The following is a 72,089-nucleotide window of genomic DNA, read 5'->3' as shown; positions in this document are numbered from 1 at the left end:
TAAGTTTTAGCCTCTGTGAGCTCGTGTCAAAGTCAGCGTCTCTAGAGCAGATTCGCTTAAGCCGGTGAGCCTGGCTGTATGGAATACTGTTTTTACAGTGGCGTGGGTGATCGCTTTGGTAATGAAGGTATTGTTGTCGATTCGTTGGTTTGCGATATAGGGTTGTAGAGAGCTTCTCTTCTTTTATCGTTATGGTAACATCAAGAAAATTTACGGTAACTTGCGAGTATGTGTGTGTGAAGTGTATGTTCGGATGTACAGCATTGTAAGTGTCTATAAAGTGTCTATATATATATATATATATATATATATATATATATATATATATATATATATATATATATATATATATATATATATATATATATATATATATATATATCAGTGTTTTGTTGCAATTATGCTTAGTTTATAATTTTGATTATTGATTATGTTGCCTCTAATAGTGTTTTACCTCAACTCGCCCTTAACAGGAGGTCCCGATACAGTCTTTGACTTTGGGACCTCCTTTTGTATACTAAACACATGTCACATTCTTGTATTCGTACCAATAAATAATCTGAAATCTGAAAATCTGTACACGTCGCTGGACCTCTATTCACGAACGCTGCTCGACTCGAAACTCTACCTCATGGGATCCTTCGGATTTTTCACATCGCAGAAATCACAATGCGAAACAGTCCTCAAGCATCGCTTGAAGTCCAGTTTGAGTCGAGGAGCGTTTGTGAATGCGGGCCAATGTCTAACACGTGTTTCGCTAGTAGCGAGATGCTGCTGCCACAGGTAAAGTCACTGAAAGCCACGGGGCTTCTTCAGACGCTTGCAATGCTACAAATATAAACAATATCGTGCCGATTACGCAAACGAGAGCGTTTCAGGATGTGCCGCAACCACTAAAATTTTGTAACGAAACCACTCTAACGTTACGAATTGCTCAGATCACTCTGAAAAGAAATTCTGCATGAACTTTTTTTTAGTACAAAAGTTCTTTATGCTGGGGCCTACTACGGCTCCGCTTACGTATTTCCGTCATGGATATGACGTTGTAAAATCTATGCTAAGAAAGTGCAAAAAAAAACACGAGAAGGAAAGTTGTGGTGGTATTGTGGTAACAGCGCGACAACTGCAGGAGGAGACAAAATGTACAGGAAAAAGTGCTGACTGTTAACTGAATTTTTGAAGGCGCTATACGACTGCTTTCTTACAGAGGGCAAGAACAGTGCTCACCTGCGACGACACATGTGTGACTATAAAAAATATTTTTAAACTAAGAAGAGAATAATCTCTCTTGTAAAGAAGTCAAGTTGTACTGATGCATTGATCCTTGACTTTCCTGATAAATTATGCTTCTATAATCTCTCTTTCATTCTTCGAAAAAAGCAAGAACGAAGAATGAAGGAGAGATGATACAAGTAGTTTTTATCAGGAAGGCCAAAGATCAGTTTATCAGTACATCGTCACTTCTCCTTTCCAAGGGAAAGTATTGTTTTCTCAGCCAAAACTATTTTTCGTGGTCACACATGTGTCGTCGCGGGTGAGCGCTGTTCTTGTACTCTGTATAAAAGCAGTCGTATAGCACCTTCAAAAAAATTCAGTTGACAGTCAGCACTCTTTCCTGTACATTTTGTCTCTTTCTGCAGTTGTCACACTGTGACTTAAATACAATCACTATGAACCAACTCGCCCAAATCCAGCTGTTGTTGAGAAGGAAACGTTCTGTCCCGTCGCGATGCACCGAATCAGTGAACTCAAGATTCGCAGCGCGCGGCTCTAACCGGTAAGCCGCAGAACGTACGTTATCAAAGCAGTTAACGGCAAGCCATTTATACACACCATACTGCGTTTGGCGTTCCTCGGAGCTCTGTATGTATATTCAGCGTGTTTTCGTCATCAGAGGCGATATGGCGTGACCTGCTTGCGTTGGCTGTATTCGATGTGCACTAAACGTCACCGCCTCACACGTTTTGGTAAGCGCCGCCTCCACGGAGCATCGTCTCTCCTGCCCACGTGCTTATCACACTCGAGATCCGAGAGTGGTTAAAGGTCACTTCTCTTGCTGCCGTATTTACGAAAGGAGCACGCTTCTCACACACGAAGAAGCAAGAGTTTTAACTAGAGTGTACTAGAATGGGGGAGTGGGTCCACTGTGGCCGGCGGCAAGCGGTGCGGGTGAAGCAAAAACGGCGGAAAATTTGGTGGCGCTGCAGTAGCCTTCTCCTGAAGTGACGTCAGTTTCGGCGGGAGCGTGCGAGTCGTGCGGCGGTTCGGGCCGCACGACGCGCTGGCGGGGACGCTGAGCGCTCGATGTTGTCGTCTGCTCGACGCGCCGTCGTCTGTTCGATGCACCGTCGTTCGTGCGCTGTTTTCACAATTTGTCTCCTGGTTCTTTTTTTACACATTATTAGAGACAAAAACAAGTGACATGAAATAAAATGTATGCTTTTTTTCGTGAACGCGTAGGTTTGTATTTCCCTTTGAGCAAAGCCGTCTGGACAAAGAATACGCGGCAGACGGCACGTTTGCGTGCGCAGATATGTGTCTGCTGGTTGCATAACGGAGCGTTCCAAGCTGCTTCAAAAGATTAGAGGATGAGCACGTCTAGGCGTAGAAATTACTGTTGTGTCGTAGGCTGCCAAACCGGATACAGCAGAGTTAAAAACCAGCCCAAGCTCTCACTCTTTGGAGTACCTCAAGACGAAGAAAGACGCCGGCTATGGGACCAGAATCTCAACCGCGCTGATCGGCCCTTGCAAGTCACCGATGCCATTTGCGAGCTGCACTTCGAGCAAAAATACATACTAAGGCAATATGTACATATTATCGAAGGCCGAGAAGTATATATAGAGCGGGGAAAGCCGGAACTTCGCAGTGATGCTGTACCCATAATTATACCTCATCTCCTGAAGTGTCCTGACGAGCAGCCCACACCGGAGCAGTCAACGAAGAAGAGAGCGGCTTCACCACCAACCTGTGAAGACCAGCCGTCAAAAAGAACTGCGCTGCAATCAGTTGAGCCGCAACTGAGATTTGAAGATTGCGAAAGTGCGAGGCAAAGCGACAACGCATTTGAACTTGAAGACGTTGTCCGGCCAAACGACCACTGGGCAATGCACAAGTTTCGTCATTATGACGGAATTGCTTATGTTTCGGCCTCCCTAAGTCGTGAACTCGTAAGCATCGAAAAGACTGTGCTCATGAATTACGGTACCGACCGGAGTGAAGTGATTTGTCGGACATATGTTCGGAAGACGCTGATCTCCGAAAAGGTCGCCTATAACCTTGAAGATGCCAAACAAGTCCTGGACTGCGCAGAATCTCTTCACCCTTGCAGAGGAGCAGGTAGGGCGAAGGACTTCACCTATGACGTTCTTACGAAGAAACTGGAGCAGCAAATCTCTCATTCCGACGGCCTTGTCTTCAGTGTCACGTGCAAAGGAGCGGTTAAACAACAAGGTGAGTGCGGCAAACGTTTATTGAGACGTCACTTGTAATTGTACAATTAATCAATCAGTAACCTGTTTAATGCTAGAACATTTGTGTGGCCCCTAATTTTTGTAGTACTCATTAACATTTACGAAAGAATAGTTTGCCTACAGAAAGTGAAAGTGCATAAATTGCGTTTCAAACATGCATGGTAAAAAACTGGAAGCTCTTCATAATTTTTTTCTCGTATACTTCCAGGTTCTTCATGCATTTCATGCAAGTACGTGAGGAAAGTAATACTCACCAGAAAAAGCTACCTAAAACGAAAAGAGCGAAGAAACTCAGTCTCCACCAAACTGCGGGTCCTGAGTCAGAGAAACAAGCGGATGGCGACAAGGCTGTTGGACATTGCTGGTCGTCTCGAAGAGATGAGGGCAAACAATGCGAATGTCGCGGATAAAATACTAGAGGATAAAATATCGTCACTACCGCGAAAGCAGCAGGCAAGTGTTCGCGCTTGCTTTCAAGCTGCCAAACAAACCAGCAAGCAGGGCATGCGCTACAATCAGGAGTGGATCCTCGAGTGTTTACTCATGAAACTAAAGAGTCCCCGGCTTTATCAGCACATCAGAAAGAACGAAATTCTCATGATGCCCAGCAACACTACTTTGAAAAGATACTTGAGGTCATACGAGTCGGCCTTCGGTTTTAATCAAGCAGTAATGAACACTCTAAAGAAAAAAACCGCGAGCATGTCAGACCTCGAAAGACACGGCGGACTATTGGTGGACGAAATGAAATTGTCAGAACATTTCAATGTGACGGCGTCTGGCCAGATTCAAGGCTTCGTGGACCTTGGAGAATTTACGAAGCCCGAAGACAAGTACCAGCAATGTGATCACGGCATGGTCATCATGTTTGTGCCTTTCGCTGGAAAATGGAGCCAAATTGTGGGCGTTTTTGCGACAAAAGGAAATGTGAGAGGAGACATTTTATTGAAAATTCTCATGGAAGCTACCATCCTCGTGGAACAGGCGGGCTTGTTCGTCGACCACATCACTTGTGACGGAGCCCCCTGGAATCGAAAAATGTGGAAGCTAGCGGGGGTGTCGGCGTCATCGAAGAAAATAAATGGCGCCATACAGCATCCTGTCGACGAGATGAGGAAATTGCACTTTATCTCCGATTTCCCGCATCTGCTAAAATGCCTCAGGAATGGTCTTCTCCAGAAAGGCTTTGCAACACCAGACGGATTGGTACGTATAGATTCATGGTTGACATTTTACAAAGATTGTGTTTTTTGCATACATTGCATTACCTCAACCTATATTTCTAGGTGTCTGTGCATCCGGTTCGGGAGGCGTACCTTCTAGACAGAAGTGTTAGGACACTGAAAGTTATGCCCAATTTGACCGAGACGCATCTGGAACCAAACTCATTTGAGAAGATGAGAACCCCTTTCGCCTTCCAACTATTCGGTCCATATGTCCTACGGGGCCTGGCCTTCTACAAGGAGGACATCGAGAGAAGGTGTGGCAGCATCGAGGCAACTCAGCTGTTCTTCTCGTGAGTTGCGCCTACGTTCCAAATGAATTAAGTGTAATCGTAAACATCTCAAACGCATGATGAGCGCTCTTCTGACATACATTCTTTTTGTTTATTTTGCAGGAAGATCCAACGACTGATCACCGTGATGACTTCCAGGTTTCGGGCCGAAGCGCTGAGACCAGCTTCTACAGACGTGGCATTCCTGTCCAATTTTCTGGACTTCCTGAATGACTGGGAATCATTCAGTGACAACAAGCGGCACTTTCTCAGCGAGTCCACTGCCATAGGTTTTAGGGTCACTATAGCAAATACCCTTTCATTGCTGAAGTACCTGACAGAGAGCGTTGGATTCAAATATCTCATGACATCTCGACTTAGCACCGATCCCGTGGAACATTTCTTCGGCATCGTTCGCCAGTCAAGTGGCTGCAACGCGCACCCCTCTCCGGATGAGTTTCTAATAACCGTCAACTGCTTGTCCTTTTATAACTTGGCGCACAGTGTGGACAGCGCAAACGCAAACCCTGACATGATAAACGCTCTTGTCACTGTGCATGACAGACAGGGTCTAAAGGTCACGCACAAAAAAATTGATGATCTTATATCACAGGGAAAACTTGGCGAGGTCGAAAGCACGATTGCCACGATGCCAGAAAAGTTTGCTGACCACATCGATGTGACTTTGGAGAAGAGTGACTCGAGACTCATTTACTACACAGCAGGGTACGTGGCCAGAAAGTGTGTATTGAAGTTGGCATGCGTACAATGCAAAGAAGTGCTTCTGTTTGAGAAAGCTGTCGCGGTTGCTGAACAGCTCCCTTCGCAATTCACGGAGCAATGCGACTGGGGTGGACTTCTGTACCCCTCACGACAGCTGTATGATTTCATTGCCTCACTTGAAAACTTGTTTACTGAATGTTTCAGTGTTTCCATGTTGCACACAGATAGCATCTCTGACATCCTTTCATTGGTGAAAACTAATTTTCTGAACTCGAAAGCGGTCGGCTGTCCAGACCACAAAGATGCAGTGAGCACAAAGCTCGTTTCGTTCTACGTGCTCACTCGCCTTCACTTCTTAGTGAAGGGAATGAACAGGGAAAACGCTTCGAAACGAGCGAGAGCAAAACACTTAAAGCTTAGCAGGACAACATAGAGCCTGACGTTCCTTGAGCGACGGTGTCGAAGTCTTTCGATGATATTTATTTTGTTTTTTATATTTATGCGAAAAGCTTGCGCAGTCAATTTAAAATAAAATATTTTGCGCATATCACTTCTTTATTGGTGTCTTTCAGACTTCCTATCTATAGGTGAAAACACGTTCATGTTTCGAGCAAATGTTTGCATGGACACGTACCGCAGGCACGAAGAGAAAAGGTAAAATATAACATATTTCATTAATACCTACAACGTATACCAGCACTAGATGCCGAACAAAAACTCATCATAAAACCACCGCGACGGACGTGCGTCCGCCCTATAAGTCATTTCCTACGAATAGCACAGTTGCCGTCCGATGTGACTAAACTTCCTTTGCCAACACCCTCACGTAATCGCAACAGGACTGGTTCAGTTTTTCAATAATATCACGCGTCCCTAACGAATAGCTGCAAATTTGCAGAAGGGTTCGCATACTTTAGCTTTAATTCTCGTGATAACAGCTGGTAACTTTAGTCTTGCATCATATTCAATTTGCTGCCGTGAGTCTAAATTTGCACCAAACGCAAACTTACTTATATATCCCAGTTATATTGACATTTTTAAAAGCATCGCAGTTAATGCTCATATTACACTTTCGATGCGTACGTTTTCGCAAAAGCCAAATTCAACTTACGCTCTTGATTGTAAACAATTACCGTGGAAATCACGGTACTTGCGTGCGTGACTACCTATACGAGCAGGGCGTTTCGCAATATAAACATTTAGATTTTGTTGAACTGGCGCGGAAGCACGGTGCGACGCCGTTCACGGCCACGCACGCACGAACGAAGCAACAACGCTGCGAGACTGCGCCAGACGCGCGAGCAGCACGCGAACCGCGCGAACTATCAGACTACCCACCCGTCGCGAACCGCGTGGCAAAGGGGACTTGTAACCATGGCAACCACGGCTAAGTCTTCAGGTGAAGGCGATGGTAGCGCCACCTGGATTTTCCGAAAAAAACGCCTCAGCGTGGAGCCTTCAGTGGACCCACTCCCCCATTCTAGTACACTCTAGTTTTAACAGTTGGTTGAGCTTGTCCTGTGCGTTTATTTAACGCATCTTTCTTCGTGTTGCAACAGCGCGTTCAGCTGTGACAGTTGTTAGTCCGCGCTCGTCCTGTCTATGTTCATTTCGAGCCTGATTTTATTGCGATACTCTCAGCTGGATTTCGCCGCCGTCATCGGCGGCGATGTCATGCACCGTATATTTATGCGCATTTATATATATAAAAACGCAAGAAAGAAAAAAAAATCCTGGAAAAAAAACACCTTGGCACACGGAATCAAACGTGCGACCCCCGTGCCGTGAATGCGAGGCGTTAGCCACTGAGCCACTAAGGGATACCTCTTTCAACATTCAAACAGCAAGCTAGTTTATCTATCTCTTATCGCTGTTGGTGGGCATCTTGAGCTGGGGGGGCTATCGTGTTTTCAGCATTATTAGCAAGATGGCGCAATGAGCGCGCGTCGGCTCTCATTTTTTACGCGTACTTTGGCCCACGGAGAGGATGAAAGTGCACAAGCTCTAGCGCGCCCTTATTTTCCGGTGGAGAGCATCATACATCTTGGCTGGCGTTGGGCTTGACTGGAACCATTCTGTTGCAGTTACGGGGCGCACAAAGGTCATGGCATTCGTTTCACAGCCTCCATTTACGAAAAGGGAACGCTTTTCAGACACAGCGAAGTAAAAACTGAGACGCTTATTCGCGTTCGTCTGTACCTGTGAGTACGTTTCATGCGTCATTTGTGTGTGAGAAAGGTGGGACGCGTTTCGATCTGCTTGTCATTCTGCGCGTGACCTTCCAATTTGTTGCTTTTGCGTTAATTTCTTCGCCTTTGCAGCAAATCTGTGACTTTTTTGTTTCTTGAGCTACGCGCTTGAAGTGTTGAGCTGTTTACCGTTCTTCGCGTGACTTGGCTATTTCTTGCTATACCGTTCATTTTTTCGCCCTTGTGGCGGAATAATTCAAGATAAACGCTCCGTTACCTCTGTGAAGACACATCACACTTTCGTTTTATACTGATTTCTAAAAACGAGATAGTCTGCATTTTTTTTTCCTCCAATGCACTGCACTTTCATAAAAATAAAGGTTTCTTTTTTATAAATGAAACATCTTCCTCTTGCTTAAACAGTGATTTAGAAAAACTCTCACGAAAATTTCGCAGGGCGTTGAAGCTTTGTTTCTTAAACCAGAGACATGAACATTGGTCTGTATGCTCAAAATCAAACATATTGCACTCGTCGAAGCACCTGCCGTATACTTAATCAAGAACCTTGAGCTTCGTGGCAATCGCTCGACGTTGAGAACGGCATTCAGGGATGGGTAATAGCTCTCCCATAGTAGTGTACAGGGTACTCTAAATCGTCTATTTATTTTCAGGAAAAAATTAAAAGGGAGATAGTGGTCACATAAGTGAGTGAGTCAAACAACTTTATTGTTGATTCGGCATAAAGAGAGAAAGGATAGGGGAATTAAAACAAGGCTCTAGCATGCTCGGACGTCCTGAAGCAGCAACTTACTCGCGTCAAACCCGTGAGGGCGCCACTTTTAGCCACTGGGATTCCAGGATGCCAAGCATCCTGGAATGGGATAGAAGAAAAAAATACACATGCACACACATGTGGGGCGTTCCGATCACAGTTCTTTGGAGACACCGGTGAAACGCAGAAAGCGCAGGAGCACCTCCACAGTCTTCTTCTGCGACGTAAAGTCCTGTAGGTGGTGCGGAATTCTTTCTCCTGAAAGAATCTGGTTGTCTAGTCACCTGAGCGCACTGCAGAGCGACTGTCTCTGCAAGCAGTACTACAGGCATTCACGGTGAATATTCCGAGTTGTTTCGTAATTGCCACAATGGTCACAGGCAGCAGCGTCGGCCATTTCTATGCGGAAAGAGAGTAACGATTATTTATATAAAGGCTAGATTTTTGTGGCTATGGAGGGTGGTGGTCCTCTTGTAGCACCCCACTGGCTACAGGGGTCCACCGGGCATGGCCAAGGGTCACCAGTTGGCTTCCCGTTTTCAGTTCCACAAGCCGTGCCTTCCGCAACTGAATCAGGGGAGCTTTATTCAACACGGGTGAGATGGCAGCCTCCGGGCGTTGTGTGCATTGATAGGTAATTTGCTCCAATGTTTGTGTTGCATAGCGCCATGAATATGTGTCGCTGTATCTGTGAGGGTACATAAATGTCGGGTGGTAACAAGATAATGGCGACATGCATTTATTGAATAGCATGATTTGCTCCTTGTTGCATGGCTGCTTCGCATTACATCGATTGTCACAATGCGCGGTATCAGCCGTTTTTTTTACGTTCTCGGGGATATTTTGTGGACAGAGTGTGAAAAACAAATGGGTTACGTTTCAGCAAGAAGTCTGAACACTTGATCATGAAAGTAGGGTGGAATGGTTTTCTGATGGCGCTGCTCTACGGACACTTGAACTGTCACTGCGCAATTTCCGAACGGCGAGCCAGAAGTAACGGTGAGTGCCGTTGGCGTCAGTGTCCAATGGAATGTTCTATAAGTACATAATAATTTAGGTACATAATAATTTATGCTAATAATTTATTTATGCTATGGTTTTGCTGTAAGTCCAGCGTCTCTAAATGAGTGTTATAGAAATGAAAAAGATATCCGTTTACATACAAGAAAGTCACACAAAGGCAAAAAAAAATGAAGGTGATACCAACAAGTTGTAACGTCATGCGAAAAATGGCGAGCAAATCTAAACGTGCTCCGCGATGCTCAAGCACAAATGACGTACTCACAGGTACAGATGAACGCGAATAAGTGTCTCAGTTGTTACTTCGCTGCGTCTGAAAAGCACGCAATTCTCGCAAACGGCCTCTGTGCAACGAAAGCAGTAACCTTAGAGCACCCTGTAACTATAAGATAATCGTTCCGGTGAAAGCACAAGGTGTACGATTCTCCCCACCGTCAGATAAGCGCGCGCACGGGGCTAAGTACGCTTGGGAGATCAACGCATCGGCGCGCGTCACTGCGTCGTGACGCACTAATTACGTCATCTCACTGGTAATGCAGAAAAAAATGATAGCTTCCCTGAGATGCGCGTCGCCAGCGGTAAGTGGTAGATATAAAGAGCTTGCCATTTCAGCGTTGGAGGAGGTGTTTCTTCGTGGCTCAGTGGCTAAAGACACCGGAGTCTCTTTCTGGATTATTTTTCTTTGTAGAGTTTTATACATATAAGTATGTATCCATATACGGTGAATGACGGTAAATGTTGACTCTGACGCTGACGACGGTGGAAAAATACAGCCTGGAGTGTCCATATAATTCCCATCGCAATGATAAGCGCCCTCACCTCCCTGAAGGGAATCGTGAGGAAATGCGAAAGCATTCTTGCGCCGAGAGTAGACGGCGTAGTAACTTTAATTGAGTGAATTAGTGACGATTTGAGGATTTGTACCATAATCACCTCTTTCCACGTTCATTAGCCAGTGAATGGTCGAGAGTGAGGTGGCGTCGGAGGCGCACGTTCACTCCATTTATATATATACGTATGAGTGAGCGGACGGGAAAGTGCGGTGCACAGAAGAGAGAGGGCAAACTGAGAGAAACTTCTAGACGCCTAAAACACCAAGAGAAGAAAGACACACAGAGAAAGAGCGCCAGAGAAAGAGGGCGAACGGCGAGGGGAGTGGTGAAGCGCTGCACTCACACTCTCCCAGAGTCTCTCTACACACGGGGGAGCTCAACCGGGCTCCGCGAGACTCAGTTCGGACTGGTACAGTGGACGGACGTGTTTTTGAGCCCTGCCGATCTACTGCGCAGATAAGTGGTTTTGCCTGTTTTGAGCTTGCCTTTATATATAATAAGACTGCAATTAAATTTTTGTAGCACTTATTACATTATACGACTTTATTGGGGGTCAATGTGTTTGTGTTTTTTTTCTTTTGCCACCCCGTGGGGAAGGTGAAGTACATTGAACATGCAAATTTTTGTAGTAGAGCTTAGACTTTCTTTTTTTTCATCGGACAGGGATCATGTTTTGTAATTATCGAGTGAGACAAGCCATAAGAAGAGTTGGTGTCATCAAGACATGATTTAAAAAGCTGTAAAGTGGTCACAATACGGGGTGGGTTTGAAAATAGACCCAAGTGCAGAAGGGAATGAAGAGGAGGCTGACGCGAAGTGTAGGCAATGTGATGTCGAGGAAAAAATTGAGAAAACGATGGTTCCCAAAGCAAACTCGTGATGAGAATCACCGAGCTGGAGAATATGTTGGTGAAAGAGCAAGAGAAAACGAGGGCAATGAGACAAAGGCTGAAGTCCGCCGAGCAAGCACTAGCCAAAGTGAATAAAGGAGCGGCTGATGGGGAGAACAGTAGGGCACCGACAACCAGAACGGCGGAGAAGGAAGAGCAAGCAAGTTTGGAAAAAAACAGGTTCCGCCGGTTCAATTGTCGCTAGGCCCAGAGAGAGAGAGAGAGAGAGATAAAGATGCAAGGAAAGGCAGGGAGGTTAACCAGACGCACATCCGGTTTGCTACCCTGCACTGGGGAAGGGATAAAGGGCAGAAAAGAGGTTGCAGAAAGATGAGAAGGTACACACAATCACGAGCACACTCGGGGAGCACACACAGTCTACAGGCGGTCGCTCAGGTTTGTTGACTTAAGGTAAAGTAGCAGTGCTTTAGTTGCTTTCTGCGGAACTGAGGCAGATGCCCAAGGTCCTAGTATCTTCTGCACACAAAATGGTCCGGAGTCAAGTCGATTCGACTAGCTTCAGCGAAGTAGTGGTGGGGCTGGGAGGAGACAAAGCAGCTGGCGTCAAAGGTGCAAGATACGCCCAGATGCAGGATGCTCCAGCTGAAAAGTCACAGCATGTGATAATCACCGGGGACTCGAATTTAAATCTATGCGCAGAAGCAATCAAAGAAATGGTAAGAGGTGACAAGAGGGTTGCAGTAGCGACGTTCCCAGGACGCAATCTGGAAGTAGTCACGAGGCAAGCGAGCGCGAAACTCAAAACTAGACGATAGACGAAACCTCGTGATAATTTTAGGTGGTTTAAACTATGTCTTAAATGAAGATACAGCAGGACTAGCAACCACACTAGCGAAAGGCGTCGATGACTTGAACGCCACTTCTCCTAAGGTACAGGTAGTCATATGCACGATACCGGAGGTACCGGTGCGTGATAGCAACCTGCAAAGAGCGGTTGTCAACGCAAACCAAAAGATGTGGCGGATGAGCCGAGAAAAAGGCTTTGAGGTGGTGGAAATAAACAGAGAGGTGCATAGGTGGGATGGTTTTCAACGAGACAGAATTAGCTTCGATGGACGACTAGGTCATGAGGTGGGTTGGCGACTTGCAGGACGTGCAGTAGCTTTTTTGGGGGGCAAGCGGGCCCTTCGGGGTGCAGGATAGCTAGTAACGAGGGAAACAACCAGGGAGACTCTTTGACAGGTGGTATGGACAGATACGATTCCAAAGTGGCACCAGTATCTAAGATAGGTAGAGTCCGGGGCAGAAATAGACGTAGTCACGAACGCCGAGCCAATTCAGACATAGGGTATATTAACATGCAGGGTGATACGAACCGGCTGAAGTGGGAAGAGATAGAAGAACAGCTAAGGGAGGAGAGGCCGATGGTATATGGTTTTGTATAAACACATCTCAGGGACATGTAACAACCTCCTAACAATGCAGACTATGCGTGGGAATATTGTAACAGAACATAATTCAGCAGAAAGGGGGGTGGTATTGGGGCATTCATTCATAAAAGTACAGACTGGCAAAAGGTCAAACAGGAGTGCAAGGAACATGTATGGCTAAAAGAAAAAGTGCCACGGCAATAGACACTTCTTGGTTTTGTGTACTTGTGGACGGAAGCGAAGGCCATAGAGGAAAACCAGGCAATGCTAGAGTGTGTATCAAATGGCATTCAGGAGTTAGGAGGAGAGTGCAAGATATTTATACTAGGAGATATGAATGCGCACATAGAAGATATAGATGAATATACCGACCCGCCAGGCAAAATGATCATGAATATGTGTGAAAGGCAAGATTTGATCATTTGCAACAGCACCGAGAAGTGTGAAGGGCAAATAACATTGGAGGTAGAAAGGCTGTAGTTGACGATAGATTACGCACTGATGTCACATAGGGTGTATGATAAGCTCAGGGGAATGCACATAGATGAAGGTGGCTCCAGAATTCTGGGTAGTGATCACAAGCGTATCAAGCTAAGTTTTGGAAGAGCAGTGAAAGTGGGAAGAAGACAAGATGAGCAAGTACAGGCAAATTTTTATTCAGAAAGGCAAATTGAAGTCCCCATTAAACAATTTGAGAAATTAATTACTGAAGATAAAAAAAGAGTGTGCACATACACAAATATATTAATACTGTTTGAGCTAGAGCTTGCTCAGGCACGTGAGAAGTCACTCCGGAAAAGAAGACAAAAACCCAAAAGTTAGTGGGATAAAGAAGTTAAGGGAGCCATAGCCAAACTTCAGGAAGCCTCTAGAGAACACAGACATGCTAAGCAGTGGAGTGAACCGACAGATGATGTTGAAAGAAAATGGGAAATCTTTCTAAGCTGTAGAAAGGATGCATCCCTTCTGATCAATGAAAAGATTATAAGAAAGGGAGCTCAGTGGCTGGCAGAAGTACATAAAAAAGATAGAAAGGCAGCTGCGAAATTTCGGAACCATCTAAACTCTGTAAGAAATGAGACTAGCCTAGATCAGAGGTTTATAACTACATCTCAAGGTGCTAGGCTAGAATGGGACGAAGTTATTGAATATATAAGAACAAGGGTGACAGAAAATTTTCAACAAAGAAGTGCTTGATGCACCACAATAGACAAGGATGAATCAAGTGGTGCAATGGCTCCGTTTTCACAACAAGAGTGGGAAAGGGCTGAGAAAGGGGTTCCTAGTTGTACATCAACAGGCCCAGATGGCATTCCAATTAGACTGATAAAGACATTAGGTCCGAAGTCTAAGCAGGCTTTGAGAGAGGCAGTGAGCACAATAATATACGATGGTGAAGTTCCCGATGGATGGAAACTTAGCAGGATGAGCATGATATATAAAGGAAAGAGGGACAACGCTGACATAAACAACTACCGTCCTATAACAGTGACATCAGTGGTCTACAGGCTGGCGATGCAGATTATAAGGGAAAGACTGCAGGCATGGATAAAGAATGAGGGGTGCTGGGGGAAGTGCAGAATGATTTTCGGAAACACGCGAGGCTGGAGGACAATCTGTTCTCACTGACGCAGTGCATCGAAATAGCAGAAAAAGAGCACAGGCCCCTGTGGCTAGAATTTTAGGATAACAAAGGAGCGTACAATAGCGAGGTTCAAGAGGACTTGTGGGGAATACTGGACACACTGGGTGTGGAATATGGAGTCACTAATCTTTGTAATGATATCTATAAGGTAACAAGGCAGTTATAAAGTGGGAAAACAGGTATCCAAGCCCGCAGAGGTAAAATGGGGGCTCCGGCAGGGGTGTCCTCTGTCACTCTTGAAATTCATGATGTACCTACAAGAATTACAGGCCAAATTAGAGGGAAGTGGACTGGGCTTCAGCATCTCTTTCGCCAAACAAGGAAAACTCATTGAACAGGCACTACCAGCATTGATGTACGCAGATGATATAGTGATAATAACCGACAACAAGGAAGATTTGCAGAGATTGATGGACATCTGCGGTAATGAGGGAAATAGGTGAAATTTCAGATTCAGTAAGAAAAAATTAACAGTCATGATTTTTAATGATAATCAAGGTAGTGAGCTTCGAATACAGGAGGTCACGCTAGAGATAACAGATAAGTAATAATATGTGGGCGCATGGACAAGCAATGGGACCGAGTACCTAAGGGAACACGATATATATGTGACGACTGAAGGTAACAAGAATGCAGTGGTGATGAAAAACAGGGCACTGTGGAATTACAATAGGTATTATGTTGTGAAAGGAATATGGAAAGGAGTCATGGTTCCTGGTCTGACATTCAGCAATACGGTCTTGTACATGAGATCCGAAGTTCAAGCAAGATTAGAAATTAAGCAACGTGGAATAGGTAGGCTTGCCTTAGCAGCTCACAGGAATACACCAAATCAGGGAGTACAAGTTGATATGGGATAGACATCATTTGAGGGCAGGGATGCTAGCAGCAAAATAAAATTTGACAAGCGATTGAGAGAAATTGGGGAAAAGCGTTGTGCTAGGAAGTTATTCACCTACTTGAACATGAAGAATATCGATACAATATGAAGCAAGCGAACCATAAAATTGACTGGTAAATACTTAGAAACAACAGGAGGCCAAATGAAAAAGAGTTATTGGTTACGAAGAAGGTGAAGGAAGCTGAAACCGATGTGTGGAGAATTTGAATGATTAAGAAGTCCGCACTAAAGATCTATCGAACTTTTAAGCAGGAAATGGCCAAGGAAAGGATCTACGATAATATTCGGGGTAGTTCTCTACTGTTTGAGGCCAGGACGGGAGTATTGCGAACCAAGAGATATCGGGCCAAATGCGAAGGGGTAGACACGGTATGCAGTGCATGTGGAGAGAAGGAGGAAACAGCCGAACACTTGATAATGTTCTGTAAGGGGCTTCACCCTATAGTTCAGGATGATGGCGCCGAGGTTTTCAAAGCACTGGGGTTGAGGAACAGGCAGGGCAAAATAGACTTTAAGTAGGTAGAATTAACTAGAAGGAGGTCATCTGATTGGTGGCTAAAATCAAGGCACGAGTGAAAATTAAACCCTTCACTGCATACTACGAATCCTCAACCTCACTATTTGAAAGGAAAAAATAAATCTAGTATTTGATTCATTAAGTATTACGGCTTGGTGGAGTTAGCCACCGCCCGATCTAAAGGGTACAGCCATATCAATACACCCGTTCATCCATCGTGATGTGACCACCTTCACACATCAAAGCACACGCCTTCTCTCTACTCACTCTCCGCTACATGGCCCCGACTAAGAAATGCAATCGCATTTTAAAAACGAAATGTGTCGCTTGATCGTACTTTGGAAATGACATACAAAGGCAACGTATCGTTTTGGATCAGACGCAGAAAATCAGAAAATCGAGGATTAATCTGAAATAGATGGATAAATAGATGGATAAATAGACAGATAGATAGATAGATAGATAGATAGATAGATAGATAGATAGATAGATAGATAGATAGATAGATAGATAGATAGATAGATAGATAGATAGATAGATAGATAGATAGATAGATAGATAGATAGATAGATAGATAGATAGATAGATAGATAGATAGATAGATAGATAGATAGATAGATAGATAGATAGATAGATAGATAGATAGATAGATAGATAGATAGATAGATAGATAGATAGATAGATAGATAGATAGATAGATAGATAGATAGATAGATAGATAGATAGATAGATAGATAGATAGATAGATAGATAGATAGATAGATAGATAGATAGATAGATAGATAGATAGATAGATAGATAGATAGATAGATAGATAGATAGATAGATAGATAGATAGATAGATAGATAGATAGATAGATAGATAGATAGATAGATAGATAGATAGATAGATAGATAGATAGATAGATAGATAGATAGATAGATTCCCGCCTTGAAATCAATTTTCTTTCATTTTATTTATCGCTTCTCATTCACCTCTCCCCCTCTTAATTTCCTTCCTCCAACGCGTTGCTGTTCCAAGTGGTTGCTAGGCAACGTACTAAAGTCAGAGCTCGGCGACACGATATTAGCATTACACAACACAATTTTTTGTCGGGATAAACAGCCCCACTCTTATTAACAATTGTTGGGGCTTTACGTCCCAAAGGTTGATATCATTACGAGACATGGCTAAGTGTAGGACTCTGGACATTGCGACCGCCTGGTGTTCTTTTACGGCATGTAACTGTAAGCACATGGGCCTCTGGTATTTCGCCTACGTCGATATGCGGCCGCCGCAGGTGGCATTTGACGCCACGGCGTTTGAGTCACCATCATTCACCATAACGACTATAGAGCACCGCGGCGAGTGATGTGTAGCCTCTCTCCACTGCTGCGAAATCCTGCGGGTGACAACTTTGTAAAGAAAGATGAATATAGCACACGAAGATGCTATGAATCATGCTGCCTGTAGAAGGAGGCACTGACAGACCAGCAGAATAGTAGAAAGAGATGACATTTGTACACATCATAGAAGAAACTGAGAAGCGGATCTAAGCATTCGTTTCACGTTTTTTTATTGTTGAAATGGGAACTTTAGAAGATCGATGGAATGAAAAAAAGGAGTTGCTGTTGATAGGCCTGTTCGACATGGAAAGGCGACGTTCAATAACATTTAGAAGTAAAGACGTATATCAGCAGAAACAACAATTTGAGATAGCGTATTTACATGTTCCTTGCATATATATACATATATATATATATTAATGAGGAACAGACATTAATGCCAAGGAATGTACAGGGGAAGTTATTATAACCAATGGTATGTAAATAAGAAAAAATTGGGTGAAAAAATAACCAGGCGTGAGCAGGAATCGAACCTACGACCTTCGAATAACGCGTTCGATGCTCTAACCACTGAGCTATCACAGCGGCCTTCCCTCCATCCAGTTTTTTGGGTTTATATGTGAATTTAGAAGTAGGAGTGTCAGTCAGCACCATCTATAAGCCAAGCGACGAGTGTGAAACGCTCTTTTATGCGCATATGTGGCATCACGTAGCACGTGAACTTATCACGAGCGGGCAGCTGATTAATAGTCCCTCGTATACCAGTTAATGACATCAAGTCTGCCAGTACGAGACCCTCGTTAATGAATAAGGGAAAAAAGTATATATATATATATATATATATATATATATATATATTCTTTTTTGTACGTCTGTTTGGGAGAAGGAGCGTTTACATAACCATCAATCGAGTATCATCGATAAGTTCTGTAATCACCAAGGTGTCCACCACTGCAGGCGGATGTCTCACAAAGAATGGCGTCGCAGTCGAGAATTGGCAAGAGGTAAGCTTGGAAATCCCCTGCGAGCGGTACCAGTGTCGCGACGGACGACTTACGACGCAAAAGTAAGCGAACTGCTGTTGTATAAACGCAGTACTCACAGTTGAGGTAGCCTATCCGAATATCACCACTCTTACTTGTTTCTTAATGCTTCACGTGATCGGCTTTCACTGATTAGGTGTGTTACCAACACTAGCCGCAGGTCTCGCCGGAACATTTAGAAATTTCGCGATTGGTTCAGACAGTTTTGTTAGGATTATGCAGACAACACGAGTAACCGAGCTTACTCTGGAGCTAGCATCAGCTTTAACGCTGGAAGGTTCGTCTACAAAAGCCGACGCATTTATTACACGAGCAGATTACCGTTGGACGCTTACTGCAATCGCTCTTATCGGTGCACCACGTGGTTTCCTTGCATACACTGACTTCCTGGATTCAACTTGAATCAATAAAAAAATTCATTTTTGTAAGGTCACGCGCACGAAAATTTTCAGTATAATTCTTTTGCGTCGAATGAAAGACGAAGGTTTTTCAAGAGCCTCGGAAGCGTACTTGTAAGTGAGAGTACAGCCTCGTAAACTGATTACAAGTTCTTAAATGCTTCTTTCGAATCTTACTGTACCTTGACGTCGCAACATGGTATTAGTTTCTCGTGATGTGTTCTCGCATGATGTGACGTTTCTACAGTTTTTGACGTCTCCACAGCTTGTGGAGTAGGGTTAGTGATCTAAGTGAGTGACTATTTCGGATTTTTTTTAGTGACGCGTAACTGGCTGTTTTTTTTTACGTTTAATTCATTACGTCACCTTATCTCGCTTTAATGGCGCGTATAATCACCAGCATAATCAACATGGTAGCCTGACGTCACGCAAGTATCTATATCAGTGGGGCTTCACGCAAAAATTTACGGAAAAAGTAGGGTGTGCTTACTGACGTTGCATTTTCGTGACGTCAAGCTACAGCTACACTGTCAATCTAGGTGACTTCACGCGCAATTACGGCTAGCTGTGCTGACGTAATTTACTGAAACATCAAAAATGACGACTTCTGTGTCACCAGTGGAGCCACATAGAGTGGCCATGGAAACGACATCTTCGTAAGCACATGACGAGAAGGTTATACCGTCTCGGACAGGGTAGGAACCAAAAGTGGATTTTGTAAACATGCCGTAATTTTTGAGGGCGCACCCACACTTGCGCATTAATTTTCTACGCTCTTGAATATTCGGTATTTAACTGGACGCTAGAAAATGACATGTGGAGATTTTAGCGTCAGCTCTCATTTAATGCATACCGAAGTAATTTGACTATGCGTGTCATGGCGATTCACGCGATGCATTACGGTAACTGCTGTGGTCGGATTCTTCTACGTGCGCCACATGTAACACTTGGCAAGCCTTGAAGCACTTCCTCTGTAGTTGTTTCCAATACGTCGCAGAGCGACGGAATCTCAAAACTGCACTTCCTTTGCAACGCCCTTTGATCTTGGAGCGACAGTAACTTCTTGGCCCGTGGTGAGGAAGCATTTGTGTGATGCGCAACACGGAAGTGCCGTTGGTGTTTTCGAGGAATACTGACCTTATAGAAACTCCATAAAGAACAATGCTTTGTATAGTTGGCTTTGTATAGTTGGCTGCTTTGTATTGATACACAGTAGCCAATAAAATTCTCGTCAGATCATTATCATATTCACGCAAATTAGGTGTCATGTGATTATTCTGCCTCTACGTCATCAAGGCCGCCATGTTGGTGGCCTTGATGTCCACCAACATGGCGGCCAGCAATGCGTTATAAAGCTGCGGCTAACACGCCACGCACAAGTTATCTATACGTGCGTGCATGTGACTGTATGACTTAGTTGTGCGTGTATGTGATGTTTTTATGTATTATCGTCATCACCCTAGACCTCCAGTAGCTAGTCAGGCATTACACTACGCTGAAATCTCGAAAATGTCGTTAAAGTTTTCTATTTTTCTCCAAGTTGGGCGAAATGCACTTCTTTCCACATAGGTGCCGAATGGCCCACGACAATATGTGTCGACAGGCTTTTCCAGGAAGGGGTGCGTACCCGAAATGCTGCGGTGTTGCAGTCATCTGTCATTGAGATAAAAAACAAAGATTTCAGAATAAAGTGACAACCACGTTCGATTTCAAGCGAAATGCTCGCTTCTTCTTTCCATCTTCAAGACGCCTCTGATCGGTACTCGACAGCTCGACATAACAATACACAACCATGATTCATACTTTTATTGAAAAATAAATATTCAGTCAATAAATTTTATTTTTCGAATTGGTGTCGTTTACTGAACTGTTTTTATGGCACTGTCGGAACAAACGTGAACGGAACACTTAACACGAGCACGTATCTGCATGATTGAGTTACGGTGAACATCATCCTCATTTACATTTTTGATGTCACTCGTAATCAACATAATATCTTAGGTATTACATCTCAAAACTACTATACGATTGTGAAGCGTGCCGTATAGTGAAGGGCTCCGGAAGTTTCGACCATATCGCACATTAGCAGGGGCGTAGCCAGGGGTGTACGGAAAGAATGACTTGCTGTCCACTTTATTTTCTTTCAATTAAAAGAAAATCATTTGATTGATTATTATGTTGTGTTTGCTGTCCCTATACCACGTTATGATTATGAGAGAGGCTGTAGTGGAGGGCTCCGGAAATTTCGACCATATCGCCCAGTAGAGGGGCGTAGCCAGGGGTGAACAAAAAGAATGACTTTCCGTCCACTTTATCTTTTAAATGGAAAGGAAAATCATTTGTTTGATTAATATGTAGAATTTACTGTCTCAAACTCTCCTAATGAGTGTGAGAGAGGCAGTAGTGAAGGGCTCCAGAAATTTCGACCATATTGCACATTAGCAGCGGCGTAGCCAGGGGTGTACGGAAAGAGTGACTTTCCGTCCACTTCATTTTTAATTAACGTGAAAATCATTCGACGGATCAATATGTGGGGTTTACTGTCCTAAAATCACCTAACGATTATGAGAGATGCCGTAGTAGAGGGCTCCGGAAATTTCGACCATATCGCACATTAGCAGGGGCGTAGGCAGGGGTGTACAGAAAGAATGACTTTATGTCCACTTTATTTTTTTTAAATAAAATGGAAGTCATTTGATTGATTAGTATGTGGCATTTACCGTCCCAAAACACCTAATTGTATGAGAGACCGCATAGTGGAGGGCTCCGGAAATTTAGACTATGTCGCACAGTAGCAGGGGCGTAGCCAGGGGTGTACGGAAAGAATGACTTTCCGTCCACTTTTTTTTTTTCAAATAAAACGAAAATTATTAGATTGATTATATATGTAGGGTTTGCCATTCCAAAACACCTAGTGACTATGAGAGACGCCGTAGTGGAGGGCTCCGGAAATTTCGACCACGAGGGGTTCTTTGATGTGCCCCAAAATCAGAGCACATGGGCTGACAGCATTTTCGCCTCCATCGAAAACGCAGCCACCACCGCCGCGATTCAATCCCACGATTCGCGGGCCAGCAGCCGAGTACCTTAGCCACTAGACCACTGGGGCGGAGCTGAGAATTATTTACAATACACTTCAGAAATGACAAATAATTACCCGCATCTTTCTTGTTTTACGAGTGGCGTATAATACAATACACCGGGGGTTTCAAGAATCGCATGTGAAAATGCACATGAATAAGGAAAACGAGATATTTCTCACGTGTCCTCCATAACTATTTACATGTGTCGTAAGGCATGTTGAGCTGGGTACGCGTATGAAGGGCGTCGTGAATTTTGAAAATTAAGCATTGGTGCCACCTTTTTCCCTAAGTGGAGACAGGTGGTCAGGTAAAATTGGGAAATTGCAGCCCTCCCTTCGAAGAGGGTGTGGCTGCCTACAGATGTCATAAAAGTAGCCACTGGCGATTCTTAACGAGGAATGAAATCTGTTAAGCTTCGCCGGTTAAACAGAAAGTGGACTACTTTTCGGAGACGTCCGCAATGAGCGAGCGCTGTTGTATACCTATGACATCAAGTGACTTGCGCCGTAATTGTGCGGGTTTCGTTTTCAATCAGAGGTCACATGGCACACGTGTGCATTACGTTAACAAATGGAACAGAAGCAACAGCACTGTAATTTCCATCGTAAATAGTGACGCCATTCTGGTCGTCTAATAGTGGCACTCATCAGAGCTTTGGTTTCTGTTTCACTGGTGAACTCGGTTGTACTTCCGGTGTCCGATTCCTCAAAATGCAGCAGCGGCCATGACCTTCTCGCAGTAAAGAGAGCGAATCACCCTGCGCCCGTTAATTAACAAGATAGGTTTTTTAATTACTACTGTATTTGCTGCCTTAACATGCCTCTTACCACAGAAAAAGCATATGTAAGGGCACTGAGCGAGTATACCGTTCCCCTATTTTTAATAATTTTCGGAGACGTTTGTTGAAAAAAAAAACCTGTATAATCACGCATACATGCAAACGCGAGCACGATCGTACATAAACCAAAGTTAAAACCTAATCTCCCCTCCCCCTCCTCCTTGAAAAAAATTTCCAGTTACGGTTTCAATTTAATTGTTGCTAGTTCGAAGAAAATGCTGGCTTCTAAACTGACATCCCCTTTTGATTGATTGATTTGTGAGGTTTAACATCCCAAAACCACTATTTGATTATGAGAGACGCCGTAGTGGAGAGCTCCGGAAATTTTGACCACCTGGGGTTCTTTAACGTGCACCCAAATCTGACTACACGGGCCTACAACATTTCCGCCTCCATTGGAAACGCAGCCGCCACAGCCGGGATTCGATCCCGCGACCTGCGGGTCAGCAGCCGAGTACCTTAGCCACTAGACCACCGTGGCGGGGCTGACGTCCCCTTTTATCAGCCATCTTTCACCTCGGACCTGCTTTCGCCCTATTTTCTGCTCGAATATTCAGTCACTTCTGCACTAGGTGAATCGGTTACCATTGGTGTAAGGAAAGCTCGGTATACCGTTACCTACATAGGTTAACTACGCTGCACCCTGTTTGTACCTAAAGACGTGGTAAGTATCCGCCAGCTGTGGTTGCCAACAGTGGCGTATAGTGAGAAGGGGTGTAGCTCTGCTGACCCAAAAGACGTGGTCATCGCATTTCGATTGTGCCTAAATGTTAATGTCACGTGTACTGTGCTATGTCAGCACACCAATGGCGTCACCATAAAATAAGCTTTATGGGTCTGCAGTCCAAGGGACCTTATAGCACTCGCTTTACATTACACGGTTTCAGACAATGCCTTGTTCGACAGTTGGTGTACCGTACAAACGCGGTGCCTGATGGGAACGCGGGCGCAAAATGGTGCGGCTTGGCATAGCGGCAATAATAGATGCTCCACACCGAATTAGTATGCATACATTCTCGACTTGAGACATTCGTTCATTTTTTGAATGTTTATTGCATAAAATTACACGTCTTGCTATACATTCGTGTCAACCGTAGAGAGCTTCGATTCCCGCAGGGGGCGCGCGCATCGATGCACTCTAGTCAACCGCGAATCCTGGCGACATGTACACAGTAAAACCACTCACACAGACATCGAACGGAGAGCGCACAGCTTTTACATTAATGTATCTACGTCCCCGAATTCGAACAGGTTTGAAATGTGCCACGCAAATGTCTGGCCTTACTAAGACAACGCGGTTGTTTTCAATCATCTTTGGCTTGCAACAAATTAAAAGCGATAGTATTGTACGAACACCAAAACGCGCGCCTTAAGGAGATGAATGACAGTTAAAAACCTTTTTGGTGGTGAACAACAACAATTACATATCATGCGTAAAGAAGACAGCACTGAACAAATCAAGTCACATCAAGCACAAGGCGGCATGGTCGTAGTTCAAAACGAACCGCGAGTCCAGTCGTAATTTCAGGGGAAACTATGGTGGCATAAAAACTTGTATTAAGTACTTTAGCAAACGTTATGCTGGAACGGAGCACAAAACGCATCAGCAACTCTTGTAGCCTAACACGGCCCACAGTGCAATGACCATAGTACTCTGCAAATAAATCAAACACGCACAATACATGAGGCACACACATTGTGAAAATAGTTTACAGGGACGCTCTTCACCACAGTCGAAGCGTATGCGCAGACACAAACAGTGGTAAAGCAATAAAAAGTCATTGTTTATATAAAAATAAATTATCTATTATATTCACTGGTATCGTCGACTTTACTGCAAGCGGTTAGCAGGCGTTTCTCGATTCGCCCTTTACCTGAAAAGATGTGCACTTCCGTTGCCTTGCTTACGTTTGAACAAAGCTACACGTCCTTAAAAACAGTTTAAAAAGAAGGTGAACCATCCAAAAAGTACGTATAAACATTTAAGGTCTTTAAAAAATTGTGACAGCCATCACATAAAACGTCTACGTATAAACCTGCATATTCATCAGCTTACTGTAGACCTCATAGAAGAGTATACAGTTAAACACGTCGCTCGACCAGGTCTTCATGGTAATTTCACGCATACACAAACCCGAGCATACAGCGAACACGTTAGAAATGAGAATGCATATATTACACTGTAAAGGCAGCTTCGGAAACAACACACCGCGTCCACGCACAAGCGAAAGCACACGGAGCTGTGCGATGGATTTCCACTGGCTGATCGAATGGAGCCACTAAGGTACCAGACAAGTCTCTTTCGTGCATCACAGTCGAGATTTCTTCACGTCGCCATCGTTGACCACGTCCCTGAGTTCCAGGGCATCCTTGCTGGGCAACACGCACGCCCGGGCTTCTTCGCATGCAGCCTTCGCCGGACACAGGCCACTCTCCAGTTCCGGTTCGGAGGAAATGGATTCCGGAACCGGCTTCTCGTCCGGGTGTAGGCGCTTGGATACGCACGACTTGATCCGCTTAGCAATGTACAGCACATACAGCGGCACGCCCTGCAGGATCGTCTGGCAGACGACTGGCACGATGACGAGGTCGGCGTCCGGAAGTGGAAGCGACGTGTACAGGACGACCATGGCGATGCCGCTGTTCTGGAAGGCGATCTCGATGGCCACGGCGATGATCTGAGCCCGGTTGAGGCGACCCACGAAAGCGGCCAGCGCGCCAAACACGTAGGCGCTCCAGGAAACGAGGGCGCCGCACAGAAGCGCCTGCCACGTCATCAGCAAGAAAATGTACCTAAGAAAAGCGGGAAATCAAAATTAATTGGACGATACGATGATGAGTATGAAGACCTCCTTATGTGGTTAGAAAGAGGCAGTCATATGAGGCCACTAACACAATGAACTGCATGTTTTCAAAGACAAACAAAGAAAGCAACGTTGATGTGTTATTCTTAGGGACCTGCCTGTCGAATACGTGCAGTATTTGTTGTCGCTATTAGAACAAAGAATCGCAATGATGACGGAAAGACATCCTGTTTCCTGGCCATAAGGGAATATCGCATCTGAGTAAAACGTTAACGTTTAAAAAATCTGCTATATTTACAGTCGCGCTGTACACTGTACTGCGGGTCAGCAGCCGAGTACCTTAGCCACTGACCGCCACCACGGGGCACTTTGTGAGCCGCACTAAGATGTAATGGAAGAGGAGAGGAACACTGGGATCTAATGAGAACATCAAAGTCATCTAATGAGTGCCTCTTGCGCTGCGGCTCATTCCGTCTCACAAAGAAGTCTTTTTTCATCTTTAAAACTACTCCACCCCTTTCCCCTGTGTAGAGAAGCATGCCACTCCTAGAGTGGTCAACGGCCCTGTCTTTCTTTTTCCTCCTGTTCCTTCTTTCCTTCCTCATCCTCGTCTGTATTAACTAATGAACTACGAAGTGTGCAGCCGCCTTTTGTTTTAAAATATAGACTGTAACGCGTGGCTGATTTTTTTCTTGTTTTTGCATCTGCTTTTCTCTGAGGCAACCATTACAAGATATTTTGTCTCTCGCAAACTTCCAGCTTCCACATACTTGAATTAATTGTGGGTCTTGTAAGGTTTTGCAAAATATATGCAGCAGTAATTGCAAAGCCTAATTATTTTATTCATATACGAAGCGTTAGCGAGCAATAATGACTCATCGCAAACAGCAATAATGAGCAGGCTATCGAATGACAACCCGCGCCGAGATTGTCGAGGAGTCAATGATGACAATGCACAAACGTGCGGTTGTTCCTTACTGGTTCACAGTGACGCTCAAGACAAGAATGGCTATGAGCACGATGATGGTGACGGGCTTGACGTATTTAGTCAGTGCCAAGGCCCACGTAGGCTTTAGCTTGTAGATGGCCATGCCGATGGCCAAGGGTATTGCGAGGCCGATGAGGCTGGAAATGATGTTGGTGAATGGTACGCTGAGCACGCCAGTCTCCGGAGACATGTGCCGCCCCAGCAGGAACACCCACAGAGGCATCATTCCTGCAGACATGATACTAGTCAGTCATGGTGTGGAGAGAAAAACTGTACAGTAAGTCAATGGTTGCGAAAACAGCTGACATGTCGGAACAACAAAGTCAATGGTTCGCCGTATTACATGCGACACGTTTGTAATGCGATTCACCGGGTCCTCGTTTGCACTTGCTCATTCTTAACAAAGTGCTTCCCCGTGGGCCACATAAACTGATTCATTCACCTATCGATTGAGACATGAGTTCGCAAGAAATGCTGATTGGGCGAGCCCGTGCATCATACTCTTGAACTGTTTTATCAAAACTCAGTTTGAGCATGAACGACCGGAGCGTAACAAAAGCAGGAACAGGACAGGCGAGAGGGTGATTTCAAACGATTGGCTAGATCGGTGTTCATCCTGTCACCTTTTTTTCTACTTCCTAGCTTGAATTACTTTTCTTCATGCTTAAACTGCCTGGTGGTAAACCAATGCAAGATCATGAATGGGGGAAACGGCTGATTTACAAATTTGTGCATCAAGTCACTTCCTGATAGGGCTGAAATGAAGCATGCATATGCTTATTTCACGAAAAAAAGGTGTCATAAGTGCAACGGCTTGGAAAAAGCGACATTTGTGGGTGGTGTACGGTAGCCACTGGCGCCCATTTCTATAGGAGCTTTGGAATTATTAGTAGAAACTGGTATACAACCTAGCTAAAGTAATGAAGTCTCTGTTACGAAAATTCCATTTGGATTTCTGCGCCAACGCATGACAATTCCCCAACCCGTATCTATCAGCAAAACGCATCTTCGATGGCAAATAGTAGCGAAAATCGAGAAGTTCGAGTTCCTAGAGCTGGTAATATGTGATGGAGACCGTTCCTCAGGACTTTAAAATATGGCGTTACAAAAATCGGTTGCTCCACGAGGTACTTAAAAACTCCTAGCACTAAGTATGTGTTAGGGGGATATAAGTGCTCCAAAGCGCTTTGATATGTGCGGGAACTGGCCGTATGTAGTTGATATGGGTGGTGGTTACATGTGTCAGACAGTCAGCTGCGCACGAGAGAGGGGGAGAGTGAGGGTGGTGGTCCGTCCTAATCACCTGAAGGGGGACTCAAAGGCTTTCCTATACCATTACTCTTCCACACCTGTCTCCAGTATTTAAAGTGCATGGTTGTGACCAATTAGGTGTTTAAGATAATGACTGCCGAAAGCTCTAGTGTTACATAGAATGAAGCCTACTTCCAATCTTCATTCGCGGATAGCCAAGAAACCAGGCACCAAATGTGAGCCATTGTTGGAAACACATCGTCGTTTAAAATCTGATCTATGCACCACTGCAAAACACTCCGTCTTTTGGGACTCCATACCGATAGTATGGGAAGCTGGGATGAAGCTTTACCCCTTCATTGAGCAAACTCCGCACGCACCGATGTTCTTCCAAGTGTGGCACTCTTACTCTCCCTTCACGAAACAATACAACTGTGGCCTCTCATAGCTCACCGATGCTGGCGATGGTGCTAACGAATGTCATGGTGACGCTGAGTGCGACGTCGCCGTTGAATATGAGGGTCCAGAGGTTGCTAGAGTTCCCACCGGGCGAGCAGCCGAGCATGAAGATGCCGAACCGCATCAGGGCATTCTCGAGCAAGAGCAGGCCGATGCCATAGGAAACCTGCACCGCAGAAGAAGAGGACCTAATATAGCGTACGATCACTGCACATGCATCCCTGAATAATTGCTAAATAAGAATTAGATAAACTTCTAAAGATCATTCCGAGTGCATTCCAGACTTCATGACCACAATGTAGCTAGCTTATGTAGGCAAAATCAATGGTAACCTTTGCTTAGAAATAGTGAACAATGTTGTAGTAGATCTTTATGTCGTCCAAAGTGAACCTCATGTCGCAACAGCAACCAGAAAAGGAATGTAACTACTATACAAACTGAATGAACGGGAGGTGGATAGCGTTAGAATGTGAAATAGCGATAACTATATGAATGAAAGCTGTATTCATTTCTGTATTCAGGATTGACGTTCAAACACAGGAAATAGATAATCACGTGTGATCTAATATTTCCTTAGGGCGATGTTTGTCACACGTTGTGAAGAATAACAGTACGTTATGTCGGGATAGCTGGTACATATTAAGTTAAAATACATGGCGCAAGTTTGCCAAAAAGAAGAACGAGACGAGACAGAAGGAGAATGTTGCGGCACAGTGTCAGAGCCTACTCACTTTTTGTAACATATAATGAGAATTTCGCTCAATTTTGAATGAAACAGAGTTATTTCCCACATTTCCCACCTTTACGCTAGTGGGCAATAGGCGGGGAGGGTTGATGAAATCGAGAAAATGTGCTGATCAAGCAATATTTCCCTTTTTAAAAATGTACCGCTTTGTGTTCGACCAAAGCCAAGTGGAAGTCGCATGGCTTTGCTGCTTAGCGAAGTGTTTCTAGAGGCGAACAGCTAAAAAAACACATAGCTCGAAACCTAATATATCCGGGGTTGTGTCGAAAACTACCACAACTCTGCGCCGCACGTCGCCGCGAAGGGGTCCGGAAATTTCAGCAATCTGATGTTCGTTAACGAGCCATGGAACAGCGCAGGGCACGGGCTTTTAGCGTTTAGCGTCCATCAAAATCCGACCGCTGTGGCTGGTATCAAACCCGTGACCTTCCGAGCCAGTAGACTCGAACTGTGTAACCACTTTACCACCAAACGAGGCAGATGCCGGCGCTAAAATAACGATGAAAGCACGATAGAATGGATCAACGACTAGGAGTTCTATTGTGGACGCGTCTGAGTTACGTCACATAGTCCTATTTTGTAATAGTGGCACTCTGAGCAAATAGGGCAGGCCGAAGCGACCCTCTAAGCTAATAAGTGTTCACAATTGATGGCGCAGCCCTTAGCTCGGCAAAAACCTCTCTGTAATCTATGTTAGTAATGCAGCGTCAATCGCGTAATCATTGGGACTTCCCTGAAACGTCAACACGGGCGATGTCGGCAAGCTGACTACCATGACCATCGTAATCAGTGCCGATATGCAATTGTCTGTTTGGAGCAGCGCCCAAGCAAACAGACTATGGCGAACGGACCGGGGGGAAATCACGCCTGGGCCTTATCAGTCCCGCCACAGCGTTTACAGGGCTTGCAAGTGAGCACCAACGGAAGCCATTTTGTACACGTAGAATGCCACCAAGGTCGCTGTGCACAAAGGGGTCTTGCACCGGGCAGCCCCAACCACTTGAAGGCGGCGCCGCTAGTTTCGCCGCGGGGGCCTAGATAAGCATGTGGTGCGTTTGACGGTCACCGCCATGTCTGAATACTGATGTGAAATAAAACGCAGAAAGCTTCATGCACGATAAACGCGCACTTTAACCCATTGGAACTTCCGTTTTAGGGGCGAAGCTCTTTTTAATGTAACCTTGTCACGCGTCACGTGTAACCGAAAGAAGAATAGCGGAGAAAGAAAAGAAGGCAGTATCTCCCACACAGTATAATAGACGGCGCTGTCTCATACAACGACGTGCCTCGTGATCATCATTATATACATATGAAGAAGATGAAGGTCAATTGCTATGAATATTGTGCTTACACTACATACAAACTGCAGTTGAGTGATGATATTCTAGATGGCGCTGTACCGCTACTCTCCGATTGGCTGCTGCGCGTGCTTTGCCTGAGTGCGAGGGGAACGAGTGCCTTACTCTGTCTCTGAATTGTCTCCGTACGTGGCGGATCGTTGGTGGGGCATTGACGAAGCTGAGAGGCGGGCGTGTTGAAGACGCTTGCGCTCAACTTCCTTGGCTCGCGTCTCGTCGGTGTTACCAGCGCGCCGTCTGCATTCTCGAACGCGATCGGACATATAGACGCATGCATGGACGGACACATGGACGGATGGATGCTTCATCCGACTCATCATTCACTCCATAGATATGCTGGGATTTTTTAACATTTGTGAACGTTGCGAGAAGAACAATATTTGGGGTTTTACGCGCCAAAACAATGATAACATTACGAGGCCAACCACCGAAGTTGGCTCTTGATATTTGGGCCATCTGGTAATCTTCAACGAAGCAAAGTGCTGACTTAGGCAAGTTGGAAACTGCCCAAGTCATTGAAACTTCATTGAAACTGCTTTAGCGCAAACTTCAGAGACGATATACAAGAGAATAGCGCTTCGGTTTGTCGCGTTACCTTGTCTGTCGTTCCTGAAATGTGCGCTCAAACAGTTTCAGTTCGTTGAACTTTGGCATTTTGCATCAATTGAAGTGCCACAGCCGGGATCAAGCCTGCGGATCTTCCAGTCACGAGCTAAGCACCGTGACCGGTACACCGCTGCTGCAAACACCGGTGACGGACTTGAATTAATAGGATGGCCAGCATCTAGTGTGACTCCTTACCGATTGCAAATGGTTAGTTTCGGACCTTATTGTTCTATCACATACTATAAACATCATCCGGGGCTACACGCTTCCGTCTACAGCTTGACTAGACCCAAGATGCGTTTACGTGACAGCGTGATAACAGCAAACATTTTAGCCTAAAGTTACCTAAAATCAACAGGAGGAGACTGACGCTGGGATCATTCAACCACTATGGGAATGATGGTCTTCGCGCTTGCGCCTTCGAACGCTCATGTGGCTTTGTTTACTGCTGAGCTTTGGTTTTGTTTTGAATAATAGAACGGACCGCTGCGAACTTCCGTCACCCAATTTGAATGGATGAGCCTAAAAAGGTCGCGGTTGTGAAGCGTAAATGCTGAATCTTTGCTGAACCTCGACTTGCGACAAAGCGGATTCAGGGCATGCGGAACCGAACGGAGCCCAAAGAGCTAGTATCAGGCAAACTTGTGTACTATACCCACCATTCTCGTGCTTACTGAAGCACCGAGCGTAGTCACATACGCTGTAGAGCTAGTTGGTGTATAGCTGTGTAAAACGTCGTTGGCACAAACTTTAAAAAAGACGAGAGACACAAAAAGCGCACTTTCGTGTCTCTTTCAAGTTTGCGCCAGCAAATTTTTTTTTACACCAAGTGTAGCAGCTCCCATGGACACTCGCACCAGAGTTCTCTCTAGTGTACATATAAAAAACTAATTTTTAGTACAAAACAGACTAAACTGACACTCTCAGGCACACGCATTCTGAGATATGTAATATTCACCAAACAGAAAATGTATAGATAAGCTAAAGGTATCGTTATATTCGAATGAATTTGTTGACAGTTTAATGGTATACATCTTAAAATTTTTGCAGAAATAGTCACCATTACGAACGGAATTATTTAGCATATTCGGCAAATTGTGTCTAGCGTAATTAACATTTAGTCGGTGTTAAAGCGTGATAGAAACTATGTTCGGCGTTCCTGAGATACATTGGTATGTCATGGTGCAGCAAATCACTAGTCATACTGAAGCTTCTCGCTGACTGAAGGGTGAAAGAGTTCCACAACTTATCCAAGTACTGAAGATGAATTGAGTTTATTGTACATAAGGCGATTGTGGGGAAACGGCAATATGTGAAAAGCAAACTAGTTCAAACACGACTTCTATAGCTCTTCAGGTGCAGCAAATGTGTCTAATTGATGTGGAAGCTTTAGTAATTAGATTGATTGATAAGATAATAGCTAGAGATAAGAGCGCCTTTGATATTCATGGAAAACAAAAAAATCCAAACGAATACACAACACGTTTTTCCCCTGAATTCCTGAATGCAAGTAAAGTCATGACATGGCCTCTAGGGTGTAGGTTTTGTACATGAGGTCACCCGGGCCTAGAAAGCTAATAAGCCACGGTAATGCATTTCCCATCCAGCTTATTTTTGTCACACGCCTATGTTCCTAAATATGTTTTTAATAGTATCCTAAATATGTTCTATAGTCCTCATCAAAGAAGATTGGTCATGATCTGCTAAAATACGTCCCCAGTGTGTCCTTGATGAGGACAGATTTCTGTATATGCGATGTTTTTTTTATTTAAAGTGAACGATACGTATATTTTGCTTATTAGAATTTTCAAGATTTTTATGGAAAACTTGAGTAAGAAACTTGGCGCTGTGATCTGCAATGTCAGCGAAGCGCTGTGCTGTGACATTCACCACTGTATCCACTGTATCCGCCACTGTATCACTGATTGATTGATATGTGGGGTTTAACGTCCCAAAACCAGCCGCTGTATCACTCTTCCATTTAGATGCACCTTCCCTTGTGTAAAGCTGCGTATATACAGTAATAGTATACCGTAATTGAATTTTACTGTATGTCCCCCTCACCCTATGCCTTTTCTGGGGCTTATGAAGTATTATAAAAGAAGTATTATGAAAAAATAATAATGAATTGTTTAATATGACGATGCCACTTTATTTATAGCATGCCATTTTTCGTGGCCACGTCAGCGGGATTATTCGAAGCGCAATGAGGGCGGGCTCATTTTAGTGCACAGAAAAAAATGGGGATACGTTATAAGCAACCAATTTTATTTTGCGCTGTGTTATATGTTGTATGTCGCTCGTCATCGGCCTGCGATGTCGCCGATGACGAGCGTCAGCAGCACAGGTAAGTGAGCTCTGCACATATCTACCTATAACTTTAGCAATTTTGGTTCTAGGAGGGTCAGAGTGGTGTTTATTTGTTCGTGAAGATACAAGGAGTTCAACCGCTACAAATACTGCGATTACAAACGAAAATTTTAAATTTTAGGAGCGGAAAACAGTGTGAATCTGTGAAAACAACAACAGTCGGACCACGTGTTTTTTTTACGATCGCTTGTAGCTTCGTTAATATTCTACCGGGAAACTTCTTACTTATAAAGTTGAAAGTCCTTAGGGAAGACCTGACGCTGCTGAAGTTTGATCAGGCTAGGTTTAATAGTTCCAGAGTTATTCCGCAATCAAAATTAAGCCTAATCAATAAAAAGATTAAATTGGTAATATCACCTCGCAAACGCATTTAAATTTTGTCCGCTTATTATAATAATAAACAGCACCCCATAGGCTACCAGGAGGCCCAATTCCATACACTCTAGGCCCTTAATTAAGGTGGTAATCAGCAAAAAGCTCATTTCATTAAAACAACTTTTCAAAAGGAGCTACAAACGCCATCAAAAAATAGCTAATGTCTTCTTTTAGAACACAACAGTCCGGTCTTTTCTGTGTAAAAATATTTTTGATAGCTTAAGGTAACCGGAAGATACAGAGTTAGAAAGAATTTAACGAGAACCGCTAATAAACGTGTGGCGCCCGCGTCTTCCCTCGCCCTCGCTCAGGAGGAGGGTGGCTCACTGCTCGGGAGAAAGGTACGCCCGTCAGATCGAAGTCTTGGACCACGTGTTTTTTTTCCCCTTACGATCGCTTTTAACTTTGGTAATAACCTACTGGGAAACTTCTAACTCATACAGTGCAAAGCCCTAGTTGTAGACCTGTCGCCGCTCAAGTTTCATCAGGACAGGAGTAATAGTACCGGAACTATTTCGTGACCAAAATTAAGCCTAATCACTAAAAATATTAATTTGGTAACACCACCTCACAAACGAATTCAAATTTTCTCCGCTTAATATCTTAATAAACAGCACCCCATATGCTAACCGGAGGTCCAACTCCGTACTCTCTAGGCCCTTAATTAAGAGGGTAATCAGCAGAAATCACATTTCATTAAAACATTTTTATAAAAATAACCACGAACTTCACTGATACACCGCTGAAACCTACCTTTAGAACATAACAATCCGCTTCTTCTTGTGAAAAAAGTATTTCGATAGCTTTAGCCAGTTAAAAGGTATGCAGTTAGAAAGAAGTTAGAGAAACGCTAATAAACGTGAGGCGCCCGCGTCTTCCCTCGCCCTCGCTCAGAGGAGGAGGGTGGCTCACTGCTCGGGCAAAAGGTACGCCCGTCAAATCAAAGCCTCGGACCACTTTTTTTTTTTAAGTGTGAATGCACTTTATAAGCGACCCCAAACCATCCACCGCCGACGGCGGCGTCCGCAGTCTTCTCTCTATCTTTAAAAGAAAGAGGACTTGGCGGGCCGCAGCGCGACGCTCTACCGAATAAGCCACGGACGCGACGCTAATATCGGTGTCAGTAACGCGCCTTATATCTTTAACGCCCCTGCGCGCGTCCCCCTCCCCCTTCGCTCGCTCCTCCGCTCTCCTCGCTCGCTGCAGCTGCGCGCGCACCCCTCTCTCTCGCGCGCCCGCCTTCTCTCTCTGTCTCCCGTCGAGAGCGGGTCGTGCGATGGATGTCCCGGAGGCAACGCTGCCATCAACAACGAATGCAGTACAACCGAATGCCAGCACTGCACCCGTCGTTGGAGGTGACGGTACCGCGGTGGTTTCGCCGACGTTGGAAGACAAGGCGGCGCTGCGAAGGGCTCGTGAGACCGAACGTAAGCGGGCGAAGCGTGCAGCGGATGCCGAACTGCGTGCTCGTGAGGCCGAGTGCAAGCGGGCGAAGCGTGCAGCGGATGCCGAACTGCGTGCTCGTGAGGCCGAGTGCAAGCGGGCGAAGCGTGCAGCGGATGCCGAACTGCGCGCTCGCGAGGCCGAGGACAAGCGGGCGAAGCGTGCAAAGGATGCCGTACTTCGCGCTCGCGAGGCCGAGGACAAGCGGGCGAAGCGTGCAGCGGTTGGTGAACTGCGCGCTCGTGAGGCCGAGATGAGGCGTCAGCATCCAGCCGCGAACGCGGCCCAAGAAGCGGAACGACAACGCAAGCGTCAGGCGGACAAGGGCGATGAAGGCCGGCGTCAAGACGCCGCTCGCAATCGTCAACGGCGAGTGGACGTTGCCGAAGCCGTTCGAGCCAGTGAACGTGCCGCGCGGGAGAGGGTGCGAGCCCTGGACTTTGCTTGTCCGGACGCGCGTTTCAAACGCGACTTTGTGGATCGCAGCTTCGGTCACAGCTGCGCCGTGTGTGACCGGCTGTGGTTCGATAACAACCTGAGTTGCATTTCCGGTGTGAGGAACGAGACCAACAGGTTGAACGCGTTGCGGGTTCTTTGGAACGAGTTCGGAAGATGGTCGGGCGAACACCGATGCGACGACATGGATGCGCAAGACCCGCGGCTGGCTCCCTTCGGGGCGTTCCGGGTGTGTGCGTCTTGCCGAGAGTCCCTGCTGGCCGGGCGGGTTCCGCCGTTGAGCAAGAGCCACGGCTACGCGTACCCGCCTCGTCCCGCGGACCTCCCCGATCTGAACCCGGTGGAAGAGCTCCTCATCTCGCCTCGACTCCCCTTCATGAGCATCAGGCGGCTCACGCGGGGCAACGGTCAGTACGGCATTAAGGGACAGATAAATATAATAGTGCGAAATATAATATAATAGTGCTAAATATAATAGTGCAAATTAATAAATACCCCTCATAGCATCACCCCGTACATTCGCACTTAACCATGTTCACCCTCGGGGAAATGCTTGGGAGTTTTTTCCTTACGATCGCTTTTAACTTTGGTAATAACCTACCGGGAAACTTCTAACTCATACAGTGCAAAGCCCTAGTGTAGACCTGTCGCCGCTCAAGTTTCACCAGGACAGGTGTAATAGTTCCGGAGCTATATCGTGATCAAAATTAAGCCTAATCACTAAAAAAATTTATTTGGAAACATCACCTCACAAACGAATTGAAATTTTCTCCGCTTAATACACTAATAAACAGAATTGCTTAATTTTGCGCACTTGCGAATGAACAAGTCTAGAAATGAATCTCTCGTGAGTGATGTGCCGCGTCTACTGACACCACTAACACATTCCGAAAAGTCAGCTTAAGACTGTCTCATGACCGTTACTTCTGAATTTAAATAAGGTAGAAGTTCATGGGAGGATCCTTGGAACATGAGCTGGCGCTGGAGCCAAGATTTTGAAAAGCAAACTTATTCAAATGTTGGCTTCAGCAACACACCAAGAACTTTTCGTTGCTTGTACCGTGTCCAACATGTAGAGTGTTTCAGCAGATATGTTTGAAGACCTTTTAAAAACAGAAATGACTAGATCAATTAGGCAACATATGCAAGACTGTGTTTACTGCTGAGGCAGTCATGTGTTAAAATAACTACAGGTTGTGACCAAATATAAAAATTGGACCAGGGTTTATGGACAAGACAGCTAAAGCAGGGATCCTACCTCTAGGATGAAAGTGTGTGTTGTCCGAGAAGCACACAACTAATTCTGTACATGCCAAAAACTTATGCACTCTAATGAGAGATGACAGCATTTTCACTGAAAATTGAAAATGAAGTGAGAAATACCACAACTACCAAATTCTTATTGCAGACTATTTACTATTTACTGTCATGTAAAAATTAATCAAGTGTCCATTCTAGGCTGTGCCATGGCTCACTGAAGCACACTATGTTTTCGAATAGCTCTCGCCCACAGCACAAAGTGAATATATGTGTACCTAATATATAATGTAGTAATATTGTTACACGCAAGAAGTACACGAAAAGGTTGAAAAACAGGCGAGCCTGGATGGTTCGCGTTTACTTCCACAAGGGGTCTCGAGACAGCACACCCAACGTCGTCTTCCTTCTTCACCTTTTTTCTGAATGTTCATTCGCGCTGTATGCGCCGTGCATTGCAACCGCTCGTGACATTTCCCCGTTGGCAGACGAAGCCCGCCGGGCGAGTCACTCAGTGGTTCGTGCATTGCATAGCTTCATGCGAGCGACGTGCGCCACTTCTGTTTTAGCCGAGCGCCGTCCAGTGCTTGTGAGCCGTGCTATGCGGTAGTTGACCTCACTGAGGCGTTCGAGGATAACGTAGGGCCCGACATAGTGAGCGAGAAATTTCTGGTACAGGCCACGTTTCCGTAAAGGCGTCCAGAGCCACACCTGATCTCCAGGATTGAAGTGAACATGTCGGTGACGGTCGTCATAGCGGATCTTTGACCGGTCTTGCGAGGTGACGGTGCGTAGCCGAGCGAGGCGTCGCGCTTCTTCTGCTCTACAGAGAATCTCGTTGATCGGCTCACTGTGATGAGCAGAGTAGGGAAGCATAGTGTCAAGATTATAGCGTGGTGGACGAGCATAAAGGAGAAAGAAAGGTGAGTAACCAGTGGTCTCATGTCTTGCGGTGTTGAAAGCATAGGTGATGAAAGGCAAAATTGTGTCCCAGTTTTTGTGCGCGGAGTCGATGTACATGGACAGCATGTTGGCAAGCGTTCGGTTCGTGCGTTCCACTAGACCATTAGTCTGTGGATGGTATGGAGTGGAATGGCGGAAGCTTGATGAGCACAGACGAAGGGTCTCTTCGACAACATCCGCGGTAAATTGCCGCCCACGGTCGCTGATTACGATGCGAGGAGGTCCGTGTCTGAGGATAACTTGAAACAGCAAGAAGATGGAAACGTCTTTTGCTGTGGCCGACGGCAGTGCTGCCGTCTCACAATAACGGGTTAAGTGGTCTACGCAAACGATGACCCAACGATTGCCGTCTGTGGATCGCGGAAAAGGGCCCAGAAGATCTATACCAACTTGCTCAAAGGGGGTGCTAGGAGGCGAAACAGGCTGAAGGCGACCAGACGGCGCGTCAGTTGGTCGCTTGTAACGCTGACATTGGGTGCAGCTGGCGACGTACCGTTCGGTATCATTGCGCATCCGGGGCCAATAAAAGCGTTCCTGAGCACGGTAGAGTGTTCTTGTGCATCCAAGATGTCCGGAAGTTGGTTCGTCGTGCATGGCAGATAATACGTGACTGCGAAGGCTCTTGGGGACAACCAAAAGGTAGCGCGCACCGGTAGCCGAGAAGTTCGTCTTATATAGGGCGCTGTCACGTAAGCGAAAACGATTGTCTGCAGCGGACTCCCGCGCGGCCGCGAATAGCGGCTGTAAGCTGTCGTCTTTCCTCTGCTCTGATATGAAGGTATCCATATCCGGAAATCCCGTGGACACAAAAGCGATGTATTCATCAAAGTTGTCCGCGTCACATTCAGTCGTTGGGAGTGGCAGGCGAGAGAGACAATCAGCATCAGCGTGTCGCCGGCCGCTCTTGTAGGAAACAACGAAATCATACTCCTGCAGACGGAGCGCCCAGCGTGCTAGTCGACCAGAGGGATCCCGAAGATTCACAAGCCAGCATAGAGAGTGATGATCCGTGACGACAGTAAAGGGGCGCCCGTAGAGATACGATCGAAACCGTTGCACAGCGAAGACGACCGCCAGACACTCTTGTTCGGTGACAGTGTAGTTGCGCTCGGGGCGACTCAATGAGCGGCTAGCGTACGATATCACATGCTCGCTGTCGCCGACACGCTGAACTAGTACGGCGCCAATGCCAACACCACTAGCATCGGTATGAACTTCTGTCGGTGATGACGGATTGAAGTGGCGAAGAATAGGCTGGGACGTCAACAGTAGCTTTAGCTGCCGAAACGATGAGTCGCATTCCGAGCTCCACTCGAAAGGAACACCTTTTTGGAGAAGGCATGTGAGCGGATGAGCTATGTCAGCAAATTTGGGAATGAAACGGCGAAAGTAGGAGCATAACCCTAAAAAACTTCGTAGCTGCTTCACAGAGCGAGGTGCCTCGAATGCCTCCACAGCTGTTGTCTTTTGTGGATCTGGTCGTATACCTTCTTTGTCGATCAGGTGTCCCAGCACAAGTGTCTGTCGTTCACCAAAATGGCACTTTTTAGAATTAAGCACAAGGCCGGCCTTCCTCAAGCAGTTCAGTACCAAGTCCAGGCGCTCGTTATGCTCACGAAATGTTCGGCCGAAGATCACAACGTCGTCTAGGTAGCACATACAAACTTCCCACTTCAAACCGCGAAGTATAGTGTCCATGAACCTTTCAAACGTTGCGGGGGCGTTACAAAGCCCGAAAGGCATCACGTTGAATTCAAATAGTCCATCGGGCGTTACAAAAGCGGTCTTCTCTCTGTCATCCGGGTGCATAGGGATTTGCCAGTAACCTGATCGTAAATCCACAGAAGAGAAGTAAGAAGCCGCAAAGAGGCAATCGATGGCGTCGTCAATTCGTGGGAGTGGGTATACGTCTTTCCTAGTAACGGCATTTAGGCGACGGTAATCGACACAGAATCGCCACGTGCCGTCTTTCTTCTTCACCAGTATCACTGGAGCTGCCCAAGGGCTAGACGATTCCCGAATTACTCCTTTACCCATCATTTCTTCGACTTGAGCGCTGATGATCTTTCGCTCCGCAGAGGACACACGATATGGTTTTTGACGAATCGGTTCAGCGGATCCTGTGTTGATGCGATGGCGAGTACGGGATGCAGGAATCGATGTGGGGCCGTCGTGCTGTGCAAAGTCGAATATTGAAGAGTGTTTCGAGAGCAGGGCCATCAAAACACGACGTTCATGGTCACTGAGCGATGTAGCTACCATTCCGAGCATGTGTTCGTTTGCGGTGTGCGAGACACTAGTTTGTGCTGTATCCGGTAGTTCTGTAAGCACTGCCATAGGTATAAATGACTCTCCCTGAAACGTAGCAAGTTTTAGGCCTTGAGACAGCACTACGGCTTCAGTGGAGCAATTTAGCGTCCATAGCCCTGCGCATCCATCGGTAACTGAAACCATACAATACGGAACCAACACATTTTTCTTAAGACAGTTTCTATGGACCGGTTCCACCGCAACATCGAACGAAGTACTAACAGAAGACGAACAAACAACAGGAACGCGCATCGCGGATAAAGCGGGCACAACAGTGTCTTCAGAAACACAAAACACACTCTCTTGCTGGGATGATTCTTCTAAGAGCGCAGAGGACACACTTCCGCAAATACTGAGTTCTCCTGTTCGGCAGTCAACATTGGCGCCACACAATTTCAAAAAGTCAATGCCGAGAATTACATCGTGTGTGGAACGCGGAAGCACGGTAAACTCAGTGTTAAAGGTTTGACCACCCAAGGAGACATCCACGTTACACACACCAACCGGGTATAATGAGTCCCCACTCACTCCACGAAAGCTTGTGCTGTGGTCCCAATGAAACATAACCTTGCGTCCCAGCAGATTTTTGAACACCACACTCATGACAGAAACAGTTGCTCCCGTGTCGACTAAAGCCATGGTAGAAACGCCATCAATAAGTACATTAACCTTATTCTTCAGCATGAAGATAGGTGGAGGTATCCGAGTCGGCAGCAAAGATTTTCCAGCGACCTCACCTCCATCGGCCGCGCTGGCTAGTTTCCCGGCGGTGGTGACGCGAAGCGGCGTCGAGGAGATGATGACGTCACACGCCGTCTGGGAGATGGAGATCGAGACGCTCGGAAAGCTGGTGGTGGCGTCAGAGTACGTTCGGAGGCAGGAGAGCGGTAACGGTTTCGATACCTTTCTTGTTCTCCAGAATAGCTGTCCAGAGGGAAGTGACGGCTTCTTTCTTCTCGGAAGTAGCCTTCAAAAGTGGTGTTTCCTGGCCTATTAGTGTCCATTGCACGACCACCGTGTTGCATAAACGATCCCGACTGTCCATTGCTGAATGCCCGACGTCGGTTACAATACCTAGCTATGTGGCCAGGCGTGCCACAGTTGTAACACACGGGCAGAGGGCGAACTTCCGGACGCTGATTGAAATATTCCACAGCGGCCACAGGCTGAGAGTAACTCATCCCCTCCCCTTGGATGTCGTAGGCAGTGCTGGGTCTTCGTGGGCGAACGTCGCGTGGATGCTGATCAAAACGCCGATCAATCGAGTCGTAATGGCGTTGTTCGGTCTGGCCATAATGCGGGTCGTGTCGGTAGCTGTTACAATCCGCAGCATTCACCGAATGCTGCCAAGTAGCCGGAGGAGATGCGCAGACGGCGTCTCGGAAAGCGACGGAGGCGCAACGCGGCACCGCATAACGCGTTTGTTCTTCGTGCCGCAGGAGCTCCTCACGGACAATCTGCCGAATGGTAGCTGAGAGGTCTGTCTGCGGACTCGCGTCAACGCTGGCCACAGTCGTGACATTGGCTAGCCGTCCAAACTTCGGCGTGATTCGGCGAGTTTTCAGCGCCTCGAATGTGCGGCAGTGCCGAATCACGTCTGATACGGTGTTCAGGTTGTCTTTTCCAATGAGGAAGTTATAGACGTCTTCCGCAATACCTTTTAAAAGGTGTCCCACTTTATCTTCCTCGGGCATTCGAGAGTCGATGGTCTTACACAGCTTGAGAACTTCTTCAATATATGTCGTGCAAGTCTCGCCGATCACCTGAGCTCTCTGAGCTAAAGCTGTTTCCGCTCGTTTCTTCTTAGTGTCCGAGTCGCTAAAGCACTTCTTCATTTCTTCAATAAGACTGCTCCATGTAGTAAGCGTGTCGGCGTGGTTTTCATACCAAACCAGGGCCGTGTCCGTCAAATAAAAAACGACATGCCTGAGCTGGCTGGCCGGGTTCCAGTTGTTGCATTGGCTTACCCTTTCGTAATGGGTCAGCCATTCATCGAAGTCTTCCCCTGGCTTTGCTGAGAACGGCCGTGGCTCTCGGTAATGCTGATACAGCGGTGGTCTTGCCGAGGCATTGCTGAGGGGGTCATTTTGCTCCAGAGACATGTCGGGGCGCGATGGCGAAAGTCCGGCAAGGCGACGGCTTCTACGAAGTTCTGGTGCTGACGGCTCCGTCGTAGGTCGTGGGAGGTACCCAGCACCTCCACCAAATGTTACACGCAAGAAGTACACGAAAAGGTTGAAAAACAGGCGAGCCTGGATGGTTCGCGTTTACTTCCACAAGGGGTCTCGAGACAGCACACCCAACGTCGTCTTCCTTCTTCACCTTTTTTCTGAATGTTCATTCGCGCTGTATGCGCCGTGCATTGCAACCGCTCGTGACAATATATATGAGTGAGCTGCTTATTTTCGGTTATTAGCTAATTATTTTTGTAAACAACTATTGTAACAAGCACCTGTGTACATTAAAAAAACCTCGTCTGTTTTAGCACTATGCAATGATAGTGCTAAATCAGCAGCGATGGCGTAGTGATTAGAGCATCCGCCTCGCATGCAAAAGGTCCGTGGTTCAAATCCCGGTGCCGCACAGTTCCCAACCGGATAAAAAAAATCCGCATGGTGATGGAACTGCATTACGAGGCCTGGGGTGCGGCCTCACCGGTAACCACCGCCGCGAACGCACTCCCTCACCAGAGAAGGATTGGCCACCCTGGTGCAGTATCTGGCCGCTACCTCCCACATGCAAACGTCAAATAACTCACGGCCCTCAGTCCCCAGCAGCTGCGAAGCAACTGACCACGGCGGCGGTCAGATCTGCAACGCAGCAGAGGGTGCTAAGAATCTCTGGATCCGGACAGGCCGCCATTGGAACCTGAACTTGGCAACGTTTAACGCTAGAGCCTTATCTAGTGAGGGAAGTCTAGTTGTACTATTCGAGGAGCTAGAGGGTGTTAAATGGAATATAATAGGGCTCAGTGAGGTTAGGAGGACAGATGAGGCCTATACGGTGCTACAGAATGGGCACGTCCTTTGCTATCGGCGCTTGGTTGACAGAAGAGAACTGGGAGTGGGGCTCCTAATTCACAGAAACATAGCTGGCAACATAGAGGAATACTATAGCATTAATGAAATGGTGGTAGGTATCGTAATTAAACTGAATAAGAGATACAAGATGAAGGTGGTACAGGCCTACGCGCCTACATCCAGCCATGATGACGCTTCAGTTGAAAGTTTCTATGAAGATGTGGAATCGGCAATGAGTAAGGTAAAAACAAAGTATACAATACTGATGGGAGACTTTAATGCAAAGGTAGGGAAGAAGCAGGCTGGAGACCAGTCAGTAGGAGATTATAGCATCGGTACTAGAAACGCCAGAGGAGAGCTACTAGTAGAATTCGCAGAACGCAATAACTTACGGATTTTAGATACCTTCTACCGAAAACGAGGAAACCGCAAGTGGACATGGAGGAGCCCTAATGGCGAAAATAAAAACGAAATAGACTTTATAATGAGTGCACACCCAGGCATCGTGCAGAATGTGGAAGTGGTTGGCAAGGTACGATGCAGTGACCATAAAATGGTACGGTCTCGAATTCGCCTAGACTTGAGAAAGGAACGACAGAAACTAATACGCAAGAAGCCAATCAATGAGCTAGCACTGAGAGGGAAAGTACAGGAATTCAGAGTCTCACTTCAGAACAGGTACTCGGCTCTTAGTGAGGACACCAACCTTAGCATAGATACGATGAATAATAATCTGACGAGTATCATTACGGAGTGTGCAGTAGAAGTTGGAGGCAGGGTAGTTAGACAGGACACTGGCAAGCTTTCCCAGGAGACGAAGAATCTCATTAAGAAGCGCCAAATCATGAAAGTCTCAAGTACAACAGACAAAGAGCTTTCGAAGTTGATTAATAGGCGTAAGGTATCCGATGTAAGAAGGTATAACATGGAGAGAATTGAACACGCTCTGAAAAACGGAGGAAGCGTCAAAGCAGGGAAGAGGAAACTTGGGATAGGCAAAAATCGGATGTATGCACTAAGGGACAAAGAGGGCAAAATAACTACCAATATGGATAGGATAGTTGAAATAGCGGAGGAGTTTTACAGAGATCTGTACAGTAGCAGGGACAACCACGACTTTAATACTATAAGAACTAGCAGTAACCCAGATGACACCCCACCAGTAATGATAGAAGAAGTCAGAAAAACTTTGGAGAGCATGCAAAGAGGCAAAGCTGCTGGTGAGGATCAGGTAACATCAGATCTGCTGAAAGATGGAGGACAGATTGTGTTATAAAAACTAGCCAGCCTGTTTACGAGGTGTCTCCTGACGGGAAGAGTACCAGAGTCTTGGAAGAACGCTAACATCATCTTAATACATAAGAAAGGAGATGACAAGGACTTAAAGAATTACAGGCTGATTAGCTTGCTCTCTGTAGTATACAAGCTATTTACAAAGGTAATTGCTAACAGAGTAAAAAAACATTAGAATTCAATCAACCAAAGGAACAAGCAGGATTTCGAACAGGCTACTCAACAATCGACCACATTCATACTATCAATCAGGTAATAGAGAAATGCTCAGAATATAACCAACCACTATACATAGCCTTCATAGATTACGAGAAGGCGTTTGATTCAGTAGAAATATCAGCCGTCATACAGACACTGTGGAATCAGGGCGTAGATGAAGTATATATAAACATCCTGGAAGAAATCTACAGGGGATCAACTGCTACCATAGTGCTTCATAAAGAAAGCAACAGAATACCAATCAAAAAAGGTGTAAGGCAGGGGGACACAATCTCCCCAATGCTATTTACCGCGTGCTTACAGTAGGTTTTCAGAAGCCTAGGATGGGAACAGCTAGGGATAAGAGTTAATGGAGAGTACCTTAGTAACCTGCGCTTCGTCGATGACATTGCATTGCTGAGTAACTCAGGGGAAGAATCGCAACTCATGATTACGGAGTTTGACAAGGAGAGCAGAAAGGTGGGTCTTAAAATGAATCTGAAAAAAACGAAAGTAATGTACAACAACCTCGGAAAAGAGCAGCGCTTCGAGATAGGTAATAGTGCACTTCAAGTTGTAAAAGACTATGTCTACTTAGGGCAGGTCATAACCGCGGAGCCGAACCACGAGATTGAAGTAACTAGAAGAATAAGAATGGGGTGGAGCACATTTGGCAAGCACCCTCCAATTATGACAGGTAAATTGCCACTATCCCTCAAGAGAAAGGTATATAACAGCTGTATCTTGCCGGTACTTAGCTACGGAGCAGAAACCTGGAGACTTAAAGAGAGGGTTCAGCTTAAATTGAGGACGACGCAGCGAGCAATGGAAAGAAAAATTGTAGGTGTAAACTTAAGAGACAAGAAGAGAGCTGAGTGGATTAGGGAACAAACGGGGGTTAAGGATATCATAGCTAAAATCAAGAAGAAGAAATGGACATGGACTGGGCATGTAGCGCGTAGACAGGATAACCGCTGGTCGTTAAGGGTAACTAACTGGATTCCCAGAGAAGGCAAGCGGGTTAGGGGGAGACAGAAGGTTAGGTGGGCAGATGAGATTAAGAAGTTTGCGGGTATAAATTAGCAGCAGCAAGCACAGGACTTGGTTAACTGGCGGAACATGGGAGAGGCCTTTGTCCTGCAGTGGACGTAGTCAGGCTGCTGATGATGATGATGATGATGATGATGATGATCCTGATAGCTTAAGGGGAAATGAAGTACAGTTAACCTCAGCCAGTTGCCGGAAAAGATGAAAAAAAAAGTTACGTTTACGAGACGTCTACAAGAACTATTTACCAGATGCTATCCGGACACTTCATCTGGACGATGACACCACTTATCTGTCGCGTTTGTCGGTGGTCGCGAATCCCCGACGCCGTGAATCTCTTTAGATGCATGATGTTCAACAGCGCAGACAAGGAAAGGTTGAACAGAAAACAGGACAAGCATGTATTATCACTCCTTCTTGAGATGCACCTCAGAAAAAAATATACTCTTGTTACGCAACTGCTCTCTCAACGAGACACTTGATATGCCTTAGGTGAATTTCCAGAAAACCGCTTATCTTGGAGCACGTTTTCAAGTGATCTGGATGCCCTCAAGACTACGAAGCACCCATGTTAAGACACCGATTATGCAAACATCTTATCCGATCGCCTTCGTAAAAAGGAAGCCGATGAGACAGAAAAGGCGCAAGTTTGCTTTAATCTCGTCAAGCAACCGCGGTGAATCAACGCACTGATATGCGATAAGAGAAGTCAGCCACTGTATGTTTCGTATCAGTTGCACTTGCGTATCACTGCGTGCTTGCGCAGTGTTTATGGCATTGCCACTTCTCGTATTCCAAGGAAGCTTCGCGACGTACAAGTCTAAACATTCTTATCGATATCAAAATAAGCCTTGCGACCTATTCGCCCAGACCGTCATGCCTGTAATATCGAGAGGTGAATCGAGGGAAAGGAAGCAACGGTATTTTCTTTAGCGACAATCACACAAAGCTATAGTCAATAAAATAGTGGACCGCTCATTAAAAATATATGTTCGTTCAATTTAATTATATCTACAGCGCTCTGAGACTTGTTTGTGCAAATAAACACTGCAGTCAAAAATAAAAAATCTTTCTCGTACTACAATGGATTGATTGTTCTTAGAATTCACTGAATATGTCGTGCGAGTTTAAATGCTAAAGGTACCAAGTAATACGTAAATAGAAGCTCTATATGCGCTCACAAACCCGCTTCTCCATCTCATACCTGTCTTCCTTCTCTGTGTTTGAAGTGTTCAACAAGCTTAGAGAAACTATCCCCAGAACAAATTATTTCACAATGTCTTGTATGACCACCTCTTTCCGGGATGCTTATCTGCATATATAACGTAGCAACATTCGTCAGGAACAACTCATGAAAGAATAGACAAGATGTTTCTTTATAACGCTGCCCATTTGAGCCCTCACTGTCTGCTTCGGAATGTCTTTAGCGCTGGCGATAGCGGGACCGAGTGAGCAAGCTGTCAGCACAGGGGAGGGTGAAAACAGACCCAGAGTGCAACGTATGATGAATGACAATGTCATACTAGAGAGCAAGAGGAGAGAAGTGAAGGAAGAAAGGAAGTGAATGAAGGAAACAGGAAAAGGAGAGCATGGACCGGACGACACAGTGCAGCATGAAACCACATCGAACATGCCCTTCGTTCCACTTATACCTTCCATCCACTCCATTCTATCTGCTTTCTACCAGTACTCCCCACCCATGCTTTCTGCTATCTGCATTTTCAATCTGAACCCTCATCATGCGATTTCAATCTGCAATACCTTGGGTCGGCACTACCTTCGGTCGCCCCTACCTTCGGTCGGCACTTTCAATGTGTTTCGGTTCTATATATGCCGTTCTCACCAGTGGCATGAAGAGGAACTGGCAGGCGATTCCAAGCAGCGGGGCCAGTGGCTTTTTGAGCGTGGTGATGATGAGGCTCACGTCTATCTGGCATCCCATGCTGATGTAGTTAATAGACACAATGATTCCGATCAGGTACGGGAACGACTGCTGAAGCACCGTGGGGCTGCGCAAGACGGCCACCAGGTAACTGCTCTCCGTGCAGTTTGCCTCGACTTCGTTCTCCAGCAGGCACGTCTGCGCATAAATTCAAAGTAAAATAGGTCTCAGATATGCTCGACCATAAATGTTGAACCATATCTATGAACCAGTGCAGGCATTCTAGTGAAATTTACAGGTAACAATATATACACACATTTATAGACATTACAGCTTGAAAGTGGCATTCTGTAGTCTGAGAGTATTGCGTTCAGGTGAAGCAAAACCACTTCAGCTGTTCAGTGAGGGCTTTGCGAGTTTCAGAGCTGAAGGCTTTATTTGGTTGATGAAAGGTCGATCGCCCAGCTAGCTCAAAGTATTTTCAATGAGACGAAATTGTTCTCTGATGCGTGAACAGCTAGAAGAAATTACCCGGCGTACAAAAATATAGCAATAAAGGATCTAGAATAAATCCTTTATACAAAAAAAAGAATAAAGGATAAAAAAGTCATTGGATCGACAAAAATATATATCGGGCTAGCTGGTTTACTTTTGTAATGTTTACACGCAACACGAGGAGAATAATTATGCCGTTCAGAATTCACCTTGTCTGCCGCGTAACTATTGCGCACTATTCACTGTACTTAGTGTAACAAAGTGCCAACACTGCAAAGACCAAGCATAGGTACTTTGAAGTTCTAGTATTTCTGCTGGTAGAATTATCCTGCCCATGCTAACCATGTCAAAACGCATTGAACAAGATTTTTTATCGTCTGCTGCAATACTCTTGAATAAGTCCAACCTTCTAGCAATTTGTTCAGGTGCACGTTATCACATTTCGTGGGTATGCCTAAACTAACCACCAGATTCAGATACCCTTTTAGGTCAGTGAAATCTCTAATACCTTCGAGCAATGGGAGGTAAAGCTCACCAGCTCTGGCCCAGAGGTACAGCTTGCGCTCCTGCTTGATTTCGGGCAGGTGACAGTAGCCACTGAAGACCAGTTCTTGGTGCCCCGACCATCGAGCTCATAATGCTTTCTTCCAAACCGTTCTGAAAAATTTTACCATCTTTCGCTAAAGGAAACCATGTGTATATGCGAAGCAGCGGGCGCTAACGCTCACGCTGGTGGCGGCGTTGACGCTGGTGCTCATCGCGGCGTTGCGTAGGGGCAACTTGTGGAGGCGCAAAGCATGCAGTGATGGACTGGTGTTTCCTACAGAAACACGCCAATCGCTGCTAATGGGCAGTCAGAGACGGAAGACTGATTGGTCGCAGAGTCCCGCCGTTCACTATTAGTTAACGCGCACGCTGCGAATTCATTGTTGAACAATGCGCAGGGGGTGGCCAGGGAACGGCTGTGCAGCGCGAGCAGTTGGTTTTTTTTTTTCATTCAAGAGACTCGCTAGCAGACGATGCATGCCTGCGACGGCGTCGCGAGGAAGGAGAGTGGGAGCGAGGAGACTGTGCACTAAGTGATGTCAGTACACGTCGCCAAATGGTCGAAATGTTCGGAGCCTCCCACTACAGCGTGGCTCTGAATCATATCGTGGTTTTGGCCCGCAAAGTGTCAGGTATTATTGTTGCTGCATGTTTTATGGCAGCCTCCTCATAATTATCAAAAAAGGTAAATTCATACTATCTTTCGTACGTGCTTGTTTTTGTCGTCTTTCCCAGGTGGCATTCAAGTCACCCGCTGGAATAAATAAATGTGTCAGGCACTTCTCAGCTTGTGCTCCTATTCCTGTTGTCACCTCAAGTGCACCTTCTCGGATCACGCCAGCCAAAAGACGTCTGCACCCCACGACTTCCCTGAGAAAGTACACATTGACAGCTTTGTCTTGGCGCACCAGTAGATTATGTAAGATAAAGCTGTCATCGAGTCACACTTGCAAACACTCCACAGATACACATAAGGCCGGTAAGAAGTTTCTCCGTGACCCTCTCTGCCTCTGAGTGTGTTGCCTATCTCGGGTAGTATGGATTCTCATAGGCTTTTCTTGTTGTAGTGCAAAACTGGCTTAGCACGAATGAGCAAAAAGCTAACAACATATCAGCATGTACTAAAGAAGAAGATAAAGGAGATTGCTTTTTTTTTTCATTCTGCCTTGACGCTTGAACCAAGTAGGGCTAAGACAAGACAATGTTTTGTTGTAACAATTCACAATCTACCACACTTGAGAGCTAAGACCTTTTTCCTTCACCCCGTGTAACGGCAGGGTCTTGTTTGACCAGGTGGATTTTCTATGGCATGCTCAACGTTATCTCGGCTTTCTTTCTGGGAACGCACAATAAGCGGGCGGATTGGCTACCTTGAAGACAACTGCACCTGCTACAAGAGAAGTCAGAAGCGTGAGACGATGGGTAACAACGGAGTCGCGTGTTTGTTTTAATAATTGTCGTTTTGCGTAACATACGATTTTAAGAGACATTGTATTGGAGGGCCCTGCTTATTCATATCATCTGGTGTCGCTTAACGGGCCCCGACCTCACACAGAACTCCAGCATTTCACCCCCATAACAATGCTACCACTGCGGCCGGAATCAAACCCACAACATTCGGATTAGCAGCCGATCACCATAACCACTGAGCCACCGAGGCAGACGACGTACTGTCTTAACTGACAAGCCTTGGGCATGCTTTCGTAAAGATTAAGTCATCTATACTCTTGTTCTCTGCGCTTAAACGCAAACGAAAATGTAGTTAAGAAGAGGACACACTCGGACAGTCGCCACATCATCTAGCTTCAGTATGCAGCAGACGTACTCCGTATTCCGCATGGAGTACGTCCGTATTTTGTATCACGTCAGTGCGTCCGTATTTCTGTATTCTTATTCTCACGAGTTCCCGTGCCCATACATGAACGACGCTACCGTGCGTCGTGGTGGTGACCAGCTGGAGAATCAGCCTATAAGGTCGTCGTACCAGAAGCCCATCGATGCTTGGTTAAAGTTCTCGCGTTCCATTAACCCATTGGAATTATTTCAAACGCAACTTACCCGTCTAATTCCTTTTCATGCATTTGCGCTCTTCATGTGACATTCGCAGCGTCCTTCTTCGCTTTTTAGTGATCTCAGTATTACTACGGTAAGATGACAGAAACATCTTGTTACCCTCGATTTTCACATTTATTGCGTTAGCAATCATATGGACACTCTCGGCTGGATTTCACCGCCAGAGTCGGCGTGGGCGTAGGCGTCGATGTCATGCATCGTATATGTATACGTATTTATATATATGAAAACGCAAGAAAGAAAAAAACCCTAGAAAAAATTGGGGGACCCTTAAGCTTCACCTTTAAGAGTTTAACGCCATAGCGAAATCCGACCCCTAGTGCGCCCTTCAACCGCTAAGTGCATACTTAATAATATGTTGTTACATAAACACACACGCGCGCACGCACACACGCACACTGTAGATCATACCAGCGCGCGCGCGCGAATGGTACATACAGGTTTTTTATCTAAAGCAAGAGTCCCATGGCCTCCAAGATGCACGCCGCACGCTCGCCATCTCGGAAGCCATGAAAAGTCTCACAATGCCTCACAGATAGCAGCACATTATCTAGCGTTTGCTGTTTGCTTGATCAACGCCTCTGGAAAAGCATGATATGTTTTCCGCTAGATGGACATAGTTGTTCATTTTTAGAGCTGTTTGAAAGTTCCTGTGGGTTTTTAGCGGCGATGACTGCACTATGCCAGCCTTTCTCGGCGTAGTTTGAGGCTTCCTAAATGCGCCTACAAATGGCCGAATGGGCTAGTTTTCGTCGTTACACCTGTCGAGTGAAGTAAGTTAAAGGGGACCTGAAAAACTTTTTCAAGTGTTTCAGATGGCGCAGTGATGACGCAGTGAGCGAAAATGGCGCAGTGAGCGCGCGGCGGCTCTCATCTATCACGCGTCCTTTGGCCCGCGTAGAGTATAAGGGGGTGTACACTCGATCGCAAGCCCCTATCTTGCAGTGGGGAGAATCGTACATCTTGGCTAGCCTTTGAGTTTCGTCGGAACGATTCTGTTGTAGTTACCGGGCGCACAAAGGTCACTGCAACCGTTGCACAGCCTCTGTTTACAAAAAGGGAGCGCTTATTCGCGTTAACATGCACCTATGATTACGTTTCGTGTGTCTTTTGTGCGTTATAAACGCGGGGCACGCTTTGATCTCCTTGCAATTCTGCGCATGACCTTCCAATTTGTTGCTATCACGTTCATTGCTTCACCTTTGCGGCAAAGCTGTGACTTTCACATTCAACCAATGACTACACGTATCATTGTCACGTGGCTAGGAATTCTATCCAACTGTTTTTCATGTGTGAGCGGCACCGGCTGCTGGCCGCCAACGTCTCATACTTATGTCGATAGGAAATGTGACTGCATTACAGGGAAGCACCACGTTTCAACTGTAACTGTACAATGAACGCTTTAGCAATGTCGGTTTCTTTATTAGGAAGGTGAGCGTGATTTATGACACCTTATCTTGTAAACCTTTCCCAGCAGACCTCCTCAGTCGCAGTACAGGTTCTCTATGATGTATACTAATGCATGTTTAGTCTTTACTGAAGGTAAGGAAGAATTACGCGTAGCTCAAACTGACTTAACGTCACGAAGGCTGATTAAACGGAAGCACCAACACAACTTTCCTCCGCTCTCACCAACACATACTGCATAGTTTCTTTAAAATGCACTGAAAGGAACCCAGCCGGAAGTGCACATGGGAGCTGCAACGCATGACAGTTCAGCGAGCATGGGAATTGTGGGTAGTACACGGATTTTTATTTGTCTAATCTTCGTACTTTCGGCTACGTTTCGCTTCGCGGAGCTTGGAGCTGCTTTGTCATGAAACGACAATCAACAAAAGTTGAGCAGTCGCACTTCACCACCTTCACCTTTTAGGCTCACCAATTGAAATCGATTCACGGTGTTCACAACGGTCCGTTGTTTTATTCTAAACAAAGCCAAACTGCAACAGATTAAGAAGCCAGAATTGCGTTCGAAGCCCGTAGGAACGAAGACTAGGCAAATTTGTGTACTACCTATTGTTTCAATGATCGCTGAACGATCGCAGCGCCAGATTACCCTCTAGATAATTTTAGAAAACTGTGGCACGACGTATTCCTTCTCCGCTCTCATCAGCGCCACCTGTGCTCGAGCAGCACTACCACTGGTCACCTCCATTCACCGTAACAGCCAACCGCGCTCCTGCTATCATTTCCACACCATACACTTTCCCACATATAACTAGAAAACCTGGTGCGATTGTTCAGCCACCGTGGTAACGATGTGTAGTACAGTGTTTTGCCTAATCGTCATGCTGGCGGCTTCGAACATTGTTTTGTTTATTCTTGTGTTTCGGTGTTTGTTTTGAGTGAAATAGTAGACTCTTTTGAACTTCGTGGGCCCATTTGAATTGGGCAGCCTGAAACGGTTAGGTCATTGAAGTGAAACTGGTGAACATGTGCTGAACGTCATTTGGCGACAAAGCACCGCCAGGCCAAATGGAGCCAAACAGAGCCGGAAGAACGAAACAGAAAAACGCGCGGACTATCCATCATTCCCGCGCTGGTTAAAGTACCGTGCGTTGTAGCTCCCACAGACCCTAGCACCAGAATCCCCTCTAGCGTATTATTAAGAAATTATGAGCTGCACGCAGCCTGCTCAATTCCCGGCTTAGCTCCCCTTCGCTCCCCTTCACTCTGTCCTCGTTGCTACTCTTTCTCTAGGAGGCCAAACTCGCTACACAACACGTGCTCTCACTCATCATGCATGCTTTATGTCACGCCACTAGTCTCCACTGAAAAGTTTAGACGACGGATACCCCGCCTTCACCTCGGCTTCAAACAGCAGCGCTCTTAAAGGCGAGAAGCAAATATCGAGTGTGTTTTCTGTTTCATTTTCAGCTATCAGCTTTAACGTTTGCCCGGGCACGTCGCGAATGACGGACGTCACACTAGGATTCCTTTTTGGATGGAAAGCCTACAGGGCCTACTTATCAACTTATCTCTCGCGCGCTCGCGAATTTCCCAACAACCGAAAAGCTGTCACCGGAAAATGGCCGCTTCACCTGCCCTCGAGTTCTAGCCCGTCTGTCGCCCACCCTGACGATATCGCCAAAACGACGTAAACACAGGGCGCCCAGACTCTCGTGCACTCCCGTCGTGGTGCAAGACTTGCGACACTTGTATTCAATCTGTGAGCGGATCGCTCCGCGCCCGACGCCCCGTCTGAGACGCGTGCCTTTTGCATCGCTGATAGCGGCTATCTTTCTCGCCACCCCGAAGTCTTCGGGGGACTCGTGTACGATGGTATTCAACTCACAGCTACAGTGACAATACGTGGACGGATAATCTTGTGTTTGCATCGACAGACGAGTGTGAAGGGTGGTGGGGTTGGTGCCAAGATTTCATGCGTGAGACTGAATTATGGAAAGAAAAGAAAGGACCGTATGATCAAACAGACCTTGTGTTTGTTGATAGAAGAGCATAGACGTGCTCAAAGAAGGGGTGGGAGGTACCTACCCTTAATCATTTGGTAGAGAGGAGGAAGTGAGAAGCACGTCACTCCATTTGCATGTTTGTCCCCAGGGTAGCCAGCCGGTCTAAGAACTCGCTAGCCTTGCTGACCTCTCACTTATTTCTTATTTCCACTTGCCACCCTTTCGAAGCTTGTTTTCTTTCATGTTATGATCTCCCCTTCAATATGAAAAACCCTGAGCAAGCGTACGTTGAAGAGTCACTGGAACGGAGAACGCCCAGCAATGCTCCTAGCTCGGCACGGGTGTACAATCTGTGGTACACAGCCTGCAAAAGCGAGTCTACGCGCTTCAGCTACGAAGAGGTCGTGGTATATCCAAGGGCACACGCAGCCGGAACCAATAGTGTTCATTGACTTGTGCAATCGTTTCTGTAAGACGCAGAGCTGTTCAACGCATGTTGACATCAACGTCTGGCATCAACGCATGAGAGCCCCAAGCTGGGCGACGGTCGACCATTTGTATCAGACAAACATCACCTGGTACGAAATCACCGCAACCACCAACCGCATAACGTGGTTAAAGATCAAATACAGAGGAATTGAACACTTAAGGGTACATCCTATAGAGTTTCGGCTAATTAATGCTATCGGCCAATCAAAAGAAGGTGGCAACCGACAACAGAAATGCTCGAACGAATATTCAGAGCCAATGGAATCAGTGTCTCCCCATATCTCTTTCTGATTGATTGCCATTCGTGGATGAAGAAATATGACTTCATTCTCGGCTCTATTTTAGACATTAAAATCGTTTCCACATTCATTGTCATTGAGAGCGCCTAATTTATTTCGAGCTTCTAACACATTCAAAAGTGTTTTAATAAAGAATTTATTAACTGAAAATAAAGTGGTCAGTCTGAGTTAGTTTCCTCTGGCCTGCTACTCTACACCCCTTCGCCGAAGGATAAGAGGGTGTAAGAGTAATGAATGACAATGGTATAGTAGAGAGATGAGATGAGGATATATTCTTGTTACGCTGAGGCAAATGTAAAGACGTGCATTCAGTCCAGTGGCTGTAACAACGCTCGAACTGCTCCTATAATCGCAATCGTGCTGCTGACATCAGCCAAAGGACCTAACACAACATAGTCGGTCAAAGACCTATGTTATTGTATAATCGAGGAGATCAATTCCTGAAAAGGTGGTTCTCGCCTATGCTTCCCTTTGCTCAGGTGCGATTTCAATCTTGCTATTTCTTTCTCAATACTTGTACTTTTCAGGGGCGTAGCCAGGGGATGGCATACCGGGCCCGTGTACTTCCGCCTTCAACGAATTTTTTTTTTCCCATTGCCTTGAAAGTGAAAAAAATTGCCCGCAGCTTCCCTCGGGGGAACACTGAGGAGGATGCGGACCATATAATTGGTTAACGGGGTGTTAAAGTGCGACTTACTTGGGTCGATGGCTAAATTGGTTAACGTGGTTGTGAAATGGGGTGTTAAATTGCGACTTACTTGGGTCGATGGCTAAATTGGTTAACGTGGTTGTAGGAGGGGGTGTTAAATGAGTGAACACGTACACACGTATGCGAAAGGGCGGCGCTGGTCGAAGGGACGTCGATCATTGTGTTTGTCGATTCGTTGGAATTCATTTCACCGCGACCTTGGACGTCGACGCGCCGTACAAACCAACCGACGAGCGGCAACTGAGCGAGCGAGCGCCGACCTTGAGTATATTATACAGCACGACGGCGCATGCACTGTCAGCTGTTGAATGTTCTCGAAGCGCGACGCCACATGCGCGTCCACTGGAGAATCAGGAGAATTGTAGATGTCGAACGCGGTGTGTAGAGGAGGAAGGGTGCACAGATGGTGGAGGAGTGAAGCGCGCGCGGTGTGTAGAGGAGGAAGGGATGCACAGATGGTGGAAGAGTGGGCGACGGCGCGACGGCGCATGCGCGCGCGTCAGCTGTCGAATGTTCGAGAAGCGGTGCGGACGGCGCACTACAAGGCGCGAGTATAAGATGCTCCGCATCTAAAAAAGAAGCACTGCATATCCACGGATTGAATGATCATGAGTGAGGTGAAGCTTCGAAGGGTTTTATCAGCAAACCGTCAATCATCCGCTGGCCGCGTCTGTTCATCCATCCGTCCATCCATCTTGTGAAAACGCTAAGTACCACCACCTTGCATCTGATTTTTTCATCATATATTCATCGTATACAAGTACCGCCATCCAGCGGACATTCCAAGGACTGAAATGGGAGGAGGCAACTTCATACAAGAGACGCACGACAATGCCTTAAGGAGCCACGTCCCTAAAATGGCATTTCAAGAGATGCCCCCAATGAAATCAAGGAGGTGCGCACCCCCCTTAACCCCAGAAAAAATTTCTGGCTCCACCCCTGGTACTTCCTGATGTTCCCAGTGTATTTATTAGGGCTTCGATTTTCTTCGACTACTGTTACATCCGCGCGCTCGTATTACGAAGCAAACTGCACGTGGTGAAATTGCGTTATCGTGCACGACAGCCAAACGATACAAGGCGTAAAAGCGCTTGGGTAATACACGGCCAAGCGTCAGAGCAGATAAATCACGAGGAGCAGCTCTCGTGCATAAACCAACCTAGACATCCGACGATGGTGACGTTACGTGAATAGCCCTACGTTGCCGACAGTAAAGACGTGTGCGTGTGTGTGCTTCATGCGTGCGCGAAGTTATATCGAAATATCGAACATACAGTATATACCTCACTTACGGTACATAGTAGGAGTGGCTTGTTTCCCTCACATTAACCAGCATTTCACATCGGGTGAATGACTGTTTGGATACTGAGTCATACATCCGGTGGGGAGTGCTCTTCGTCGTGAGGGAAGTGGGCCCCTCCTAGAAGTGCAATAAGTACCGTATGTTCGGTTACCAACAAATTTGCTTTATCCGGTTCTGTTATCCTTTAGCTAAAGGGAACGCATAACAACAAAGAAACGTTGTGCCACGTGTGTATACGGAAAGGTTAATCTTGCCTTCCAACCATGCGCATGGCAACGAGCTTTCATCACCATGTGCAACGCAACCAACAGAACTTGAATCCAAGAATGGCCGGCTATTTTTCGTTCGGTCTCGTTTCCACTCTTTTTGAATGCTATCAGTTACATTATCCCCCCACCACCACCACATCGTACCCCTTTGTTTGTTGCTGCTATCTACATTCTTATCGCTTTGGGCTCGCAAGAACTAACGTGCCTATACGCAACACCTGCCTCTTTTTCTGCTCTGCTTGTTTTACTTTCCCTTCTTTTAGGTGCCGTCAAACGGCCAGCTGTTATCTGCGTTGCACCTCAGACCCCGCATTGTTTGAAAGTCGAGAGATACGACAGGCAATCACACTCTTGCGCACTTAGATAGCTTTGAAAGACGAGCTGCGATTTTCGAACAAAGTAAGATGTACCGGCGCTTTGTTTTGCCTGTTCTTCCTGCTTCCCGTTCTGTATGTGCGATGTAGTCTTAACAGGCAAAGGGACGCGCACAGAAATGAAGATTTCATGAAACCGACGGAGGTCGAATAACGTGTACTTCAGAATAAAGCGGCTTTCGACAAGGGCACTTTTCTCTAAGGGGGGGGGGGGTGGAAGGAGCGCCTCGTCTTATTTACGTTGTGTCATGACTCGTTACGTAATTAACCCTCTTCAAACAGGTATTGACAAAATTTAGCTGCAACCTGCCGAATGGATAGATTCTCGGGAACAAGCGTATATCATCTGCCAAACCTGAACAGAGAATCCAGATTCGCGGTAACGAATGTCAGTTTTGAAGTTCGCGCCCCCGATCAAGCGCTATACGCCGCACCTTGCGACATCGACATCATACAGACAGAAGCTGACGCTAAACTTCCGCAACGTCATCACTGCGGCCGAGCCGCTATGACGTCTTAGTCACCATTACGCTTTTGCCGTGCCTGCGCCAGCATGCTACTGTTGCGCCTGCTCGCTAGTCCATGCTCGCGGTGATTGTGCGTAAGCGTCAGAAAGGTCAGCCACCTTGTGGCGATAATGTTGATAATAACGGCAACGACATTGCGAAAGGACGCAAGCAGAAGATTCTGGCAGCACGGAACTGCTTTACACTTATGTCACTGTTAAAAGGCTAGATGTCAGTTTTATACAGAGGCTTGTTCTCAGAGATCTCCCAAACGGAAACGAATACTAGCCCGTGATAAACAAGACATGTTGATACTATAGGTCCCCAGCAGAAAATATTGAGCCTCGTAGCAGAAAAAGAAAAACACCGCACCAAAAATGTTTTGCCAGTACAGATACTCGTCGACTATTGTTCAGAGAATGGGGCATCTCACGACACTCCGAAGAGAAAATTATTATCTAAAAAATGTTACTTGTGTGGAAAGTCCCGGCTCACCAAAAATACCGAAAGGAGTTCATTAAAATGTTCACCAAATGGTGCAGCAGACAGGTGGGCTTCCCACGTACAAAGTTTGTCTACATCGCTTGTATGCGTTAAACTGGGGAGAATGTGGTTTTAGGTTTGATATTGTTTCGTGATGCAATACCTTCAGGCAAGGCTTACATCACCCATACATTATTAACGCGTACGTTCATGTGCTGCCGAGTATAGCTTAGATGCGATTTGCTCAGAGGGTTTTGAAGGACTCCTATTTCCGTGCTTGTTTCACTGTCATTGAAGTGGCGATTCTGCTGAACAAAGGAAAGAATAAAAATTCCAAGCATAAATGTCCAATACTGCGGTATAGCGGGCCAAAACTCACATAATTTGGACGCGCGCCGTATAGTGGGAGTGCTCAGGTCCTGTGGGCCAAATTTTTCATGCACGGGGGGGGGGGGGGGGGGGTTTATTATGTGCCCAAATCTTACTGGGAAAGAAAGCACTTTTCATCTGTCCATTTTGTCGCACAGCGCTACAAGTGCAATTCATGCGAATTTTCTCTATGTGGGGTGCTTAGCGATTTTCCACCATCAAAACACGGCCACCGTGACAGGACGTCAAACCCAACACCTTGATGTTTATAGCAGAAAAAAAACAGCCGGTGGGCATGGCACGTATAATAATTGTTAGGGTTCTATACGTTTCAAAACCACTAGAGTATATAAAGGACAACATAATGAAGGACTGCGGAGTCTTTCCCCCCTCTGGTGTTCTTTAACGTTCTCCTAAATCTAAGCACACGGACTTGCAGCAGTCCGCTTCCATCTAAGTGCAGCCGGCGCGGCCGGGATTCGATCTCGCGACCTTCGGGTCAGCGCTCGAGCACCGTAATCAACGTACCACCATAACAGGTAATGGCACGGTAAGTGAAAAAAAAAATCACAGTATATGCACGGAGTGAATGATGATGTGTGGGGCGAAGCGTCCGCCTGTCCGTCCGGACGCCCGGACAGAAGCACGGACGTACGGATGGATGGACACATGGACGAACGGATGGACGCTTCGCCCCACTGATCATCATTCACTCCGTGGTCACATGGTCGTGACGTGGCCAAAGACAGGAAACTTCGTGTTGGGATTTAACTGTTTCTTTGGGCGAACCTGTGCCCGGTAAAGGGAAAGTCTAATAGCAGCAGCAGTCTTGCACAGATGGCAGTCTCGGACTGATAGCGGCGAACGCAGCGTCGGCCTTCGATCAACAACTGACAAGCGGCGAAGCGCGTCGGCATTTATACCCTTGCCGTCGAATGTTCTAGCGTTATCGCTGGCGGTGGCGTAGGTTCCAGAACAATCTGTACCGTTCGCACAGTGGGCGTGATCTTATCGAAATGATCCACTACAGTCCGGAACCTTCTCGAAACCTGCAGGTGCGGTTTGCGCCGAGAATCGTGTGGTGTTTCGGAACGATAACAAAACTTGTGAAATGGAACGTGGCATTGCCCCCCTCTGAAAAAAGGCATCGTCCCGATGCTTTAACTAAAGATGAAGGTACAATAATAATGCAAGAAAGTACAATGAATATTTTACAATACAACAATAATACAAAAAACACTGTTTCAGTTTGTTAACGTGCATGAAACGGCTTGAGGCGCGCGACATGGACGACTTCAGGTCGCGATCGGCGTCGTTGAGAGTTCGTGATGCCATCGGGGACAACCTCGTAATCAAGTGGGCCGAGACGTCGAACCACCTTGTATGGTCCGAAGTACCGTCGCAGAAGCTTTTCACTTAGTCCACGTCGGCGTATCGGCGTCCACACCCAAACACGTTCACCGGGCTGGTATTCCACGAAGCGTCGTCGAAGGTTGTAACGGTGGCTGTCGGTCGTCTGTTGATTCTTGATACGGAGACGCGCAAGTTGTCGGGCTTCTTCGGCGCGTTGAAGGTACTCGCTCACATCGAGGTTTTCTTCGTCGGTGACGTTGGGTAACATGGCATCGAGCGTCGTTGCCGGGCTCCTTCCGTAGACCAATTTGTATGGAGATATCTGCGTCGTCTCCTGCACCGCCGTGTTGTATGCGAAGGTCACATACGGAAGAATGGCGTCCCACGTCTTGTGTTCGACATCGACGTACATTGACAGCATGTCGGCGATCGTCTTGTTAAGCCGCTCGGTGAGGCCGTTGGTCTGTGGGTGGTACGCTGTCGTCCGGCGGTGGTTTGTTTGGCTGTATGCCAAGATCGCTTGAGTTAAGTCGGCAGTGAATGCCGTTCCTCTGTCGGTGATAAGGACCTCCGGGGCGCCGTGACGTAGGACGATATTTTCGACGAAGAATTTAGCTACCTCGGATGCACTGCCTTTTGGCAGGGCTTTTGTCTCGGCGTAGCGGGTGAGGTAGTCGGTAGCTACCACGATCCACTTGTTTCCGAAAGCCGACGTCGGGAACGGCCCCAGTAGGTCCATACCAATCTGCTGGAAAGGTCGGCAAGGTGGATCAATTGGCTGCAGAAGTCCCGCTGGCCTTGTCGGCGGTGTCTTGCGTCGCTGACAGTCCCGGCATGTCCTCACATAACGAGTGACGTCGGTGGTAAGACGTGGCCAGTAGTATCTTTCTTGTATCCTCGCGAGCGTGCGGGAAACACCGAGGTGCCCTGCCGTCGGATCGTCGTGCAGGGCCTGCAGGAGTTCTGGTCGCAGAGCTGAAGGCACCACAAGGACGTACTTAGCTCGAAGCCGTGAAAAGTTTTTCTTTTGTAGAAGACCGTTTCCTAGAAAGAACGACGCAAGTGCGCGCTTGAATACCTTCGGGACTTCGGCGGTCTTGCCTTCGAGGTATTCTATTAGGGCTTTAAGTTCCGGGTCGGCCCGCTGTCGTTCAGCGAAGTCGTCGGTAGTTATCATTCCCAAGAAGTAGTCGTCATCCGAGTCATCGGGTGGCGGTTGGTCGACAGGCGCACGAGAGAGACAGTCAGCGTCGTAGTGTTTTTTGCCGGACTTGTAAATGACAGTAATGTCATATTCTTGAAGTCTCAGGCTCCATCGTGCGAGGCGACCTGAAGGGTCCTTCAAGGAGGCTAGCCAACACAAGGCGTGGTGGTCGCTCACAACTTTGAAGGGCCTGCCGTAGAGGTAGGGGCGAAATTTCGACGTAGCCCAGATGATGGCGAGGCACTCCTTTTCTGTTGTGGAATAATTTGCTTCTGCTTTGGATAGCGATCGGCTGGCGTAACTAATAACCCTTTCAAGCCCGTCAGCCCTCTGCACAAGAACGGCGCCAAGACCTACGCTGCTTGCGTCAGTATGTATTTCTGTCTCGGCGAATTCGTCGAAATGGGCAAGTAACGGAGGCGTCTGGAGGCGATGTTTAAGCTCCTGGAAAGCGTGTTCCTGTGGCGTTTCCCACTTGAACTCCGAGTCGGCCTTGGTAAGGTTAGTGAGAGGATCGGCGATGCGGGCGAAGTTTTTCACGAACCGCCTATAATAGGCGCACAGGCCCAGAAATCGGCGCACGGCCTTCTTGTCAGTGGGCGGCGGGAAGTCGGCGATGGCGGCTGTTTTCCGTGGATCGGGACGAACTCCAGACTTGCTGATAACGTGCCTCAGAAACAAGAGCTCCTCATACGCGAATCTGCACTTTTCTGGCTTCAGTGTGAGTCCGGACGTTTTGATGGCTTGAAGTACAGCTTCAAGGCGCCGAAGATGCTCGTCGAAACTCGAGGAAAACACGACGACGTCGTCCAAGTACACAAGGCAAGTCTGCCACTTCAATCCTGCCAGTACTGTATCCATAACGCGTTGAAAAGTTGCAGGCGCTGAGCAAAGGCCGAAGGGCATCACCTTAAACTCGAAGAGGCCGTCCGGTGTTATAAACGCCGTCTTCTCTCGGTCTCTTTCATCGACTTCGATTTGCCAATAGCCAGTCTTGAGGTCCATTGACGAGAAGTACTTGGCGTTATGGAGCCGATCAAGTGCGTCGTCTATTCGTGGGAGAGGATACACGTCCTTTCTTGTGATTTTGTTCAGGCGGCGATAATCGACGCAGAAACGTAGGGTCCCATCCTTTTTCTTCACTAACACCACGGGGGATGCTCACGGACTCTTGGACGGCTGGATAATGTCATCTCGCAGCATTTCATCAACTTGTCTCTTCATTGCCTCACGTTCTCGCGTCGAAACCCTGTACGGACTCTGACGGAGTGGTCTGGCATTTTCTTCGGTTATGATTCGATGTTTCGTGATTGGGGTCTGCCGAATTTTCGATGACGACGAAAAGCAATCTTCGTATTGCAGGAGCAGGGCCTTGAGCTGTTTTTGCTTATCGTTCGGAAGTCTGGGATTGACGTCGAAAGCTATGGGAGGGGCTTGGTTCTTCTGAGCAGGTTCCGCAGAATCGGTGAGGGCGAAAGCACTGGTGGCTTCGACAATTTCTTCGATGTATGCGACCGTTGTTCCTTTGTTCACATGTTTGTACTCATTGCTGAAATTCGTGAGCATAACCGTTGCTTTGCCTCCCCGCAGCTCTGCAATTCCTCTTGCGACGCAAATATTTCGGGTGACCAACAGATGCTGATTGCCTTCAACGACGCCTTCCAAGTCAGGTGATTTAGGAGCGCCGACTGAAATAATGACGCTTGAGCGAGGCGGAATGGTGACTTGTTCTTCCAGCACATTCAAGGCATGGTGTCCTGACGGCGTGCGCGGCGGTAGTGCTTCTGTGGATAACGTTATCGACCTTGTTTTTAGGTTGATGACAGCACCATGGAAGCATAAGAAGTCCATGCCAAGGATGACATCTCTCGAGCAACGCTGTAGGACTACGAAGTCTGTAGGATAAATACGGCCGTTAATGGTGACTCTCGCTGTGCAGATTCCTGCAGGCGTTACGAGATGACCTCCGGCTGTGCGGATTTCAGGGCCTTTCCAAGCTGTCCTAACTTTCGCGGCAAACGACCCACTGATGACAGAATAGTCAGCTCCAGTATCGACGAGAGCAGTCACACTGTGGCCGTCGATAAGAACGTCGAGGTCGCTAGTTCGCCGTCTTGCATTACAGTTAGGGCGTGGCGTCGGGTCACGGCTGCGTCGGCTTGTTCCGCTGCTTCCATGTTGCGTCGTCCGGCCACCTTCGGTAAGTGAGCTTTTGCCTTCAGGGCTTTGCCTGGTTGGTGTTGTGTTCAAAAAGCTCCGTCGCGTCGGCGTCGTCGTCGGAGGATCTTCGGTAGTTCGTCGCACAGCAACCGCACCTCCATCGGTTGCTGCCCTTAGTTTCCCGGATACGGGCTAGGAGACCGGCCCCGCGTTGGGCCAGAGTACTGCCGGGGGTGTGGTGACATGCGGCGGCTGGGCGACGGCGAACGGGAAAGACTTCGTGGTGTCCATTGAGTTCCTGCCAGGTAGTCGGCGATGTCACGTGGCCGATCTCCTGGCTGCGGACGCGGTGCATTGACGGCGAAGCCACGCAGTCCCATCTGTCGGTACTGGCAACGGCGGTATGTGTGCCCGGCCTCGCCGCAGTGGTAGCAGAGCGGGCGGTTGTCAGGTGCACGCCAAACGTCCGTTTTTCTCGGTGCACTGCGCTGGCCCGCTGGGGAACGGTAGGACGTCAGTCGGGGTGGTGGCGGCGGTGGCGTCTGGCGACGGCAGTGTGACGGGGTGGCGTTTTGGCGTGGACGGGGAGGAGCGTTGTGGCGCACTGCAGCGGCGTAGCTCATAGTTTCTGGCTCGGGCGGTGGTGTTTCGGGAATTCGAAGCGATTGCCGGACTTCTTCTCGCACAATGTCGGCGATCGAATCCACTTGAGGCTGCGCCGAAGGCAACAGTTTGCGCAGCTCTTCCCGCACGATCGCTCGGATCGTTTCACGCAGGTCGTCGGAGTCACTGGCTTGAGCAGCAGCGCATTCTGGAGTCAGGCGACGATTATACTGTCTGGTGCGCATGTCCAGCGTTTTTTCGATGGTGGTCGCCTCGGATACAAATTCCTGGACGGTGTTCGGTGGATTCCTCATTAGTCCCGCGAAGAGCTCCTGTTTCACCCCTCGCATGAGGAAACGAACTTTCTTTTCCTCAGGCATGTCTGGGTCAGCGTGACGGAATAGGCGGGTCATCTCCTCTGTGAAAATTCCAACCTTTTCATTTGGTAGCTGAACCCGGGTCTCGAGTAGAGCAGCGGCCCTCTCTTTGCGAGCGACGCTTGCGAACGTTTGCAGAAATGCGCCGCAGAAGACATCCCACGTTCGAAGCGTGGACTCCCGATTCTCTAGCCAGGTCCTTGCGGTGTCTTCCGGGTAGAAGTACACACGACGGAGCTTTTCTTCGTTGTCCCAGTGGTTGAGGGCGGCCACACGGTCGTATGTTTCTAGCCAGGTTTCCGGGTCTTCAAACGATGATCCATGGAACGTTGGTGGTTCCCTGGGTTGATGAATGACGATCGCGGGCTGGGACGCTCCGGTTGTCATTGTCGCTGCAGTCGAGGTCATGGTCTTGGTCTTCCGCGCCTTGTCTTGTAGAAGGCCGTACTCCGGTGGGAGACCTTGCTGTCGGCGGCTCGTTCGCTGCTCTTGGTTGGCGTCGGTGTCTTCTCCGCGACGGGGGCTGGGTTCACGGCTTGACGGGGGTGTCCGGTACATGAACGAAGCAGCACCTCCACCAGATGTCACGTGGTCGTGACGTGGCCAAAGACAGGAAACTTCGTGTTGGGATTTAACTGTTTATTTGGGCGAACCTGTGCCCGGTAAAGGGAAAGTCTAATTACAGCAGCAGTCTTGCACAGATGGCAGTCTCGGACTGATAGCGGCGAACGCAGCGTCGGCCTTCGATCAACAACTGACAAGCGGCGAAGCGCGTCGGCATTTATACCCTTGCCGTCGAATGTTCTAGCGTTATCGCTGGTGGTGGCGTAGGTTCCAGAACAATCTGTACCGTTCGCACAGTGGGCGTGATCTTATCGAAATGATCCACTACAGTCCGGAACCTTCTCGAAACCTGCAGGCGCGGTTTGCGCCGAGAATCGTGTGGTGTTTCGGAACGATAACAAAACTTGTGAAATGGAACGTGGCAATATGCTGTGAAAACCACTAACGCCATGTAGTTATATTATTCCCAAGGACATACACGCAACGCCATCTATTGAGCAACTCATGAACTAAATGTAGCTACATACTATCACTATCACTACTACTACTACTACTACTATACTACTACGAAATAGGGAACGACCCACGGCCCAAGGAGCTTCGCCCCTAAGACAAATGAGAGTGCGTATTGTGCTTCTTGTCTGGGGGGAAAAAATTGGAAGGATAGTTACCCAACATCTTACAGCGATAATTCGCACCCCCTTTGTTATCCACAACGCTATTTCGTACGCGATATTTCTTTACCTTGACCCTGCTCGGAGCCTCGAATGCTTTCTAAGCGCGACTATTGACACCTTCTTACATCAACCTACGTTTTATCTGGACGTAGGAGCCATCGCTGATGCTGTGATTTCGCGCGGTTCGTTGGCACGTCAACTCTCGAAGGAGCGCGCTGGCCCTTTTCTGAATGCGGCCTCGATGATATAAAATGAAGAAAAGGAAAGGAAAGAAACGGCGGCAAAGAAAGACGCTTTCTTGAGTCACGAAACGCTCAAAAAAACACCCTCCCGAGGGAATAAAAAAAGGATAAATTAAGGGCTTAATTTTTGTTTTATTAGACACATGTTTAACGCCAACCAACGGAGGTAAGAGCGAAGTATAGGGTAGGGTGGAGTACAACGCGACAAAAATTTTAAAATAGTCAATATATATTTTTATTTCACTGCTCACAATTAAACAACGCTGCAGAAGCTTTACCTTGGGTTCAAGATATGCGCTACATAAATATTGCCATGTTGCCGCCATTCAAAACACTATTTTAGAAATAAATAAACAATGTCCCGGATGTCTCTTTTAACCAGCTGGGCAAAATGAGACGCTGCGTAGGGCGAAACGAGAGCGCAAGAAAAAAATTGATTCATTCAGTTTTTGTACTTGCAATTAACTCTGTGGGTCCTTACGCAGCCTTAAGGACTCCAGTTTTTGGACTCCACGCATTGAATCTAGAAAAAAAATCTGGTGTTGTGTTGCTCCAAAACGTCTTGCAGATCAAACACTGCCACTCTATTTTTGTGCTAACGTTGGCTTTTGTTGAACTCTTGCGCCTCATTGGAATATTCAACAAATAGGAGGCTACATATGTTTTCACGCATCTTAACCCACTTTTTTGCCGTTTTGATGCCGAACTGCTAAGGCATTTCCCTACCAGAGTCCTAACCATGGACTCTGGTAGGGTGAGATTCAATTCAAATCTATACAAGTGCGGCTCCACCTGTCTGAACATCCTCAGCGCTGGCTAGAGTCCGGCTCAGGGCATTGAGAGCCTGCTGGTTTCGATTCAGTCGTTGCTGTACTAAGACCCTTTCTACAACGAGCCCTGATACGTGAAAAGGCAAATAGACGCTTACGCCATCAGGTACAAAGCCTTGGTGGAGCGCGAGATGATCAGGGTGGCTGTGTACGACACCGTGACTGCGTGCCTCATTGGCACGTCGACGTTGCCACCGACGCTGAGGGACGTGGTGCTGAAGAAATTCCTCGAGCGTTACGACCATTACGAAGCCACCGTGAAATATAAGCTCCACTTGTCGGGCCAAGAAATGGAAAAAAATTTCTACTTTCACAAAGGCACATTCGAATACGCCGGTTTGCTCACGCGACTCGAGGATGTCAAGCAGAAAGTCGCAGACCGTGTGCGAGGTCGGTGATCCACGCGTGTTACCGTTACGCTGGCATTTCCTACTTCAAAGGACACTTCTGAAAAGCTTCGTGAATTTTCCGTGCTGATATGGTGACAGGCGGCTTCTGGTGCGAGGTAAAGAGCGAGGTTTTTCCTCCTTCAGAGACCCAAGACCAAGCATGACATTAAAACTCGGTTTACAGCTTGGTTTACAGCTTCTATGGTTTACAGTTCACAAGTTTACAGCGTGTAGTTTCACAGCGTGTAGGTTGTTCATAGCGTCTATGCTGTTCCTATGCCTTAGTTATAGTGATTCAGTTTATTCCTGGGTTGCTCCTAGGTAGTTGCTAAGCTTTAGCTGGGTTATGCTAGGTTATTCCTACGTTGATTCTGAATGCAAAGAGGTTTGCGTTTAACCCCAGAGTCACAGACTCGACATGGGCCCGTCATCGTTGGCCTCGCATAGCTTCAGAGTCTTCTACCATCCACCGTTGCCTTTCCCGTTCCATAACATTTCCTCGTTGTGCGTACTCGGGGGGCTTCGTCTCACTGCCGTCTTTTCCAGCCATTTGTCAGCGAACTATAGCATTCTTCGTTTTTAGCGGACACGTTTGTGAGTGGTAGGCTTTCACCAATTTATGTGACACATGCCCGCTTCTTATCATAATAGGGGCTTTTTTTTTTGTAGTCTACTAGGTGACACGTACTTGATAACAGCCTAAACAGTTACGCGCTTAAAAGAGGCCTTTTTCTTTACCCTTTATTCGCTATGTGCAACGACGAATACTAAAGACTTCGAACGCCCCTGTGCGGCAGGAGACTAAGAGGGGTCGCTCCACGCATTGAAGCTTAAAAACGAAGTATGTAAGAGCTTTCTGTTGTGCATAGTACACACCACACGCGGCTCAAACAAAGAAGTAACAATTGTGACTGTTGTTAATTTATGCTCCTTTCTTGTATATATGGGTGTCTTCTCGAAGATTCATTTATGTTTGAGCAGCCTAATACAAGTGTAGAGCTGGGACAGTTGCCGATTTGTGCTCGCCTGGTATATGTTCTTTTTGTGCGTCCTCCACGCTTGAGCGGCACGCTGGAAGTATCCAGTTGCTTCCCGTTCATCGAGTGAAATTTAATTTGTGACTATCACCGTTCAAAGCTTCACCCTTGAAGCGAAACTGGCTTTTCTTGCCGATTGGTGTCACGTAGCAAGCGATCATTTTACCACCTGACCATGATCAATGATCTGTCGAATAATATCTGAATTATCAATAACATCTGCATTAAGTCTGCCAGAACAAGGTCCTCGCTATGAATGAAGGAAATTGGAAATTCTAAGAACTTCCACTTCTTATTGAACACAAGTTAATGTGAACCAACACAATCAAAGCAAGAAAACCATATGGGACGTTGTTATAACTAAATACCGAAGGAATGGGTTCTGTCAGGCAGCGAAACGAGTGGCTACAGCTTTATGGGAAGGAAAATAGAGGGAAAAGAAAGGCAAGGAGGTTAACCAGGCTATAGACAGCCGGTTTGCTACCCTGCGCATGGGAGAGGGATGGGGGAGATGAAAGAGAGCGGAGAGGGAAGATAGAAACAGCTTTATGGGCGTTTCTGTCCTCCCAATGACCTCCTAGGCGTTGCGACATCAACAAAGCTGCCGTTGTCCTTCGTAGTCAGCTACTGTTTAACAAACGAGAAAGACGAAGCTTCTAAGAAGAGACTGCTGAAGATTCTACGAAATAGCTGTCGAGGCTGTGCGATAACATGTGGCAATCTTCGCTGAACCCGCCTGTTGCGTCCTTGTAAGACGGCCTCCTTCATGCTTAGTTAAAGACGCGGACACTGAGTGACGGTTCTTTTGGTTTCAAACACTTGCGCTTGGGTGCACTTCGTTACGACCACCCCTCTCTTCGACCCCCTCTTTGCCATCTCATTTTTCTTCTTCCGATACCAAAGACCGGGCAAATCGAATGACCCCTAAACACTCCCGAGGGGATTCACTTAACATGGGTGTCGCCAGCAAAAAGAAATCACGGCGCATCCCCGGGTAGATGACAAAATGAAAGGCAATTCCCTGAACTTTTACCCCTTCTTTAGCCCACTGGGAGATTTCGTTTCTCGGACACCTCGCTACACCAGTTGATAGGTGTACACGTCAGGCATTTCGTGCTACGGCGACGCGGGCAACCAATCGCACCATGATAACAGTTTTCAAAGCGAGTATTCAGGACCCGGGTACCTTGAGGTCCCTTAGTTCGCGCAAGCGCACCGTACTTGGGTGTTTTGGGAATGTGTGTGTACTCCGCAGACACAAACGCAAGGGAATCACGCTCGGATAACCAAGCAAAAGGTTTTGTGGCGCGTCTTAAGAAGGCGCACACTTGCTCCGAAAAATACGTGGACCGAAACAACGGTAACGCGTAGAACAGCTGACGTACGACGCATGCGCTGTGGGGACAACTCGAGGCGATTGCATATACGGAAGCTTCGTGGGAAATTTGTTCTCACACTGACCAATGACCCCCGTATTTTTCCCGCATTTCTTTCGACCACCACTACTGCAAAAAAAAAAAAAGAAAGTGCTATCAGCTGCTGAGCTTGTGGAACGGAAGGTCAAGAGCTTCACCGTCGAACGTTGTCGGTACGCCGCCGGTACAGCCGTATAAGCTGAAGCAGGTCAGCCATCCGCAGGAACGAAAGAAAGGGGGACATAATAGAGTATCCGCTCCTCTTAGAACCTTCCGTGGAGCGAGCTTTCCCTTTGGGTCCATCGAGACGAATGACGCCAATGAACCAGCAAGTAATGTCCGCGTCTGCTTTGTCTCTCGTCCGTTAAGTTAGACCGGTTTGTTATTTGCCCCACCGCGGTGGTCTAGTGGCTAAGGTACTCGTCTGCTGACCCGCAAGTCGCGGGTTCGAATGCCGGCTGCATTTTCGATGTAGGCGGAAATGTTGTAGGCCCGTGTGCTCAGATTTGGTGCACGTTAAAGAACCCCAGGTGGTCGAAATTTCCGGAGCCCTCCACTACGGCGCCTCTCATAATCATATGGTTGTTCGGGGATGTTAAACCCCACATATCAATCAATCAGACCGGTTGAATTACTAATAATACCATTTGGGGTTTTACGTCTCCAAACGACGACGTGATGATGAGACGCCGTGGAGGAGGGCCCCTAAAATTTCGACCATCTGGTGGTCTACAACGTGCACTCATATCGCACAGTACGCCGGCCTCTACCATTTCGCCTTCATCTAAATGCGACCGCCACGGCCGGCATCAAACCTTCAGGTCAGCAACCGGGCGCCCTAGCCACTGTTCCACCGAAGCGAACGGGTCGAATTACCGTTAGCAATGAACCAACTAGCTCACTTTTATGTAACCGTGTTCGAACCATACGCTCAAGCTAGCATGCTAGCAGCAAGTTTGACATCTGCCTTAAACCTGCGCGTCTGTATCCACTTGGCCTAAGCAAACTATACCACGTGCATGTATCTGTTCTCGGGGAGCCAACCAGGATTGTTCGTTAAGCACAAGCCATCCACTTTATATTTTCGCCAGCGCTCCGCGTATGTCTCTTCCGATATCATTGACAAGACACTGCTTCAATTCAGACACAACGCAGGCCCTACAAAGCGCGCACTCAACCGCGCACAAACACACACACACGGGTAATCCTTCCGGCAATAAAAAAAACAATATGAATCTTTGTCCCAGTCCCGTCGAACATTTTTCTAATTACTTAATCAGTTGGCATTGGCGATGTATAACCGCCAGGACTGTTCGATATACTCACCTGGAAGAAGACCTTTGTGTAGCTGACGAAGACCCCGCGAACGGTGAAGTTGAAGCCAGTGCCATTGACCTCAGAGTTCAGGTACACTTTCGATAGGTCGACTGTGGCCACACTTGTGTCGGCGCTCGCCAGGGACACCGTACGATTTCTGGGTGTCGTGAACGTCAGCTGTACGACTACGTCTTCGTTCTCTTGTACGTCAACACGGTGCGGAGGCGTGAAAACCAAGACGTCAGTGTCGTTCCAAATGCGGTCCTTGTCCTGGACGGTGCCGTTCTTAGAGTCTAGTCTCGCGGCCAAACCCCCTTGGCCTTCTGTATTGATGCCAGAGGCCCGAACCAGCATAAGGGTCCAGGACAGGCCACACAGGACCAAGGATACGAGAAATCGGTTGACGTGCATCCTGAGAGAAATTGAGTGGATTCACCCCCCGGCGGCCGGAGGGATACTAGAGGCGCGATGCTCTGGAACCGTCTGCAAGAAAAATGGACGGTAGGGGGAGACACGAGTACATATATCAATAGGCTTTATCGGCAGCTCGATAACAATAGACTTCAAGGGGGGTAAGCCATACAAGAAGAAGAAGCGTACGTCGGCTGGGGTTATCGCGAAGCGATTGTAGCCAGTGCGGGCACACGCGTTTCTACATAACTTTGCACTCGAAAAAAACTCCAAGATACTTGGGAGAGGAGGGGGGGGTGAATGGCTTAACTGCGGCGAGTGCTTATAGTCCTCAACGGTCGACGTATGCTGCATCATCTGTCAGTGACGTCACCGTGCCCCGCATCGAAGACAACACGTAACCTTTCGTGCAACCGATATACGTGTGTTCGAAAGTTGTGAGATAACTGGAGTCTAGCTTCATCTCGGCAGTGATATTCCGTGCACCTTTTTTTTGCTATCCTTTATTCATCTGTTCTCGCGACTTCTGTTTTTCATATGAACACGTAGAAAAGCCATCAATATGAGTCATATGCAGTCCACAGGAATGGAACGTGTCGTCTCTCGCAAAGATGCCCACTGCAATGGCCCCTTGATAACCACGTCAGGTTTTCAGAAAACTGTGCCACTCTTAAAAACAACTTGTTTGCACGTCAGGATTGGTTGTCTAAGGTGTTTGCTAAAGCTTGAGCTATAGTCCTGCTGCCTAGGACGGCAATCGATGGCGTTCGAATCGACATCCACTGCCCACTCTGGTTCACGCGACCTGCATGGCTGCTGA

General features: G+C 46.9%; 1 protein-coding gene across 1 annotated transcript; it reads right to left on the bottom strand.

Annotated features, from left to right (window-relative positions):
- Nucleotides 1-24,525: 24,525 nt before the first annotated feature.
- On the bottom strand, nt 24,526-71,343 carry LOC119181686 (ileal sodium/bile acid cotransporter). Its single transcript, XM_037432927.2, has 5 exons — nt 70,868-71,343; nt 47,324-47,560; nt 28,034-28,205; nt 26,320-26,557; nt 24,526-25,330 (listed from the first exon to the last, which is right to left on the bottom strand). Exons 1-5 carry the CDS (start codon nt 71,267-71,269, stop codon nt 24,847-24,849), a joined length of 1,533 nt encoding a protein of 510 aa, XP_037288824.2. The 5' UTR covers nt 71,270-71,343; the 3' UTR covers nt 24,526-24,846.
- Nucleotides 71,344-72,089: the final 746 nt, after the last annotated feature.

The sequence above is a fragment of the Rhipicephalus microplus genome, chromosome 10, assembly GCF_043290135.1.
Source record: "Rhipicephalus microplus isolate Deutch F79 chromosome 10, USDA_Rmic, whole genome shotgun sequence".
Classification (NCBI taxonomy): domain Eukaryota; kingdom Metazoa; phylum Arthropoda; class Arachnida; order Ixodida; family Ixodidae; genus Rhipicephalus; species Rhipicephalus microplus.
This window is presented reverse-complemented; position numbering and strand designations above follow the sequence as displayed.

Excerpts from the sequence above, each read along its gene's own strand:
- LOC119181686 (XM_037432927.2), bottom strand. The coding sequence starts at position 71,269 with ATGCACGTCAACCGATTTCTCGTATCCTTGGTCCTGTGTGGCCTGTCC. Across the intron at positions 47,561-70,867 it reads ACACAAAGGTCTTCTTCCAG|ACGTGCCTGCTGGAGAACGA; the intron begins GTGAGTATATCG and ends ATTTATGCGCAG. Across the intron at positions 28,206-47,323 it reads AGTTCCTCTTCATGCCACTG|GTTTCCTATGGCATCGGCCT; the intron begins GTGAGAACGGCA and ends TCTGCGGTGCAG.